At 42.5% G+C, this 72,089-nt stretch overlaps 1 protein-coding gene across 1 annotated transcript; it reads right to left on the bottom strand.

The window, feature by feature from the left end:
- Window positions 1-43,269: 43,269 nt before the first annotated feature.
- adamts8a (ADAM metallopeptidase with thrombospondin type 1 motif, 8a) lies at window positions 43,270-71,880 on the bottom strand. The gene is made up of 9 exons (XM_021618978.2): window positions 70,820-71,880; window positions 52,710-52,949; window positions 51,578-51,710; window positions 51,093-51,260; window positions 48,822-49,138; window positions 45,962-46,148; window positions 45,298-45,470; window positions 44,935-45,110; window positions 43,270-44,715 (listed from the first exon to the last, which is right to left on the bottom strand). The coding sequence occupies exons 1-9, from the start codon at window positions 71,552-71,554 to the stop codon at window positions 43,983-43,985; spliced, it is 2,862 nt and encodes a 953-aa protein (XP_021474653.2). The 5' UTR covers window positions 71,555-71,880; the 3' UTR covers window positions 43,270-43,982.
- Window positions 71,881-72,089: the final 209 nt, after the last annotated feature.

Below are 72,089 nucleotides of genomic sequence, written 5' to 3'. Positions count from 1 at the left end.
TTACCGCATACATTACAGCATCCCTGCTGTAAATGTACAGGGATTCTGTAATGTTTTACAGTAAAGAAAACAGTACTGTAAAATGCAAACTATGATATACAGTGGGGCAAAAAAGTATTTAGTCAGCCACCAATTGTGCAAGTTCTCCCTCTTAAAAATCCCAATCTTCTTCTGGATCCTCCAAATGCTCTCTAGCAAACTTCAGACGGGCCTGGACATGTACTGGCTTAAGCAGAGGGGCACGTCTTGCACTGCAGGATTTGAGTCCCTGGCGGCGTAGTGTGTTACTGATGGTAGGCTTTGTTACTTTGGTCCCAGCTCTCTGCAGGTCATTCACTAGGTCCCCCCGTGTGGTTCTGTGATTTTTGCTCACCGTTCTTGTGATCATTTTGACCCCACAGTGTGAGATCTTGCGTGGAGCCCCAGATCGAGGGAGATTATCAGTGGTCTTGTATGTCTTCCATTTCCTAATAATTGCTCCTACAGTTGATTTCTTCAAACCAAGCTGCTTACCTATTGCAGATTCAGTCTTCCCAGCCTGGTGCAGGTCTACAATTTTGTTTCTGGTGACCTTTGACAGCTCTTTGGTCTTGGCCATAGTGGAGTTTGGAGTGTGACTGTTTGAGGTTGTGGACAAGTGTCTTTTATACTTCTTAAATAAGAAGTTACAGGTCTGTGAGAGCCAGAATCTTGTTTGTTTGTAGGTGACCAAATACTTATTTTCCACCATAATTTGCAAATGAATTCATTAAAAATTCTACAATGTGATTTTCTGGATTTTTTTTCTAATTTTGTCTGTCATAGTTGAAGTGTACCTATGATGAAAATTACAGGCCTCTCTCATCTTTTTAAGTGGGAGAACTTGCACAATTGGTGGCTGACTAAATACTTTTTTGCCCCACTGTATGTCGCACAGCTGAGAGCCAAGTGAACTGAATCACACAGGGTTGTGACAGCTAAGGAGGACATTGTGTCCTGGATTTGTTGCCGTTCATGCTCTCACCATTGAGTAGACTGTATCAAGGTGACATCTAGACGGCTACCAATATTAGTTATTTCTTAGATAGGCTGCTATCCTACTTGAAATATAATCCTGGGAGGGAAAAAAAATTGGCCACTGCCGGCGACACTGTGAAAAAATACCTACCGCTGACGACACTGTGAAAGGCTACAGCGGCCCAGTGCCCACTGCACCTTAGGTCGTCAGTTACCTTGCTACAGCACCGGTGCACTCATCATTCGCATCAGCTTTAGCCGTGCCCTCAATATGGTTTATGTGTAAAATGCGGCCCGACAATCCCCCCAAAAAAACTTTCTGCTGGTATTATGGGTATTATCTTTTAAACTGCTAGAAACAAGCCATTTTCTTTTGTAGTAATGGTGAAAAAAACGGTCATGAATCTGCACTCAGTGTATTCTCATGGCACTCAGAGGCTGCGGTACACCGAAGCCTATCACCATTACCGCAATTATTATCTGGGTGATGTTTTTCTATGTTGCACAGCAAGATATTTAAGAGCAATTTAGAGCAGACCGAAATGGCTTGTCTCAATTTGAGCTAACTAGCTAGCTTCTTCGGGATCGGTGTGCCTTTCATGGGACAGTTGGGCTAATGTAGTAGTAACACAAATATTTCCCAGGACATATCTGATATATTAATTATTGTTAATCTAACTGCAGTGTCCAATTTAGAGTAGCTATTACATTGAAATAATACCATGCTATTGTTTGAGGAGAGTGCACAATTTTGAATATGAAAAGTTATTAATAAACAAATTAGGCACATTTGGGCAGTCTTGATACAAAATGTTGAACAGAAATGCAATGGTTCATTGGATCAGTGTAAAACGTTGCACATACACTGCTGCCATCTAGTGGCCAACATCTAAATTACACCTGGGCCTTTCTCTTGCATTTCAAAGATGATGGTACTTATTCAAAGATGATGTATTATCTTTTATCTATTGTGTTATATTTTCCTAAATTCATTTCACATTTCCACAAACTTCAAAGTGTTTCCTTTCAAATGGTACCAATAATATGCATATTCTTGCTTCAGGGCCTGAGCTACAGGCAGATAGATTTGGGTATGTCTTTTTAGGCGAAAATTGACAAAAAAGGGCAGATCCTTTAAGAGGCTCTAGCTAGCTAGCAAACATTACTAAGAAAACATGCAGTAATTCACCGTTGGCTTGCAATAAATATACTTATAAACAAGTCAAGGTACCTACTCAGCAATAGTCTGAGCTTCATGTGTCTCACCCTAGAGCATGAGGTTGACACCTGAAACTGATCATTTGAATCTACAGTAGAAATACAGTATGTTAGAGTAATTTTTAAAGGAGGATTCCAATTACAGTTAACAGTATTTTCAGCTTTTACCCATAATGCAGTGCAATCTACAACATGAATGCCCGTTAAACACATTTATGGTATTTTACTGTGCATTCTACATTGTTTTACTGTTGAAATTACAGAAAAGTCTTACAGTGTAGGCTAATACATTTTAAAACAAGCTAAACAACAAATCTTTACTACCTTTACACCAAGCACGTGCACACATTGGATGTCCCCGTACTGGGAAGAAATTAAATCTACTTTCACCCCGGCAGCTGATATAATGACTACTCTACATGACTGTGTAAGTGTCTGATCCCGAGGAACACCTTGTTCTCATCATGATTGTTGTTACGAAGTTCACAATATTGCCCCCATGTGTCCCTGTAGATCTCGTTCCAATTCCCAATTTAGGTTGTGAAAAACACATGGACCTGGCCTTCTTGGATGAACTCTTCACACCCTGACAAAGAGTTCTGAGAGGTTTCCCCTTCAAGTAAACCTGGATGGTTCTCAGTAGGAAAAAAACCCACAATTGAATAACACTGGAGTTCAAAATCAGAGTACAGTCTCACCACTGTGGCACCAGTAACACTGTACCATGGAGTAATAAAGCTCACCTAAGGCAAATACCCACATATTGGTCACACTCAGTGTTGCTGTGGTTGGGTACGGCTCAATGTTGGCGGCGAGGTAGGACCCCATATGTATTGTTTTGATGTAAAATCTGAGGACAAGAGTACAAAAGTAAATTACTATTCATCATGATGCCAGAAAACTAAAAAAATTCTAAGCTTAATTTGAAATGATGACAAATATAATACCAGTCAAAGGTTTGGACACACCTACTCATTCAAGGGTATTTATTTATTTTTTCTATTTTCTACATTGTATAATAATAGTGTCAGGATTTGGCCAGGATTGTTCAGGTTTTGGTCACTAGATGCCCCCATTGTGCTTTTTTGACCCTTTTGTTTTTCCCTTGTTCTAGCTATTAGTTGCACCTGTGCCTCATTTCCCTTGAATGTATTTAAACCCTTAGTGTTCCTCAGTTCTTTGCTCTGTGTTTGTATGTTAGCACCCAGCCATGCTGTGAACTTTTGTTTCTCTAGTTGGATTTTCTTGAGGTACTCTGGTTTTGTTCTTGTTTGTTTTTTATTATTCTTTTGAGGTTTGTTTTTTCCCTGCTGTTCTTAGGTTTGTTGTTTTTTTCCCTGCTGGATTTTCCTTGTGTCTTGGAGGATATACATTTTTTCTCTTGGAATTACTTTTGACGTTGTGGATTTATATTTTTGTCTGAAGATCTTTTCCTTTTTTCTTTATTAAATCCACCGTCTCTAGTACTGCTGTGTCTGCCTCATCTTCTGGGTTCTGCCAACTATTAGTGGCTCAGTTTACTAAGTGACTGTTTCTCACACCGGAGACCCGAGTTCATAACCGGTTCCTGACAAATAGTGAAGACATCAAAACTATGAAATAATACATATGAAATCATGTAGTAACTAAACAGGTGTTAAACAAATTGAAATATATTTTATATTTGAGATTCTACAAAGTAGCAAACCGTTGGCTTGATGAGAGCTTTGCACACTCTTGGCATTTTCTCAACCAGCTTCACCTGGAATGCTTTTCCAACCGTCTTGAAGGAGTTCCTACATATGTTGAGCACTTGTTGGCTTATTTACCTTCACTCTGCGGTCCAACTCCTCTCAATTGGGTTGAGGTTGGGTGATTGTGGAGGCCAGGTCATCTGATGCAGCACTCCATCACTCTCCTTGAGAAAAGCCCTTACACAGCCTGGAGGTGTGTTTTGGGTCATTGTCCCATTGAAAAACAAATGATATCCCATCTGGTTTGCGTTTAGTGGGACTATCACTGCAGAATTATTTTTTGTACCTTTATTTAACTAGGCAAGTCAGTTAAGAACAAATTCTTATTTTCAATGACAGCCTAGGAACAGTGGGTTAGCTGCCTTGTTCAGGGGCAGAACAGTCAGTGTCACCAGCAAAGCACCTCCACATATCACACCTCCTCCATGCTTCACGGTGGGAACCACACATGCGGAGATCATCCCTTCACCTACTCTGCGTCTTACAAAGACAGGGCGGTTGGAACCAAAAATCGCAAATTTGGACTCATCAGACCAAGGACAGAATTGATTTGTTTAACATTTTTTGGGTTCCTACATGATTCCATATGTGTAATTTTATGGTTTTGATGTATTTTCTATTATTCTACAATGTAGAGAATAGTAAATTTTTTTTTAAAAAACCTGGAATGAGTAGGTGTGTCCAAATCTTTGACTGGTACTGTATGTGTTCTGGCGGGATGCCAGGATTACACCCTGATGTAGTATACAGTTCACCGCCAAGCTATTGGACGGGTCCACAATCTCCGAAGATAAGTTTTTCCTCTCTCCCATAAATTCTGAAAACACTGGTTTCAGGCCAAATTGAGTAGCCATCCGAGCCACTCATGCCCTCATAAATGCATCGTATGGTATACCTTAGATCCTGCCACACATATATTACAGGTTAGATGCCTGTTTTCACTATGAGGTTTATGAACAATCTTCTGTTGATATGAAGTCTGGAGACATCAGTCAGCATTTGCTCTTCGGGATTTCTCAAATCTGTTGAGATGTAAATTAATAGTGAGGAACTTTTGGACTGTTGTTAGTCTCTCTTGTCTCCATCTCTCCTTCTCTCACTCTCTTTTTATCCTATTGTGCTTGTCACATAAGCCCTTTTTAGGGCCAGGAAAAACCCTGAATGTGTTAACCCAACAAAGACTGCCCTCTAGTGCACAACAACAGTGATATTACAAGTCAGGGGATGGCCCTTACAAGTGATGGTATTATACAGTTGAAGTCGGAAGTTTACATACACCTAAGCCAAATCCATTTAAACTCAGTTTTTCACAATTCCTGACATATAATCCCAGTAAAAATTCCCTATTTTACGTCAGTTAGGATCACCACTTTATTTTAAGAATGTGAAATGTCAGAATAATAGAAGAGAGAATGATTTGAGAATGATCCCACAGGGTTCAATTCTCGGGCCGACTCTTTTCTCTGTATATATCAATGATGTCGCTCTTGCTGCGGGTGATTCCCTGATCCACCTCTACACAGACGACACCATTCTGTATACATCTGGCCCTTCTTTGGACACTATATTAACTAACCTCCAAACAAGCTTCAATGCCATACAACACTCCTTCTGTGGCCTCCAACTGCTCTTAAATGCTAGCAAAACCAAATGAATGCTTTTCAACAGTTCGCTGCACACACCCTCCCTCCCGACTAGCATCACTACTCTGGACGGTTCTGACCAAGAATACGTGGACAACTACAAATACCTAGGTGTCTGGCTAGACTGTAAATTCTCCTTCCAGACTCATATCAAACATCTCCAATCCATAATCAAATCTAGAATCGGCGTTCTATTTCGCAACAAAGCCTCCTTCACTCAAGCCGCCAAACTTACCCTAGTAAAACTGACAATCCTACCGATCCTCGACTTCGGCGATGTCATCTACAAAATAGCTTCCAATACTCTACTCAGCAAATTGGATGCAGTCTATCTGTCACGTCCTACCTTAGAGAGCCTTTTTATTTTTCTATTTGGTTAGGTTGGGGTGTGATTTGGGGGAGCATTCTAGTCTTTCTATTTCTTTGTTGGCCGGGTATGGTTCCCAATCCCAATTCTTGTCTCTGATTGGGGATCATACTTAGGCAGCCTTTTTTCCACCTTTAGTTTGTGGGATCTTGTTTTTGTGTAGTGCCTGTGAGCACTCCAGTCGTTTTTTGGGAGGGGCACACGAGGGTGGCCGGCGGTGTGCCAGAGGCCACCTGGGATTCAATAGAACAGTGCGAGGAGGTGAATGGAGTTGGTGAGGAGTATGCGGAAACGTAGGCGTTTGGAGGAGCGTGTCACCAGACCGGTGAAATCTGTGCCGGTCCCACGCATCATGCCTCAAGTGCGCCTCCCCAGTCTGGTACGTTCTGTGTCTCCTCCTCAAACTCGCCTTGAAGTACGTATCCCCAGTCTGGTACGTTCTGTGCCTGCTCCCCGCACTCGCTCTGATGTAAGCCTACACAGCCCAGTACGTCCTGTGCTACCTCCCTGCACTCACCCTGAGGTAGGTGTCACCAGCCCGGTGCCACCTGTACCGGTCCCACGCATCAGGCCTCCAGTGCATCTCCTCAGTCCAGTATGTCCTGTGCCTCCTCCCCGCACTCGTCCTGAGGTGTGTGTCACCAGCCCGGTACCACCAGTGCCGGCCCCACGCACCAAGCTTCCGGCGACAGTTCCCAGTCCAGAGCTTCCGGCGACGGTTCCCGGTCCTGAGCGTCCGGCAACGGTCCACGGTCCGGAACCACCGGCGACGGTTCACGGTCCGGAACCTCCGGCGACGGTCCACGGCCTGGAACCTCCAGTGACGATCCACGGCACGACGCCTCCAGTGATGATCCATGGACCGACGTCTCCAGTGGTGATCCATGGCCTGAAGTCTCCACTGGTGATCCATGGCCTGAAGTCTCCACTGGTGATCCATGGCACGAAGCCTCCAGTGATGATCCATGACCTGGAGCCTCCAGTGATGATCCATGGCCTGAAGCCTCCAGTGATGAGCCAAGGTCCGGATTCTCCAGCAAGGGTCTGCAGTCCAGAGTCTCCAGCGACAGTCTGCGGTCCAGAGCCCCCAGCGACGACACCATTCTGTACACACCTGGCCCTTCTTTGGACACTGTGTTAACTAACCTCCAAACGAGCTTCAATGCCATACAACACTCCTTCCGTGGCCTCCAACTGCTCTTAAACGCTAGTAAAACCAAATGCATGCTTTTCAACCCTTCGCTGCCCGCATCCGCCCTCCCGACTAGCATCACTACTCTGGACGGTTCTAACTTAGAATTTGTGGACAACTACAAATACCTAGGTGTCTGGCTGGACTGTAAACTCTCCTTCCAGACTCTTATTAAACATCTCCAATACAATATTAAATCTAGAATCGGCTTACTATTTCGCAACAAACTTAACAAACTGGATGCAGTCTATCACAGTGCCATCCGTTTTACTACCAAAGCCCCTTATACCACAGTGTCTCCTGACCCCTCCTGTCTCAGCCTCCAGTATTTATGCTGCAGTAGTTTATGTGTCGGGGGGCTAGGGTCAGTTTGTTATATCTGGAGTACTTCTCCTGTCCTATTCGGTGTCCTGTGTGAATTTAAGTGTGCTCTCTTTCTCTCTTTCTTTCTCTCTCTCGGAGGACCTGAGCCCTAGGACCATGCCTCAGGGCTACCTGACATGATGACTCCTTGCTGTCCCCAGTCCACCTGGCCGTGCTGCTGCTCCAGTTTCAACTGTTCTGCCTTATTATTATTCGACCATGCTGATCATTTATGAACATTTGAACATCTTGGCCATGTTCTGTTATAATCTCCACCCGGCACAGCCAGAAGAGGACTGGCCACCCCACATAGCCTGGTTCCTCTCCAGGTTTCTTCCTAGGTTTTGGCCTTTCTAGGGAGTTTTTCCTAGCCACAGTGCTTCTACACCTGCATTGCTTGCTGTTTGGGGTTTTAGGCTGTGTTTCTGTACGGCACTTTGAGATATCAGCTGATGTACGAAGGGCTATATAAATACATTTGTTTTGATTTGATTTGATTATATCACCCACCACTGCGACCTGTATGCTCTAATCGGCTGGCCCTCGCTACATATTCATCGCCAGACCCACTGGCTCCAGGTCATCTAGAAGTCGATGCTAGGTAAAGCTCCGCCTTATCTCCTCTCACTGGTCACGATAACATCACCCACCCATAGCACACGCTTCAGCAGGTATATCTCACTGGTCATCCCCAAAGCCAACACCTCCTTTGGCCACCTTTCCTTCCAGTTCTCTGCTGCCAGTGACTGGAATGAATTGCAAAAATCGCTGAAGCTGGAGACTTGCTTTTCCCTCACAAACTTTAAACATCAGCTATCTGAGCAGCTAACCGATCACTGCAGCTGTTCATAGCCCATCTGTAAATAGGCCACCCAATCTACCTACCTCATTCCCATATTGTTTTTATTTACCTTTCTGCTCTTTTGCACACCAGTATTTCTCCTTGCACATCATCATCTGCTCCTCTATCACTCCAGTGTTCATTTGCTAAATTGTAATTACTTTGCCACTGTGGCCTTATATTGCCTTACCACCTCACGCCATTTGCACACACTGTATATAGACTTTCTTTTTTTTCTATTGTGTTATTGACTGTACGCTTGTTTATTCCATGTGTAGCTCTGTGTTGTTGTTTGTGTCGTACTGCTTTGCTTTATCTTGGCCAGGTCGCAGTTGTAAATGAGAACTTGTTAAAATTAAATTAAAATAACGCAAAACAAACTCATAGAATAAAAAAGAGAGCAGAGGTTGATTTTAACCTTCCAGACTTGGAATTGTATTAACTCGCCCAGGGTTTTTACTTGCGACATATATGCAGTTATATGCACAAAAGAGGGACAATGGGTATGTATTGAAGATGCGCATGCTCATCCCCAGAATCTTTTTACATTTTTATTTTTTAAGGATAGAGCTAAGAACATTAACAATGTCATAGTTAAGAACACTATAACAATATGGAAGAAAATTAAACGTATTCTACATGTAACGAATCTCCTCTATGTAACGAATCTCCAATATGCAGCGTGGTAAGTGTTCGTCATATTTTAATTGAAAAACTGAACACTACACAAAATAACAACGAAGCGAAAACGAAACAGTTCTGCCAGGTGAACAGACACTAAACAGAAATTAAACACCCACAACCAAAATGGGGAAAACAGGCTACCTAAGTATGATTCTCAATCAGAGACAATTAACGACACCTGCCTCTGAATGAGAACCATACTAGGCCAAACACATAGAAATATAACATAGAAAAAATAACATAGACTACCCACCCCAACTCACGCCCTGACCAACCTAACACAGACATAAAAAAGGAACTAAGGTCAGAACGTGACATTACAAGAACATATATCACTCGATAAAAACACAACCCTATGGAACAAAATTTGGATAGCTTTTCAGAATTCACAGCTAAAGTGATATACATGGAAGACTAAAGGCATAGAAACCCTAAATAACTTGGTGATAGGAAATAAATTTAATTCCATGACAGAATTAAAAATCAATTTTGGACTGACCTATGTAGATACATTTTAATACATCCAACTTAAAAGTTTCAGATCAAGAAATCGTTTTGACATCAGAGTAATTCATATGATAGGTAAGATATACAAAACCTCGTAGACAGCCTATCCAACTTGGAACCAAGACTTAAAGAACTGATATTGGCACAAGATGGAGGGATGGTTGGAACTAACTAAATTACAGTTAACGTAAATGTACGCTTAATCCAGTATAAATTAATGTACAGAATTTATAACACGTGACAACATTCACAAATTCTACAGCACAACGGCAGAGTAAAACTAACAATGACTCAATAATCCATTCCTTCATGGAATGCTATAAAGTCTATAAAGTTGGCTTCTAATCTGTCTGTCTGCATATTTCAAGACATGGCATATGAAGGTGCAGTGAGATAACCGATGGGTTGGACAATAGTTTTGTTGTCAATCATTAATCTTTAAAAAAACGTGTTCATAAAAACTGGAAATCAACCAGTCCTCCATCGTTAACACAATGGAAAGGTCAAATGCTTTATTATCTAAATGTTTAAAGTGCATGGGCAATGGAGAGAAACAAAATGGTGCAGTTTGATGCCATGTGGTGGAGAATGATACTGGAAATAGGAGACACAGGACTGTGAGACATGGGTTTGATCTTAGACACATGAAAAGTGGGATGTACAGTGGGGCAAAAAAGTATTTAGTCAGCCACCAATTGTGCAAGTTCTCCCACTTAAAAAGATGAGAGAGGCCTCTAATTTTCATCATAGGTACACTTCAACCATGACAAAATCCAGAAAATCACATTGTAGGATTTTGAATGAATTTATTTGCAAACTATGGTGGAAAATAAGTATTTGGTCACCTACAAACAAGCAAGATTTCTGGCTCTCACAGACCTGTAACTTCTTCTTTCAGAGGCTCCGCTGTCCTCCACTCGTTACCTGTATTAATGGCACCTGTTTGAACTTGTTATCAGTATAAGACACCTGTCCACAACCTCAGACAGTCACACTCCAAACTCCACTATGGCCAAGACCAAAGAGCTGTCAAAGGACACCAGAAACAAAATTGTAGACCTGCACCAGGCTGGGAAGACTGAATCTGCAATAGGTAAGCAGATTGGTTTGAAGAAATCAACTGTGGGAGCAATTATTAGGAAATGTAAGACATACAAGACCACTGATAATCTCCCTCGATCTGGGGCTCCACGCAAGATCTCACCCTGTGGGGTCAAAATGATCACAAGAACTGTGAGCAAAAATCCCAGAACCACACGGGGGGACCTAGTGAATGACCTGCAGAGAGCTGGGACCAAAGTAACAAAGCCTACCATCAGTAACACACTACTCCGCCAGGGACTCAAATCCTGCAGTGCCAGACGTGTCTCCCTGCTTAAGCCAGTACATGTCCAGGCCCATCTGAAGTTTGCTAGAGAGCATTTGGATGATCCAGAAGAAGATTGGGAGAATGTCAGATGGTCAGATGAAACCAAAATATAACTTTTTGGTAAAAACTCAACTCGTCGTGCTTGGAGGACAAAGAATGCTGAGTTGCATCCAAAGAACACCATACCTACTGTGAAGCATGGGGTTGGAAACATCATGCTTTGGGGCTGTTTTTCTGCAAAGGGACCAGGACGACTGATCCATGTAAAGGAAAGAATGAATGGGGCCATGAATCGTGAGATTTTGAGTTAAAACCTCCTTCCATCAGCAAGGGCATTGAAGATGAAACGTTGCTGGGTCTTTCAGCATGACAATGATCCCAAACACACCGCCCGGGCAACGAAGGAGTGGCTTCGTAAGAAGCATTTCAAGGTCCTGGAGTGAACTAGCCAGTCTCCAGACCTGAACCCCATAGAAAATCTTTGGAGGGAGTTGAAAGTCCGTGTTGCCCAGCAACAGCCCCAAAACATCACTGCTCTAGAGGAGATCTGCATGGAGGAATGGGCCAAAATACCAGCAACAGTGTGTGAAGACTTACAGAAAGCGTTTGACCTCTGTCATTGCCAACAAAGGGTATATAACAAAGTATTGAGATAAACTTTTGTTATTGACCAAATACTTATTTTCCACCATAATTTGCAAATAAATTCATTAAAAATCCTACAATGTGTTTTTCTGGATGTTCTTTCTCATTTTGTCTGTCATAGTTGAAGTGTACCTATGATGAAAATTACAGGCCTCTCTCATCTTTTTAAGTGAGCGAACTTGCACAATTAGTGGCTGGCTAAATACTTTTTTGCCCCACTGTATACAGAGGGTACGGGGCAGAGGGGCTAATGATCTTGGAGATGGGGAAAGGGATGATAAACCAGGGGAAAGTTTGCGGGACTCCACCCAGTGGGGCAGATCTCGGGTGGACAGTCATACCCTCTGCCTGAGACGATACCGGGGTGCCGGTAAGGTCTTGAGAAAAGCCTACCAGGCTCTCTTTCAGGTACGTCGACAGTGGTGGACGAGCATCTTGGCCGAGGGTATGCCAACCTCTTCCTCTTGCTCCGGGAAGAGCAGGGGCTGTTAACCCAGGGAACGCTCAAAGGGCGAGAGACCGGGGTCTCTAATGTTTCATCCCTTCTCGACTGAGGTGAATGAATAAGTTATGCTAATGAGTAGCTACCACAATCAGGTCAGCTCTAGCCTCTAGTTATCTGGCTATTTTTACTATCTAACAGCAGTTGTTTGAATGGAACATTTTTGTAGCCATTGTTTTGTTACGTTTCAGAAGTACATGCTGGAAGAAGAAGAAACGGTGTGACCTAGCATTTACTGTATGGGGGGGGGGGGGGGCTAATAAATGCATTGCCATTAATTGAAAGGTACGGAAGAAATGTCAAGTTATGTACAGTATCACTATATTTGTTTTAAGATTAAGAGTATACTGTGCAACTTTCATAAGGTCTGGATGCCTTATATGGAATACTGTATAACAAAAGGCGTCTGTATTGAAAACATGCCCACGTCAGGGGAGACACCTATTTAATTTTTTTATTTAACTAGGGAAGTCAGTTAAGAACAAATTCTTATTTACAATGACGGCCTACACCGGCCTGGATCCGAACCAGGGTGTCTGTAGTGACGCCCCTAGCACTGAGTGCCTTAGAACGCTTGCACCACTCGGGAGACAATCCCTAGCTGCTGGGCTGCTCAGTCCTGGACCTGGGGGTTTGCTGTACTGCTGTCACTCTGGCCTTGGCCTAACACACCTGAAACACATAATGAATGTTTCACTAAGATCCTAAAGCTGTGTGGGGTGTGTTGGGTTGGGGCACTGCAGGGCCGTGGACCCCTAGGGGCAGGGCGGGGTGACCCAGATATATTGTGTGCAAGTAAAAATAGCTACTATTAGGCCTATGATATGAATTATATGGTGGGTGTACTGTTTCTGTGTGTTAATGTGTAGGCAGGCGTATGTGTGTTTTCATTCAACTTTTGTTATCCAAACCTTTCCCTTGAGACATTAAAAAAAGATGGGTAGGAAGTTGTGTTGGGGAGAGATTTGAGTTATCGACTAGAGCTGCTTATAGGCGGTTGGCTGTGTGGTTTGGCTGAAATTTGATATGGAGGATGTCTTTAAGACAATCAAAAGTTGTCTTTGTACTTTAATTGTAAGAGTTGTTCATTTGTTAGGCAATTGGTTAAAGGTGGAACACAATATTGATTACTTAATTATCATGGATGTAGTTCAATCTTATCATTCACTTAAATATATTTTATAATCTCTTACCTAGGTCGATGACTGTGGGCATTTTTGCTTACTTTTTGTTGTTGTAAATAGAGAGGGCTAGAAGGGCCACGGGTCATATTAGATTGTGTAGAAATGCAGGAAATGTGGTTTAGATGCGCCAAAAAATGGGAGGGCCCCCAGACTCCTGCCAAGTTATGTCCCAATCTGCAAATAGCACTGCTGGGTGATTTAAAAAGTCCTAGTCAATTGATCGATACTATAATAATAATCTTAGCAAAAATGTTTATTTTTAATGTACAATATGTAGAATCTATGAAAATAGAAAGGTTCAGAACTTTCGGGAAACATCACAGCACAGTTGAAAAACATATGGAAAATAGAAATCTAAACTGGATGGTGTTCAGAGATAGATGGAAGTGGTTGAGTGGAGCTGAAAGCTGAGACTAAAAACAAACAAAAAATAACTATTGTAAAATATACTGTGTCCATAAAATGTATATAAACTCAAGCAAAAAAAGAAACTGGGCCCTGTCTTTTAAAGATAATTCGTAAAAATCCAAATAACTTCACAGATCTTCATTGTAAAGGGTTTAAAAACTGTTTCCCATGCTTGTTCAATGAACCATAAACAATTAATGAACATGCACCTGGGGAACGGTCGTTAAGATACTAACAGCTTACAGACGGTAAGCAATTAAAGGTCACAGTTATGAAAACTTAGAACACTAAGAGGCCTTTCTACTGACTCTGAAAAACACCGAAAGAAAGACGCCTAGGATCCCTGCTCATCTGCGTGAACGTGCCTTAGGCATGCTGCAAGGAGGCATAAGGACTGCAGATGTGGCCAGGGCAATAAATTGCAATGTCCGTACTGTGAGATGCCTAGGACAGCACTACAGGGAGACAGGACGGACAGCTGATCATCCTTGCAGTGGCAGACCACGTGTAGCAACACGTGTTACACCAGGAACGCACAATCCCTCCATCAGTGCTCAGACTGTCCGCAATAGGCTGAGAGAGGCCTGTAAAGGCAGGTCCTCACCAGACATCACCGGCAACAATATCGCCTATGGGCACAAACCCACCGTCGCTGGGCCAGACAGGACTGGCAAAAAGTGCTCTTCACTGACGAGTTGCGGTTTTGTCTCACCAGGGGTTGATGTTCGGATTCGTGTTTATTGTCGAAGGAATGAGCGTTACACCGAGGCCTGTACTCTGGAGCGGAATTGATTTGGAGGTGGAGGGTCTGTCATGGTCTGGGGCGGTGTGTCACAGCATCATTGGACTGAGCTAGTTGTCATTGCAGGCAATCTCAATGCTGTGCGTTACAGGGAAGACATCCTCTTCCCTCATGTGGTGCCCTTGATATGGAGGATGTCTTTAAGACAATCAAAAGTTGTCTTTGTACTCATCCTGACATATGACCCTCCAGCATGACAATCTCACCAGCCATACTGCTCGTTCTGTGCATGATTTCCTGCAAGACAGGAATGTCAGTGTTCTGCCATGGCCAGCAAAGAGCCCAGATCTCAATCCCATTGAGCACGTCTGGGACCTGTTGGATCGGAGGGTGAAGACTAGGGCCATTCCCCCCAGAAATGTCCAGGAACTTGCAGGTGCCTTGATGGAAGAGTGGGGTAACATCTCACAGCAAGAACTAGCAAATCTGGTGCAGTCCATGAGAAGGAGAAGCACTGCAGTACTTAATCTTTGTGCTAGGCCCCATTTTTCTCCACTTCCTGTCTGAATGACGTGCCCAAAGTAACCTACATGTAGCTCAAGCCCTGAAGCCAGGATATGCATAGAATTGGTACCATTGGAAAGAAAACACCTTGACGTTTGTAGAAATGTTAAAATAATGTAGGAGAATATAACACAATAGATATGAGAGGAGAAAATCCAAAGAAAAACCAACCATAATTATTTTTGGAGAGAGACCATCCTCTTAGAAATGCAAGAGAAATGTCACATTGAGAATGAGCTCCCTGGATGCAATTCCTATGGCTTCCACAGGGTGTCAGCAGTCTATAGAAATAGTCTAGTTTGATTACATTTTAGGGTATGTGAGGAGTAAATAGAAACTCATTTTGACTTGTTGAAACAAAGTTTAAGGGTAGATTTTCAGATTCCTTTCTCTGCACATTGATTACTCAAATCGATGGCGCCAACTAAACTGACTTTTTGGGATATAAAGAAGGATTTCATCTAACAAAAATACACTACATGTTATAGCTGGGACCCATTGGATGACAAATCAGAGGTAGATTTTCAAAAAGTAAGTGAATATTTTATGTGAATTTATGAAACCTGTGCCGGTGGAAAAATATTTTGATGTCGGGTGCCGTCCTCAAACAATCGCATGGCATGTTTTCGCTGTAATAGCTACTGTAAATCGGACAGTACAGTTAGATTAACAAGAATTTAAACTTTCAGCCGATATAAGATACTTATATGTACCTAAAAAAAATTGTTTTAAATAGCATGGTTGGTGAAGAGCCGATACAACGGCAGCCCTACCCTCCGGCGCCATCTTGTAGATCTTTAATTCATTTTCTGTGTTAAAACAGAGCAATCGGCAACATGAAAACAACCCTTTTTTAATTACATTTTTTATGGAAAAATTTTAAATGGCTTAATAGTTTGATTTTCACAAGTGGGCAGAGTTAAATGCACAGCCAACACTTCCTGTCCCTTCAAAACATGAGTTCACCTTTTTAACTTCATTCTATCAATCTAAATCTATTAATTTATTAATGCCAATATAAAGGTGATATTTCTCAATTTCTACATTAGATTTAAGATTATAAGCTAGTCACAGCATTGATAGTGTTCATTCACTTATTAATGAACCCTGGTGCTATAAATGGTTTGTTAACTGTCCTAGCTACCTAGTTAAACATTGGTAATCTGAGCATTTTAGACCATATAATTTATAAAGAGGTGCCATTTCAGAATGAGGGGTGCTGTAGCTCTGCTGGTGTTGCTATTCTGTCTGTCGAGGGCATGGGCTCAGGAAAGGAGGAGAGTGGAGGAGTCAGAGAATGACAGCACAGAGTGACAGTAAAGAGGTAGAGAGCAGGGTGAGAGTTTCAGATTAAGAACCAAAGGCCTGAGGCGACAGAAACAACCCACAAAGGACTGGCCAGGCCACCACGCACACACCTTCAGTATACTCATCACTAGCTGTCAAATCCATGCCTCCTCCGTCCTCAAATCCATGTATCCTTCATTCCTTGCCTCTCTTTCAAAGCGCATCGGAGGAGGAGGCCCGAGGGGAGGAACCTGCAATCCTTTCCCCAAATGTGGTTTCAGAGGGAGGCAAAGAATGAAGGAAACAAGGTGGGTTTGTGGGGTACCTTTAGCACCAGTGTTAATTTTGTCAACAATAACTATGACGAAAAATATTAATCAACTACCTATTTTTCCTGAGAAAAACAAATGACAATAATGAGAGGAGATGCCCTAAAAAAAACGTTTACAAATTACTTTTAATTTTAGTTGATGAAAATGTAACGAGAAGAGTTCCACGAGAGACAAATTGGCATTCAGTTTGATGGACATCCTTTTGATCTCCTTTTGATTTGTTTTGTCCGATCATAATCACCCATGCCTTAGCAGAATATAATACAATCCTCTCATTGGTCTTTCAGTTGTATGGGCTGATTGAGCTGATCTGCCTGGCTTTCCCACACACACAGCTACCATTCGGTCACTCATCTCTCTTTTGAACTAATGCGCAACCAGGACATTTCAATTGTAATTTACCTCAATTAGAAACAATGTATTTGATCATCTTTGCTTTCATATATGCAATTTTTAAATGTATTTTTAATCTTTGCTCACATCCAAAACTGTATTTTGCCATGTGCATTGTTAATTAATCTGTTTCCTCTCTTGCATTTGTCAAATGTAAGTGCAGTTGCCTCTTCCCGATATTAAAAATACTATTTCTATTAATATTAGGAGTACAGTAAATATTCTGGGCATTGTTGGAAAGCTCAGATTCCCAACTTTTTAAGGCAAGGCACCGCACCCTCTTAGGGGGAAAAATGTCTTAATCATATCACAATCAAATTTAGCAGCTGAATATAGACACAAAAATAAGACTTTTTTTGTGATACAATTTTTTTGAAATATTGTATTAAAATATGCAAACGAGGTGAAATCTCATTATACAAATACATTCTTCTGGACACTGGATGAAGTCAACCTAAAAATGTTGGTTTAATTGTGTTAAGTCACTCCAGGATTGGACTTGTCCACAGCAGATTGTGGGTAAATACTTTTTTCATCTTTCTATCTGTAAAATACTGTACTAAAGACATGTACAGAAAATGTTTTTTTGTCGCATTTTTCTAAAGAAAATGTCATCTAGAAAAAACTATTACAACATATCAACAATTCCCTCTGGGCAAGTCTGGAGAATATATCCAAAGATAACCACCATAATTTAGTGAATGAAGAAAAATATTTTGGCGTGTGGGAATATAGCCCAATTTATAACACTTTTAAATTATGTGTAATTTTGTGTAGTCAGCTTTACAATTATTGATGTATGTTCATTATATAGTGTTCATTATAAAATCATTAAAATGTTGATGACGGTAATATGATAAACGAAAGAATATATACATTTTTAATCAAGGGTTTTACATTTTTATGTTTACTATTTGAAAATACGAATACTCCCAAGGTTATGAGACTCGAAATTGAGCTCAGGTGCAACCTGGTTCCATTGATCATCCTTGAGATGTTTCTACAACTTGATTGTAGTCCACATGTGGTAAATTGAATTAATTGGACATGATTTGGAAAGGCACACACCTACAGTTGAAGTCAGAAGTTTACATACACCTTAGCCAAGTACATTTCAACTCAGTTTTTCACAATTCCTGACATTTAATCCTAATAGAAATTCCCTGTTTTAGGTCAGTTAGAATGACCACTTTATTTTAAGAATGTTAAATGTCAGAATAATAGTAGAGAGAATGATTTATTTCAGCTTTTATTTATTTCATCACATTCCCAGTGGGGCAGAACTTTACATACACTCAATTAGTATTTGGAAATGTTCTATTGGGTTGAGGTCAGGGCTATGTGATGGCCACTCCAATACCTTGACTTTGTTGTCCTTAAGCCATTTTGCCACAACTTTGGAAGTATGCTTTGAGTCATTGTCCATTTGGAAGACCCATTTGCGACAAAACTTTAACTTTCTGACTGATGTCTTGAGATGTTGCATCAATATATCCACATACTTTTCCAACCACATACTTTTCCATCCTCATCATGCCATCTATTTTGTGAAATGCACCAGTCCCTCCTGCAGCAATGCACCCCCACAACATGATGCTGCCACCTCGAAGCTTCACGGTTGGATGGTGTTCTTCGGCTTGCAAGCCTCGCCCTTTTCCTCCAAACATAATGATGGTCATTATGGCCAAACAGTTCTGTTTTTGTTTCATCAGACCAGAGGGCATTTCTCCAAATAGTACGATCTTTGTCCCCATGTGCAGTTGCAAACCGTAGTCTGACTTTTTTATGGTGGTTTTGCTTGCTGAGCGGCCTTTCAGGTTATGTCGATATAGGACTCGTTTTACTGTGGATATAGATACTTTTGTACCTGTTTCCTCCAGCATCTTCACAAGGTCCTTTGCTGTTGTTCTGGGATTGATTTTCACTTTTCACACCAACGTACGTTCATCTCTAGGAGACAGAACACATCTCTTTCCTGAGCGGAATGACGGCTGTGAGGTCCCATGGTGTTTATACTTACGTACTATTGTTTGTACAGATGAATGTGTTACCTTCAAGCACTTGGAAATTGCTCCGAAGGATTAACCAGACTTGTGGAGGTCTACAATTTTTTTTTCTTGGCTGATTTCTTTTGATTTTCCCATGATGTCAAGCAAAGAGGCACTGAGTTTGAATGTAGGCCTTGAGATACATCCACAGGTACACCTCCAATTGACTCAAATTATGTCAATTAGCCTATCGGAAGCTCATTTTCTGTAATTTTCCATGCTGTTTAAAGGCACAGTCAACTTAGTGTATGTAAACTTCTGACCCACTGGAATTGTGATACAGTGAATTATAAGTGAAATAATCTGTCTGTAAACAATTGGTGGAAAAATGACTTGTTGTCATGCACAAAGTAGCTGTCCTAACCGACTTGCCAAAACTATAGTTTGTTTACAAGAAATTTGTGGAGTGGTTGAAAAACAAGTTTTAATGACTCCAACCTCAGCGTATGTAAACTTCCTACTTCAACTATATATAAGGTTCCACTGTTGACAGTGCATGTCAGAGCAAAAAGCAAGCAATGAGGTCAAAGGGAATGTCCTTAGAACGCCGAGACAGGATTGTGTCGAGGTACAGTTCTGGAGAAGGGTACCAAAGAATGTCTGCAGCATTGAAGGTCAATGTTGCGTCTGCTCTGTTGCTAGTGGTTGTATTCATTTGGGATCTATCCTATCCCACAACTGTCCTAGACTATGTTTGGAATATTTATTTATCGCACAGAATAGAATATGGCGTCCTTTGCACTATGGGGAATAGTAGAATGACATAGGCTAGTGCTTTTGCTGATCCCATTAGGCCTACTCGTCTTGTTGGCTGACGAAAAGTAAATGTGGACAGTTTTTCCAATATCTTCAATATGCACCTCGGAATTAGATAGAGAGAGATAGAGATCCGATCACGTGATGGAGAGCCATGTGAGTGAGAGGTGACTCAGAGCACTCAGCACTTAATAATAAGGAGAAGGGCACAACGGCCACTGGCCACAAAAGGCATGGATTTTTTTTTATGGGATGCCACCGTGAAATTCTAGGCATTATCAAATGCTTGTAAAATTATGAGTGAGTGAATGATGCAGTGTACAGCCTGCACAAAAAAAAACAAAGCAGAGCTCATGCCTTTCAAGCAACTGTTTTCAAATCATCATTAGAGTCGCATCATGCAGCCTTACCTATTTCTTTGTTAACTGGCATAGCCAGATCAGGACCTAACACAAGGACAACTCAGAGTATGCTATTCTGTTCTTCTGAAACAGACTACATTTTCTTCATATCATGTTTCTTTAGACCTGTCTAAAATAAATAATGGATTTATTGTGAAGGTGTAGGCTATATTACATGGATTTATTAGTCTTTTTAAAATATAGATGTTACAAAGGTCTGCATCAGTGGCATTTTCTGTTTTTCCATTAAAAAAACACAACAAACCCCGAAATACTAGATTGTGGTAACGTTGCCGATTGCTCCGTTTTAACACAGAAAAGGAATTAACCACACGTACATGGACCTCATTTATTTGTTATATTTGGTCTTAGAACACGTCAAATAACAATACTATATGCTTTTAAACAATTTACTTCTGAAATGTATTTCAAAATATATACACTGATGTCATTTTATTGATTTAAAAAAAACATTTTCTCAAAATCGCAGATTTGTTTGACACTGGAAGTATGATAGATATTGACAATTTTAAAATGTCAATATGGCCTGTCTAGATACTTGTACTAACTTTGTTGACACCGCATTTTATGCATTTACACCAAACATAATTTGTTCTGTGGCACATTTTGATATATACTAAATATATTACAACCAAATATTAAAATCGGTTTCTTATTGAAAGATGGGAATCTGTAGGATTAACCATTGAGCACAAATTATGACCACATTTCCACTATCTTTCTTAAACGATCAGTATTTATTTATTCTATATAGCTGAGCATCTCTCCATCGTCTTCTTGAAACGCACTTTGAAGTAAATCTCAACTATTTTATTGACCACCAATATTAGACCACTATACAAAAAGCCCTAAAATTGCTGAAATAAGTAGTCAATGAGAGCAGTCAATGAAATAATATTTGATTAACTGATAACTGACACAGACATGGTGGCATAGCAGGAAGTTTGGAAAGACGTGAACTAAGCGGTTCAAATCCCAGGTGAGGATATGCTGAATAATACATTCTGTATATATTAACATGCACAATGTTATCATGTACACTGAGTATACCAAACATTAGGAACACCCTCCCCTCTGAGTTGTACCCCCCTCCCTTTTGCCCTCAGAACAGCCTCAATTCTTCGGGGACTCTACAATGTGTCCAAAGCATTTCACAGGGATGCTAGTCCATGTTGACTCCAATGCTTCCCACAGTTGTATCAAGTTGGCTGGATGTCCTTTGGGTGGTGGACCATTCTTGAAACACAAGATAAATTGTTGAGTATGAAAAACCCAGCAGCATTTCAGTTAAGTGATAATGCCAGAGAAGCCGGTATTTGGGGGATTTATTGACACGGGTTCTGTTAGGCACGAAACGAAGTGGCAACACTGGCAACCATGTTCTGGATATTTTTTTGTGGGACGTTAAATGAAATATTGTCCTAACCCTCAGAAAACTGGACAAAGGAATGTTCTTGCAACATTCCAATGAAACGTGTCTAGGATATTAATATTGGATATTCTGAGAAGTTCTGTTTGCCATTTAGAGAGTGTTCTCCTAACTCTAATCCCAAACATGCTAAATTGGTTCTCAGGAGGTTTTTGTAACAGACATGTTCCCCTAATTATCGTAAACCTGGACACTCAAACATCTGGGGAACATTATGGGCAACATTACGTAAGCATTCTCTCACCCTAGAATTGTTAGCTGGGATGCCTGGAATGTTTCATGCCAGGCGTCCTTGTGGTTGGTGGAACATCGGGGGATTGAACACAGGTTCTGTTAAATTGCCATGCTGGCATTCCCTCTCTTTTACGTCCTGGATTAGTGAGCTTTCTCTCAGAGTTGGAGATTTGTGATTTGTGTATAAGGATTTATTTGGCATAGGCTACAGTAACCTGTTTGAGTTGCATAATAAACCGTTTAATTCGAGAACACGATCCACTGTCCTGGAAATTATTTTATTCATGATATATTGAGGTCATTACATTGGTGTCAGAAGCAGAAACAAAAAATGAAGGTAGTTAGATGACAAACATTGTGGTGGCTAGATAGCTATGTGGATTATGGTAGCTGAGAAAAAGGACTGAAAATACTTTGTGGTAGTCCGAGAGTAAAGGAGGAGGAGGAGGAGGAGGCACATTGGGAAGCTTTTCATGCCCAGTTTCAACTGTTAGCTTAATCACGGGAGTGGTTGGTTGAAGATAAGGCACTTCAGCTAGCTTTGTGCCTCACGGACGATGCTCTGTTCTGTTCGATATTAATTAGCCCGGAGGACAGATGTGATTATGGGGCTTTAGTTAGAGCACTGAAGAGGCGTTTTGAACATTGTTTATTTTCTGGTTGTCACGACTCCGACCGAAGGTGGCTCCCCTTCCCGTTCGGGTGGCGCGGGGCGGTCGTTGTTGCCGGCCTACTAGCTGCCACTGATTCTTTTTCTCCCCCTCCTTATGTGTTTATTGAGTACACCTGTTTTGTTGGTTATAATTAGTGAGGCCTTATTAGTCAGCCGGCCCGCCTTGTTCTTTGTGCGGGATTGATTATTGTAACCCTGGTGTTTGCATTAGATGTACATGTTTGTGTACTTAGTGCTAGACTGTTTTCGTTTCCCTGTGTCTGGGGCATTTGGTTTGAGCACCCGTAAGTGGGGTGACCGTAGTTCACCGTGTGTGCATAAAAAAAAGCACTTTATTTAACTCTGCTTTCCTGCGCCTGATTTCACCCTCACGACACCCAGGACCTTACACTGGTCTGCAGTGCTCCGAATTGACTAATAGACACATGCAGCCAGGGGAGCCACTACGGTTAATAGCTAATGATTACAGAATGCCTTGAAGATGTATTTGAAGAGGGGTAACTTTCCGGGCTGTGGTGCAAAGCAGCCCAAAGCTGGAAACGCCTGCATGGGTGGCTGAAATAAATTAACTAATTCGTGCTGTAGCACTACAGATTGCATGCAACACACAGACCGCGCGCAACACACGCTCTGGCCCCATGGTCTGCTGGGGTTGTGGAAAAGTCAGGCCATCTGCACAGGGATTACCACATGTCCCCCAGGGCCCAAGGAAATGGTGCAAGGTCCATATAGATAGTGCAGTGTGGACCCCTGGCTCTCTTTCCCAATCCCCTCCTTTGCCAGGAGGAGCCCAATGGCACCTGTGTTGGGGACTTTTTTCACGTCCCTGCCACTGTGTAGGGAGTGCCCTGCTCTGCCCTGGTGGACACTGGGTCCACAGTCACCCTGGTGAGGCCGACATTGTACCAGGTTGGACACAGTTCAAGCCCACAACTGTGCAGCTCCACATAGTCACAAGTAAGCTGGCAAGGGGATAATGGGAAGGGGATAATGACTGTGCATCATCCTGTGTGGGTAGTGCCTGTACATGTCCTCTGTATCGCTGGGGTTGGACTTTCTTAAGAGCACAGATTTCCAGCTAGACCTAGGCAGGGGCACATTGAGCTTCCAGGGAGGGCCTGCAATCACCATGCCCCACCCCCCCCCCCCCCCCCCCCAATGTCACAGGTGTCTTTCTTAGGGCACAAAGTGGGAGGAGAGAGCATCGGCACCATGGAGGACAAAGTGTGGGCTGTCTGAGATTGGCTCACCCCCACTGACCAGCAGCAGCTGAAGAACTTCCTGGGCGTGGCCTCATAGTACAGGAGGTTTGCAAATGGATTATCTGGTGTCACTGCTCCGTTAAACCATCTGCTGTCGAAGAACAAGACCTTCACATGGACAGTGGAGTGCCAGGAGTCCTTCACAACCCTTCAGCGTGAACTGGTCAAGGCCCTCGTGCTGAAGCCACCCCCGACCCCACCTTGCCCTTTATCTTGGAAGCAGACGCTAGCAATGTGGGCATGGGTGGGGTTCTGGCCTAGGTGGTGCCAAAGGAGGAGAGAGGGTTGTGGTGTACTTCAGCAAGACATTCAACAAACACGAGCACCACTGCTGTGCCACCCGGCGGGAGCTCCTTGTTGTGGATGGGTCCATCAGCCACTTCAAGCTCTACCTGGGTGGCCTGCACTTCACGGTAAGGACTGACAAGTCTGCTCTACAGTGTCTCATGTATTTCAAAGAGCCAGAGGGACAGGTTGCACACTGGTTGGAGGAGTTTCAGCCATACAACTTCACAGTGGTACACAGACCGGGGGCACACCACTCCAACGCCGACACCATGTCCCGCAGTCCCTGTAGTACAGACGGGTGCCGCAACTGTGAGCTGAGAGAGGCCCATGAGTAAGAGCTGTGTGCAGAGGAGGAATTCTATGCCTCAGTATGCAAAGTGTGCGTGCCTGTCTGCTGTGAGCTGCAGGCTGTAGACGTGGATGAATGGAGGCAGGAGGTCACAGGCCTACAGACAGTGCTACAGTGGGTGGAGGCTCAGCCGAGGCCACCATTGTCATGAAAACCCTCAGCAGACTCCGAAAACGGACCTCGGGGATGGCGTTCGAGCGGCCCTCTGATTGCCCTGCTGTTCTCCTGGGCCAGAGTACGGCAGGAGACACCAGGACCGTCTGGAGATAGCTCACACCTTCGACACAGAGCAGCTGGTAGATGCAGGTTTGAGGCAGAAAAGGAACTATGATGTGAACATCCAGGGAAGACATTTTGTGGCTGGGGAGCTGGTCTGGGTCTATAGCCCCCTGAGAAAGAAAAGCCGATGCCCCAAGCATGACAGTGACTGGGCGGGGCCCTGCAGGATCTTGGAGAGGATGGGGGAGGTGGTGTACTGGGTCTAGCTATCTCCCAGGGTGAGAAAGATGGCACTGCACTGGGACAGGTTAGCCCATACAGAGGGGCAGCTTCTCCTCCACAAACCCCAGGGACCCCCACAACCCCTCCCTCTGGCAATGACATTCCCCTAACTCCCACACCCACGCCCCACAGACAGGTTTCCAGATCGCCCACTCACCCAGTCTCCACTGTGCCACTGCATGGTTCCCAAGAGCCACGGACTGTATCCCCTGTTCCGACTGTAGCCCCTGTTCCCTTATCCTTTTCTCCCATGTCCCTGTCTCCACCACCTGTGCCCCAGAGGGACAACCCCCTACATTCTGTTGTTGTGTGGTTATCAGGGCACGTTTACGAGTTACTCAAGGTTTTACAGGGTCCAGCAACCCAGACCCCTGCTGTCTGCCAATCAAAAGAATGCCTGGAATGTTTCGTTCCAGGCGTCCTTGTGGTTGGTGCAACAGCGGGGGGCTGGACAGGGGGCTAGACGCAAGTTTGGTTATATTGCCATGCCGGTCATTATTCTATATCTTTCCGTCCTGGATCAGTCAGATGGTAATTTGTCATTTGTGTATTCATTATAGCCTGTTCGAGTTTCATAATAAACCGTTTGATTCGAGAATGCTGTTCTGTTCTGGACATTATTTTATTCATAATCTATCGAGGTCATTACAGTATGTAATCATTTAAGATAACTATTTTGCCTGTTCATGCTCTGGTCTGAATCATTGCCTACCCAGCTAACAATTCTATGGAGAGATACATTTTTTGCAATGTTACCCATAATGTTCCCCTAATGTTTGAGTGTCCAGTTTTCTGTTAGTTAAGGGAACATTCTATCTATTTTAGAAAAACCTTTGGAGAACCTTTTTACCATGTTTTGGTGTTAAAGTTAGGAGAACATCCCCTTAATTAAAGAAAAACTACACCCAAAAACAATATGTTGGTATTTATTTCATTAGTCCATGGTTGATATAGTCCCAAAATGTTTTGCATGTCAGCAATCAAGTTTTCAAGATATGTAACTTTCAAAATACAGAAATACAAGTGGAATGATGCATCTTGCATTATATGATGCTGTGCATTTGATGTGTGTATATTTACAGTAGCATGTCTGTACATTCTTACATTTGCATTTAAGCAATGATGATGCCAATTACACCAAAACAATACACAAAACAGTGTTCCAAGTTTTATTGTGGAAAAATAGACAATTTGCTAAATAATAATAATTTATATATTACTTAGAGTTTTATACATTTTATGAGTAACAGAGTAATATAACGAGTTCCTGTCTTCAAATATTGTAATATTATTACAGGTACCCATATATTACATTGGTTCTTCCTTTAAAAGCTTTGAGTTTATGCTGCAACCGTTTGTGGTAGATGGTGGCAGATTGTGGTAAATTGAGTCATTTTGGCAACAATGACACTTAAATTACGTGCCATAGAATTCCTTGGCACCCCGCAAGCTTTTCCGCAGTGTGCCGCAACTTTTAAAGGACCACTGTACTTTCAGAAGCATATCTTTACCAGCGTGTTATATATTTTTTATGTCTGAATTCATGCTGTAGGCCAGCGGTTCCCAAACTTTTCATAACCTGTACCCCTTCAAACATTTAGCTCCAGCTGCGTACACCCTCTAGCACCAGGGTAAGCATACTCTCAAATGTTATTTTTTTGCCATCATTGTAAGCCTGCCACGCACACTATACAATTTATTAAGCGTAAGAATGAGTTTGTCACAATCCGGCTCACGGGAAGTGACAATTTGCACGCAAAAAATCATACAATGATGGAAAGACCTTTGTGTTGTCCTTGTTAATGCATACAGGGAAGAGCTCCAACGTCTTAATCATAGCCTCAATTTTGTCCCGCACATTAAATATAGTTGTGGAAAGTCCCTGTAATCCTAGATTCAGCTCATTTAGGTGAGAAAAAACATCACCCAGATAGGCCAGTCGTGTGAGAAACATGTCATCATGCAAGCGGTCAAACAAGTGAAAATGATGGTCAGTAAATAACTTTTAGCTCGTCTCTCAATTCAAACTTTCCCCCTTGATAACCAGCACACTTTTGTATGTTGTAAAAGTGTTACATGGTCGCTGTCCATATCATTGCATAGTGTAGAAAATACACGAGAGTTCAGGGGCCTTGCTTTAACAAAGTTATTCTCCACACTGTAGTGTCCAAAACCTTTCAAGCTGTCAGGCATTCCTTTGGCAGCAAGAGCCTCTCGGTGGATGCTGCAGTGTACCCAAATGGCGACGGGAGCAACTGCTTGCACGTGCGTTACCACTCCACTATGTCTCCCTGTCATGGCTTTTGCACCATCAGTACAGACAACAACACATCTTGACCACCAAAGTCCATTTAATGTCACAAAGCTGTCCAGTACATTAAACCTCTCTGATCTCCCCATCCCGGATCCGGTATCGTGAATACAGACTCAAGCTCATTACCATAACGCAACGTTAACTATTCATGAAAATCGCAAATGAAATGAAATAAATATGCCATCTCTCAAGCTTAGCCTTTTGTAAACAACACTGTCATCTCAGATTTTCAAAATATGCTTCTCAACCATAGGAAAACAATCATTTGTGTAAAAGTAGCTAGCTAGCGTAGCATTTAGCGTTAGCATTAGCGTTAGCATCCAGCACGCAACATTTCAACAAAAACATAAAATCCTTAAAATAAAATAATTTACCTTTGAAGAACTTCGGATGTTTTCAATGAGGAGACTCTCAGTTAGATAGCAAATGCTCAGTTTTTTCCAAAAAGATTATTTGTGTATTAGAAATAGCTCCGTTTTGTACATCACATTTGGCTACAAAAACCCCCTGAAAATTCAGTCCTCAAAACGCGAACTTTTTTCCAAATTAACTCCATAATATCGACTGAAAACATGACAAACGTGGTTTAGAATCAATCCTCAAGGTGTTTTTCACATATCTCTTCGATGATATATCGTTCGTGGAAGCATGGTTTCTCCTCTCAATCAAATGGAAAAAAACTTGCAGCTGGCTTTGCGCACCAATTTCGACGCAGGACACCAGGCGGACACTTGGAAAATGTAGTCTCTTATGGTCAATCTTCCAATGATATGCCTACAAATGCGTCACAATGCTGCCGACATCTTGGGGAAACGGCAGAAGGTCTAAGCTTATTCCTGTCACATTCACAGCCATATAAGGAGACATTAGAAAACAGAGCTTCAGAAATTCTGCTCATTTCCTGTTTGACGTTTCATCTTGGTTTCGCCTGTAGAATGAGTTCTGGGGCACTTACAGACAATATCTTTGCAGATTCTGAAACTTCAGAGTGTTTTCTTTCAAAAACTGTCAAGAATATGCATAGTCGAGCATCTTTTCGTGACAAAATATCGCGCTTAAAACGGGAACGTTTTTTATCCAAAAATGAAATAGCGCCCCTAGAGATCCAACAGGTTAAAAATAACCTCTCCTGTTGTCCTGGTTTCCAGTGGTTTGCAGAAGAGGATATCTTCCTTAATTGACCCCCCATAAACGTAATGGACATATACCAGGAGCTGTGCCAGGCCTGCGAAACAGTAATTGTTTCAAAACATCTCCTGCCACGTCATCAATGCGTCTTGGAACAGTGTTGTGTGATGAAGGCATTTTCTGTATAGTTTTCTTGGCCTTTACCCCCAGGATTGTCCCAGCCATATCCGCGGCAGCAGGAAGAACTATGTCCCCCACAATAGTTTGGGGCTTGCCTGTCCTAGCCACTCGTACCTCACCATATAAGACTCTTCTAGCCCCTTCTTATTAATGGTATCTGTTGCTTTTATACATGTCTTACTACTCAAAAGTCATCTTAATTTGCGCTCAAAAAGTGTTTGTGTAAGTTTATCGATAGCCCAAGCATAGCATTATGTACACTTAGCATCAGGAAGCTTGGTAACGAAAATCAGAAAAGCAATCAAATTAACCGTTTACCTTTGATGATCTTCGGATGTTTTCACTCACGAGACTCCCAGTTACACAAACAAATGTTCCTTTTGTTCCATAAAGATTATTTCTATACCCAAAATACCTCCGTTTGTTTGTCGCGTTATGTTCAGAAATCCACAGGAAAGAGCGGTCACGACAACGCAGGCGGAAATTCCAAATAGTCTCCATAATGTCCACAGAAACATGTCAAATGTTTTTTATAATCATTCCCCAGGTAGTTTTTAAAATATATATTCGATAATATATCAACCGTGTGTAGGTTATTCAATAATGGCCGCTTTACTCTGTAGCGCAAAAACTCACTCTGAGAGCCCCCACCTATCCACTTACGCAATGTGATCTTTCACGCTCATTTTTCAAAATAAAAGCCTGAAACTATGTCTAAAGACTGACACCTTAGGGAAGCCATAGAAAAATGAATCTGGTTGATATCCCTTTAAATGGAGGATAGGCAAACAAATATTATTTCCAAGTGTTCTAATGAAATTTCCATATAAACAGTTGAAATGTCTGATAAATGCTATTCACACAGCAATAATGACATTAACATGTATTGCTAAAAATGTGAGAGTAGGGTGACTCCTCTAGCCGGTCTCACACCCAGGCCACCAGCACCAATGACAACCACCCTAACCACTGTCCCAATAAGGAATATCCACAGGGGATGTGCTTATTAGGCCCTGTCCAGAAAAAATCTGTCCAGAAGTAAATCTCAGCTCTGTTCAAATATTTTATTGATCATAGTGATTCAGGAGTATCATTAAAACAGGCTAATTAACATGACACAACAACTTTAGACAACTATACAGAAAGTAAATAAAATCAATAATGAGAGAATAGTCAGATTAACTGATACCCGACAAGACATGGTTGCGTAGCAGGAAGATCGGAGTCCCGTGAACTAAGATGTTGTGAGTTCAAATTCCAGGTGAAGACATGTTGAATAAGAATTACTGAATAAATTAACATGCAAATGTAATCATGTCTGTCAAATATGTATGGTGAAAGCACTGTATACTAAAAGCACTGTGTGTGTGAGTATCCCAAACCTTGCCAACAGGCAAAGAGCAATGAGTGGATCAGTGGTTCAACAATCAGGGCCTCGGCAAAAGACATGATGTGTAATTATTTATGTTTTGCACACATAAAAGTCCGTGCAACGTTCCCATAAAAATGTGTCTATTAGTGATGCTAGCATTGGATGTGCACTATATATACACTGCTCAAAAAAATAAAGGGAAAACTAAAATAACACATCCTAGATCTGAAGGAATTAAATATTCTTATTAAATACAAATTTATCAACCCATTGGAGGTCTGGATTTGGAGTCACACTCAACATTAAAGTGGAAAACCACCCTACAGGCTGATCCAACTTTGATGTAATGTCCTTAAAACAAGTCAAAATGAGGCTCAGTAGTGTGTGTGGCCTCCACGTGCCTGTATGACCTCCCTATAACGCCTGGGCATGCTCCTGATGAGGTGGCGGATGGTCTCCTGAGGGATCTCCTCCCAGACCTGGACTAAAGCATCCGCCAACTCCTGGACAGTCTGTGGTGCAGTCTGTTGGTGGATGGAGCGAGAAATTATGTCCCAGATGTGCTCAATTGGATTCAGGTCTGGGGAACGGTCCATAGCATCAATGCCTTCCTCTTGCAGGAACTGCTGACACACTCCAGCCACATGAGGTCTAGCATTGTCTTGCATTAGGAGGAACCCAGGGCCAACCGCACCAGCATATGGTCTCACAAGGGGTCTGAGGATCTCATCTCGGTACCTAATGGCAGTCAGGCTACCTCTGGCGAGCACATAGAGGGCTGTGCGGCCCCCCAAAGAAATGCCACCCCACACCATGACTGACCCACCGCCAAACCGGTCATGCTGGAGGATATTGCAGGCAGCAGAACATTCTCCACGGCGTCTCCAGACTCTGTCATGTATGTCACGTGCTCAGTGTGAACCTGCTTTCATCTGTGAAGAGCACAGGGTGCCAGTGGTGAATTTGCCAATCTTGGTGTTCTCTGGCAAATGCCTAACATCCTGCACGGTGTTGAGCTGTAAGCACAACCCCCACCTGTGGACGTCGGGCCCTCATACAACCCTCATAGAGTCTGTTTCTGACCATTTGAGCAGACACATGCACATTTGTGGCCTGCTGGAGGTCATTTTGCAGGGCTCTGGCAGTGCTCCTCCTGCTCCTCTTTGCACAAAGGCGGAGGTAGCGGTCCTGCTGCTGGGTTGTTGCCCTCCTACGGCCTCCTCCACGTCTCCTGATGTACTGGCCTGTCTCCTGGTAGCGCCTCCATGCTCTGGACACTACGCTGAAACACGCAGCAAACCTTTTTGCCACAGCTCGCATTGATGTGCCATCCTGGATGAGCTGCACTACCTGAGTCACTTGTGTGGGTTGTAGACTCCGTCTCATGCTACCACTAGAGTGAAAGCACCGCCAGCATTCAAAACATCAGCCAGGAAAGATAGGAACTGAGAAGTGGTCTGTGGTCACCACCTGCAGTACCACTCCTTTATTGGGGGTGTCTTGCTAACAGTTAGATTTCACAGAAGTGTGATTGACTTGGAGTTACATTGTGTTGTTTAAGTGTTCCCTTTATTGTTTTGAGCAGTGTATATAAAAGTATGTGGACACCCCTTCAAATTAGTGGATTCGGCTAGTTCAGCCACACCCGTTACTGACAGGTTTATAAAATTGAGCACACGTGCAATCTCCATAGACAAACATTGGCAGTAGAATGACCTGCTTGACTTCCGGCGCCGACAGAGATGGCCGCCTCGCTTCTCGTTCCTAGGAAACTATGCAGTATTTTGTTTTTTTACGTGTTATTTCTTACATTGGTTCCCCAGGTAATCTTAGGTTTCATTACATACAGTCGGGAGGATCTACTGAATATAAGAGCAAAGTCAACTCACCATCATTACGACCAGGAATATGACTTTCCCAAAGCGGATCCTGTGTTTTGCCCTCCACCCAGGACAATGGATCAGATCCCAGCCGGTGAACCTAAACAACATCGCCGTAAAAGGGACAAACGAAGTGGTCTTCTGGTCAGGCTCCGGAGACGGGCACATCGCACACCACTCCTGAGCATACTACTCGCCAATTTCCAGGCTCTTGACAACAAGGTTGATGAAATCCGAGCAAGGGTAGCATTCCAGAGAGACATCAGAGACTGTAACGTTCTTTTCTTCACGGAAACATGGCTCACTCGAGAGACGCTCTCGGAGTTGGTGCAGCCAGCTGGTTTCTTCACGCATCGCGCCGACAGAAACAAGCATCTTTCTGGTAACGTCTGTGGATATTGATACTTTGTACCCGTTTCCTCCAGCATCTTCACAAGGTCCTTTGCTGTTGTTCTGGCATTGATTTGCACTTTTCGCACCAAAGTACGTTCATCTCTAGGAGACAGAACGCTTCTCCTTCCTGAGCGGTATGACGGCTATGTGGTCCCATGGACGTGGTGTGATCATAACAACATACAGGAACTCAAGTCCTTCTGTTCACCTGACAATCAAATGTCGACCGAATTATCTACCTAGGGAATTCTCTTCGATTATAATCACAGCCGTATATATTCCCCCCCAAGCAGACACATCGATGGCCCTGAACTAACTTTATTTGATTCTACGTAAACTGGAAACCACATATCCTGAGGCTGCATTCATTGTAGCTGGGGATTTTAACAAGGCTAATCTGAAAACAAGACTCCCTAAATTCTATCAGCATATCGATTGTGCAACCAGGGCTGGTAAAACCCTGTATCATTGTTATTATAACTTCCGAGACGCATATAAGGCCATCCCCCACCCTCCTTTCGGAAAAGCTGACCACTACTCCATTTTGTTGCTTCCAGCCTACAAACAGAAACTAAAACAGGAAGCTCCCGCGCTCAGGTCTGTTCAACGCTGGTCCGACCAATCTGATTCCACACTTCAAGACTGCTTCGATCATGTGGATCGGGATATGTTCCGCATTGCGTCCAGCAACAACATTGACGAATACGCTGATTCGGTGAGCGAGTTCATTAGAAAGTGCATTGGCGATGTCGTACCCACAGCAACTATTAAAACATTCCCAAACCAGAAACCGTGGATTGATGGCAGCATTCGCGAGAAACTGAAAGCGCGAACCACTGCTTTTAACCAGGGCAAGGTGACCGGAAACATGACCGAATACAAACAGTGTAGCTATTCCCTCATGCAAGGCAATCAAACAAGCTAAGCGTCAGTATAGAGACAAAGTAGCATTGCAATTCAATGGCTCAGACACAAGAGGTATGTGGCAGGGTCTACAGTCAATCACAGATTACAAAAAGAAAACCAGCCCCGTCGCGGACCAGGATGTCTTGCTCCCAGACAGACTAAATAACTTCTTTGCTTACTTTGAGGACAATACAGTGCCACTGACATGGCCCGCTACCAGAACCTGTGGACTCTCCTTCACTGCAGCCGACGTGAGTAAAATATTTAAACGTGTTAACCCTCGCAAGGCTGCAGGCCCAGACGGCATCCCCAGCTACGTCCTCAGAGCATGTGCAGACCAGCTGGCTGGTGTGTTTACGGACATATTCAATCAATCCTTATCCCAGTCTGCAGTTCCATCATGCTTCAAGAAGGCCATCATTGTTCCTGTTCCCAAGAAAGCTAAGGTAACTGAGATAAACGACTACCGTCACTCACTTCCGTCATCGTGAAGTGCTTTGAGAGACTAGTCAAGGACCATATCACCTCCACCCTACCTGACACCCTAGACCCACTACAATTTGCTTACCGCCCCAATAGGTCCACAGACGACGCAACCACACTGCACACTGCCCTAACCCATCTACTGTACACATGAGATGAGTAATGTAGGGTGTGTAAACATTATATTAATTGGCATTGTTTATAGTGGCTAGTGATAATTTATTTCCATACATTTCCATACATTTCCATTATTAAAGTGAGCTGGAGTTGAGTCAGTATGTTGGCAGCAGCCACTCAATGTTAGTGGTGGCTGTTCAACAGTCTGATGGCCTTGAGATAGAAGCTGTTTTTCAGTCGCTCTGTCCCTGCTTTGATGCACCTGTACTGACCTCGCCTTCTGGATGATAGCGGGGTGAACAGGCAGTGGCTCGGGTGGTTGTTGTCCTTGATGATCTTTATGGCCTTCCTGTGACATCGGGTGGTGTAGGTGTTCTGGAGGGCAGGTAGTTTCCCCCCGGTGATGTGTTGTGCAGACCTCACTACCCTCTGGAGAGCCTTACGGTTGTGGGTGAAGCAGTTGCCGTACCAGGCGGTGATACAGCCCGACAGGATGCTCTTGATTGTGCATCTGTAGAAGTTTGTGAGTGCTTTTGGTTACAAGCCGAATTTCTTCAGCCTCCTGAGGTTGAAGAGGCGCTGTTGCGCCTTCTTCATAACGCTGTCTGTGTGGGTGGACCAATTCAGTTTGTCCGTGATGTGTACGCCGAGGAACTTAAAACTTACTACCTTCTCCACTACTGTCCCGTCGATGTGGATAGGGGGATGCTCCCTCTGCTATTTCCTGAAGTCCACGATCATCTCCTTTGTTTTATTGACGTTGAGTGTGAGGTTATTTTCCTGACACCACACTCCGAGGGCCCTCACCTCCTCCCTGTAGGCCGTCTCGTCGTTGTTGGTAATCAAGCCTACCACTGTAGTGTCAACCGCAAACTTGATGATCGAGTTATATGCGTGTATGGCCACACAGTCGTGGGTGAACAGGGAGTACAAGAGAGGGCTCAGAACGCACCCTTGTGGGGCACCAGTGTGGAGGATCAGCGGGGTGGAGATGTTGTTACCTACCCTCACCACCTGGGGGATGTCCAGTACCCAGTTGCACAGAGCGGGGTCGAGACCCAGAGTCTCGAGCTTGATGACGAGTTTGGAGGGTATTATGGTGTTAAATGCTGAGCTGTAGTTGATGAACAGCATTCTCACATACAGTACATGTATATACTGTACTCTACATCATCTACTGCACTCGCATTAACATCTGCTAACCATGAGTATGTGACAAAAAATATTGGATTTGACCTTACTGAAGAGCACAGTGGCTTTTAACACATTTCTGCCCTGCTAGAGCTGCCTGGTGAACTATAAGTGCTGTTATTGTGAAGTGGAACTGTCTAGCCAAGAGGTGGTAGTCCACATTAGCTCACAGAACAGGAGTGCTGAAGTGCGTAGCACGTAAAAATCGTCTGTCCTTGTTTGCAACACTCACTAAGGAGTTCCAAACTGCCTCTGAAAGCAACGCCAGCAACTGTTCGTCGGGAGCTTCATGAAATGGGTTTCCATGGCTGAGCAGACGCACACAAGCCTAAGATCACCATGTGCAATGCCATGGGTCGGCTGGAGTGGTATAAAGCTCGCCACCATTGGACTCCAGAGCAGTGGACACAGGCTCTCTGGAGTGATGAATCACGCTTCACCATCTGGCAATCCAACGGACGAATCTGGGTTTGGCGGATGCCAGGAGAACATTACCTGCCCGAATGCATAGTGCCAACTGTAAATGTTGGTGGGGCTGTTTTTTATGGTTCAGGCCTGTTAGTTCCAGTGAAGGGAAATCTTAACGCTACAGCACAGAATGACATTATAGACGATTCTGTGTTTCCAACTTTGTGGCAACAGTTCGGGGAAGGCCCTTTCTGTTTCAGCATGACAATGCCACTGTGCACAAGCGAGGTTCAAAAATAAATTGTTTGTAGAGATCAGTGTGGAAGAACTTGACTGGCCTGCACAGAGCCCTGACCTCAACCCCATCGAACACCTTTGGGATGAATTGAAAAGCTGACTGAAAGCCAGGCCTAATCGCCCAACATCAGTGCCTGACCTCACTAATGCTCTTGTGGCTGAATGGAAGCAAGTCCTCTCAGCAATGTTCCAACATCTAGTGGACAGCCTTCCCAGAAGTGTGCAGGCTGTTATAGCAACAAAGGGGGGAACAACTCCATTTTAATGCCCATGATTCTGAAATGAGATTTCCGACGAGCAGGTGTCCACATACTTTTGGTAATGGAGTGTCCATATCCAGGCTATCTGCAACGACGTTCAAACCTACCTATCTGTTCATTTTTAAATGCCCAATCAGAACAGAACCAAACCCATAAAAAGAGACTCAGTATGGTACGGTTCAGTACCCAGGTCAAAAAAAAAACTATGATTATCCCAAGCTTGGGAAATTCATTTGGTCCAATGTGTATATATATATATATATATGTATATATATATACAGTACCAGCCAAAGGTTTGGACACACCTATCTTGTTCTATAGAATGTCCTTCCAAGGTCGTAATTACATGGTTTTCAGAGTGTTTCGTATTGGAAAATACCATGTATTTTATATACACAGTACCATTCAAAAGTTTGGACACACCTACTCATTCAAGGGGTTTTCTTTATTTTTACTATGTTCTACATTGTAGAATAATAGTGAAGACATCAAAACTATGAAATAACACATATGGAATCATGTATTAACCACAGAAATCTCATAATTACAATTCCTAAAACATACATGTGTCTTATATCATTTTAAAGCTATTCTCGTTGTTAATCCCACCAAAGTGTCCGATTTCAAATAGGCTTTTCAGCGAAAGCACTACAAACGATTATGTTAGGTCTCCACCAAACCACAATAAGCACAGCCATTTTCCAACAAAATGTAGCATTCACAAAAAGCATAAATAAAGATAAAATGAATCACTAACCTTAAATTATCTTCATCAGATGACACTCATAGGACTTCATGTTACACAATACATGCATGTTTTGTTTGGTAAAGTTCATATTTATCTAAAAAAATCTGAGTTTACATTGGCGCGTTAGATTCACTGGTTCCAAAAACATCAAGTGATTTTGCATAGCCACATCGTATCAACAGAAATACTCATCATAAATGTAGATGATAATACAAGTTATACACATGGAGTTATAGATATACCTCTCCTTAATGCAACCGCTGTGTTACATTTCAGAAAAAGTTTACGAAATTAGCCTCCATGTTGGAGTCAACAGAAAGCAGAAAATACAAAATAAATGTTTCCTTACCTTTGATGAACTTCATCAGAATGCAGTCCTAGAAATCCCAGGTCCACAATAAATGCTTGATTTGTTCAAAAATGTCCGTTATTTATGTCCAATTAACTACTTTGGTTAGCACGTTTGCTAAACAATTCCAAAGTCAAAAAGCGTGTCCACTATAACGTGACAAAATGTCCAAAGGTTCCATAACAGTCAGTAGAAACATGTCAAACGATGTACTGAATCAAACTTTAGAATGTTGTTTACATATATCTTGAATAACGTTCCAACCAGAGAATTAGAATTACTTCAGATGAGCGGTGGAACGCAAGTCCTTCCCCTGTGAACGCGCCTGGTGAAAGCATGGTCCACTCATGGCTGTGTTGACTATTTCCTGTGTCAATCGACCCCCCTTCACATTAGAGTCATCAGACAAAGTTCTATTGACTGCTGACATCTAGTGGAAGGCGTAGGAAGTGAAAATTCATCCATATCTCGCTGCAATTTCAATGAGACCTTGGTTGAAAATCTGCCACCTCCAGAAGAAAACAAATCAGGAAGTGGAATTTCTCAGGTTTTTGCCTATGAGTTTTTGCCTATATGAGTTCTGTTATACTCACAGACATAATTCAAACAGTTTTAGAAACTGCAGAGTGTTTTCTATCCAATACTAATAATATGCTAATATTAGCAACTATGACTGAGGAGCAGGCCATTTGATATGGGCACCTTTCATCCAAGTTACTCAATACTGCCCCTGCAGCCATAAGAAGTTAACCAAAAAAGTGTTAAACAAATCAAAATATATTTTAAATTCTTCAAAGTAGCCACCCTTTGCCTTAATGACAGCTTTGCACACTCTTGGCAATCCCTCAACCAGCTTCATGAGGAATGCTTTTCCAACTGTTTTGAAGGAGTTCCCACATATGCTGAGCTCTTGTTGGCTGCTTTTCCTTCAATCTGCGGTCCAACTCATCCCACACCATCTCAATTGGGTTGAGATCGGGTGATTGTGGAGGCCAGGTCATCTGATGCAGCCCTCCATCACTCTCCTTCTTGGTCAAATAGCTCTTACACAGCCTGGTGGTGTGTTTTGGGTCATTGTCCTGCTGAAAAACAAATGATAGTCCCACTAAGCGCAAACCAGATGGGATGACGTATCATTGCAGAATGCTGTGGTAGTCATGCTGGTTAAGTGTGCCTAAATAAATCACTGACAGTGTCACCAGCAAAGCACCCTCACACCTCCTCCCCCATGCTTCATGGTGGGAACCACACATGCGGAGATCATCCGTTCACCTACTCTGCTTCTCACATAGACACGGCAGTTTGAACCAAAAATCTCAAAATTTGGATTTATCACACCAAAGGACAGATTTCCACCGGTCTAAAGTCCATTGCTCATGTTTCTCTCTCCAAACAAGTCTGTTCTTCTTATTTTTGTCCTTTAGTAGTGGTTTCTTTGCGGCAAGTTGACCATGAAGGCCTGATTCACCTAGTCTCCTCTGAACAGTTGATGTTGATAAGTGCTGTGGCAGTCCTCATAAGTGACAGTTTCATCATAGTGCTTAATGTTTTTTGTGACTGCATTTGAAGAAACTTTTAAAGTTTGTGAATTATTTTCGCATTGACTGACCTTCATGTCTTAAAGTAATGGTGGAATGTCATTTCTCTTTGCTTATTTGAGCGGTTCTTGTCAAAATATGGACTTGGTCTTTTACAAAATAGGACTGTCTTCTGTATACCACCCCTACCTTGTCACAACACAACTGATTGACTCAAACACATTAAAAAGGAAAGACATTCCACAAATAACATTTTAACAAGGCACACCTGTTAATTTAAATGCATTCCAGGTGACTATCTCATGAATCTGGTTGAGAGAATACCAAGAGTGTGCAAACCTACTTTGAAGAATCTCAAATATAAAATATATTTTGATTTTTTTAACACTTTTTTTGTTACTATATGATTCCATATATGTTACGTCATAGTTTTGATGTCTTCACTATTATTCTACAATGTAGAACATAGTAAAAAGAAAAAAGAAACTTGAATGAGTAGGTGTGTCCAAACTTGACTGGTACTGTATATATAATTTATTATATTTATTTTTAAAATAAAACATTTTCAGGCCTCAAAATGTGGACAATGAGGCTTGCAAGACAAGATAATCCTCTTGTGTTGAAGAACTGGTTGAACAAGACAGACCCAACAAAAGTGTTTCAGTCAAGAGACATCTTTATTGTTAAATTATGAATCAGTCTAATTTCTTACAATTCGGGAAGATAGACAGCAGCAACATAAAGATGAAACTGTAGTAATTAGTCTGAAAGTATTAAAAAATAAATAGCTTTGTAGGGAAGCTATAACAATAGCATCATAAAGACCTTCATTGAAGGGATAGAATGCTTTGAAATCAGTTCTACATCTTTTCTCCTTTAAATACATTCTGGAATGCTCTATCATTACATACCTAGTGAGAGGAAATCTGAAAACAAAGCTGTTTTCAACTAACGACACATAAGGGGTGGCATAATAGCTAACTCCCCCCTTTTACTCTGTCACCAGCAGCATCTTCAATTAAATAAAGCAATTATGTTTTAACACTCAGGGATTTACCTGGCAGAAATATAATCATTTTAATATACAGTTGAAGTCGTAAGTTTACATACACTCGTTTTTCAACCACTCCACAAATTTCTTGTTAACAAACTATAGTTTTGGCAAGTCGGTTAGGACATGTACTTTGTTCATGACACAAGTAATTTTTCCAACAATTGTTTACAGACAGATTATTTCACACAATTCCAGTGGGTCAGAATTGTATATACATTAAGTGTACTGTGCCTTTAAACAGCTTGGGAAATTCCAGAAAATTATGTCAAAGCTTTCGTAGAGTCTGATAGGTTAATTGACATCATTTTTGTCCATCGGAGGTGTACCTGTGGATGTATTTCAAGGCCCACCTTCAAACTCAGTGCCTCTTTACTTGACATCATGGGAAAATGAGCCAAGACCTCAGAAAAAATGTGTAGACCTCCACAAGTCACAAGTGGTTCATCCTTGGGAGCAATTTCCAATTTCCAATTTCCAAACACACAAGGTATCACGTTCAACTGTACAAACAATAGAACGCAAGTATAAACACCATGGGACCACACAGCCGTCATACCACTCAAGAAGGAGACGCGTTCTGTCTCCTAGAGATGATCGTACTTTGGTGCGAAAAGTGCAAATCAATCCCAGAACAACAGCAAAAGACCTTGTGAAGATGCTGAAGGAAACAGGTACAAAAGTATCTATATCCACAGTAAAACGAGTCCTATATCGACATAACCTGAAAGGCCGCTCAGCAAGGAAGAAGCCACTGCTCAAAAAACGCCATAAAAAAGCCAGACTATGGTTTGCAACTGCAAATGGGGATAAAGATCGTACTTTTTGGCGAAATGTCCTCTGCTCTGATGAAACAAAAATATAACTGTTTGGCCATAATGACCATTGTTATGTTTGGAGTAAAAAGGGGAAAGCTTGCAAGCCAAAGAACACCATCCCAACCATGAAGCACAGGGGTGGCAGCATCATGTTGTGGGGGTGATGTGCTGCAGGAGGGACTAGTGCACTTCACAAAATAGATGGCATCATGAGGATGTAAAATTATGTGGATATTTTGAAGCAACATCTCAAGACATCAGTCTTGAAATAGACAATGACCCCAAGCATACTTCCAAAGTTGTGGCAAAATGGCTTAAGGACAACAAAGTCAAGGTATTGGAGTGGCCATCACAAAGCCCTGACCTCAATCCCATGGAAAATTTGTGGGCAGAACTGAAAAAGCGTGTGCGAGCAAGGAGGCCGACAAACCTGACTCAGTTACAACAGCTCTGTCAGGAGGAATGGGCCAAAATTCACCCAACTTATTAAAGGCAATGCTGCCAAATACACTCAATTAGTATGTAAACTTCTGACCCAGTGGGAATGTGATGAAAGAAGTAAAGCTGAAATAAATAACTCTCTCTACTATTATTCTGACATTTCACATTCTTAAAATAAAGTTGTGATCCTAACTGACCTAAGACAGGGAATTTTTTACTAGGATTAAATGTCAGGAATTGTGAAAAACTGAGTTTAAATGTATTTGGTTTAAGTGTATGTAAACTTCCGACTTCAACTGTAGCTATTAACTATTAACTAAAATGACCATTAATTTCAGTTGTTGCTGTGTCTTATAAACTTCTGTTCTCATTCCACCCAGAGAGTGGAAATGACTCTTAGCTCAAATATACAATATATTTTATTTCTACTTAACAGAGGACATGGAAACCATTACCTCTTTCTCTGTTACTCTGAGTTGTACAGTCTTAGAAAAAAGGTGCCATCTGGAACCTAAAATGGTTATTCGGCTACCCAAATAGGAAAACCCTTTGGAGAACCCTTTTTGGTTCCAGGTACAACCCGTTTGGGTTCCTCTACATGGAACCCAAAAGGGTTCTGGTTTCCTCTACATGGAACCAAAAAGAGTTATCCTATGGGGACAGCTGATGAACCCTTTTGGAACCCTTTTTTCTAAGAGTGTGTGGATTAGACTTTAACCACATTAGGAGTGTATCTACTATCTACGTAAACAACTTCTCATTTCTTATTTCACTTCTAAAAGAAGCTGTGATTCTACATGCAATTTAACACAAATTAATGAATGACATCTAGGTTGTGGCATCATAAAGTACATTTACACCATTTCAATAGCTGCTATGCTCGTTTCAGTTGAGCTCAAAAGTATTATTCTTCAGCTAACCTTTCATAATGCCATATTTTCTGGGACAGCATATTTCAAATGAAGCGTCATATACATGTTTTACATTAGATACAGATATTCCATTGTTTTCCTTGTCATTAGTTGAAGAAAAAACACAACTCATAAAATGTTTATCTACAGCATTCACCATGGCCAAGAATAATAACGAAAACACAAAGTTAAGAAAATAAATACAATCTCCTTGTTATTAACATGACAGACATTTGTTTTAAAAGAATGCCACAAAACCATTCCAACTAGCTGTAGATACAAAATTAAGTCTAAAGAACTAGTACTTCTATCATGAATATGCATATTTCAGCAAGCTATAAATAGTCAAGCAAATTAAAAAGGTTATGTGGGTTTGTTTCAATCATCCCTACTTGATTAAATAGCTCTGATTTTATGTGAGAAATATGATAGTGTGAGTTTAACTCTGTGGCCAGAGACTTGGCATCAAAAACTTGCTCCAGTGTTCCAGAAACACAGACAGAATGGAACAGGGTTTCAGATGTTCCGATATGGCTCCTCAACACGGGGGCCCCTCAGGGGTGCGTGCTCAGTCCCCTCCTGTACTCCCTGTTCACTTATGACTGCAGGGCCAGGCATGACTCCAACACCATCATTAAGTTTGCTGATGACACAACAGTGGTTTGCCTGATCTCCAAAAACGATGAGACAGCCTACAGAGAGGAGGTCAGAGACCTGACCATGCGGTGCAAGGTCAACAACCTCTCCCTCACGTGATCAAGACAAAGGAGATGATTGTGGACTACAGGAAAAGGAGGACCGAGCACGCCCCATTCTCATCAACGGGGCTGTAGTGGAGCAGGTTGAGAGCTTCAAGTTCCTTGGCATCCACATCACCAACAAACTAACATGGTCCAAGCAGAAGAGGGCACACAAAACCTATTCCCCCTCGGGAGATTGAAAAGATTTGGCATGGGTCCTCAGATCCTCAAAAGGTTTTATAGTAGCACCATCGAGAGCATCCTGACGGGTAGCATCACTGCCTGGTATGGCAACTGCTCGGCCTCTGACCGCATGGCACTACAGAGGGTAGTGAGTACGGCCCAGTACATCACCGGGGCCAAGCTTGCTACCATCCAGGACCTCTATACCAGGCGGTGTCAGAGAAAGGCCCTAAAAATTGTCAAAGACTCCAGCCACACTAGTCATAGACTGTTCTCTCTGCTACCGCACGGCAAGCGGTACTGGAGCGCCAAATCTAGGCCCAAGAGGCTTCGAAACAGCTTCTACCCCAAAGCCATAAGACTCCTGAACAGCAGCTCCAGACTATTTGCATTGCCCCTCCACCTCTTCTATGTTGCTGCTACTCTCTGTTATTATCTATGCATAGTCAATTTAATAACTCTACCTACATGTACATATTACCTCAATTACCTCGAGACCGGTGCCCCCGCACATGGACTCTGTACCGGTACCCCTTGAATACAGCCCTGCTATTGTTATTTACTGCTGCTCTTTAATGATTTGTTATTCTTATTTCACTTTTTTTCTGTATTTTCTTCTAACTGCATTGTTGGTTAAGGGCTTGTAAGTAAGCATTTAAGGTCTACCTACACCTGTTGTATTCAGCACATGTGAGAAATAAAATTTGATTTGATTTGAGCTATTGTCTCTCTATTCATATGAAAGGTTTTTCTTTGTTCCCTAAAATATTGAATGTCACTTGATTTGATTAGGTAGTATACTTTGAATTGATTTGAGGGCATGTGTGTTCAAAAGGGGTGCATGTGGCCCGACAAAAATGAATGACAGTGGTATTCAACCACTCCAGTGGACTATCAGCAGCATTTGTGGAAAGTTAAGATGTACCTTTGATAATGTGTTAAGCTAGACGCAAACAGAAACTTTAGGTTAAGAAGTGATAGTTGATTATTTTTACATCCTTTGAGGTAGATCTCTGTTGGAAAACAAACCGTCAATAGGCGTTTTGAAGCTATGACATCATCAAGGAAATAAACATTGAAATAATTAAGTTAATCTATCAAATGTGAAATATTTCTACAACCAAGCCAAACCATAGTTTTGGTTCTGGCTGATATAGTGAACCGACCACTCTTGATGATTCTAGCTTCCCTGCTTGTCTCTGAAGCAGGGTTGTGGTGGTTGGGAAAGGGTTGTGCATTGGTTAGTTGACTAACTAACTAGCTTCCTACACTACTTCCCTCGGCCTTGGATCCCACCACTGCCACCAACTGCCCTTTCCCTTCCTGCTTTATCAGCACAGACTCAGCAGTCCTGGTAGCTGCACTCTGAAGAAACCACCTCTGGCCTCTTGGCGAGGTTACATTTTCCTAGCTCCACCATCTTACCGGTGTAGTCAATACACAGCACGCTTCGATGGCGCACCCCCACACCACATGTCCTCGAGCATGCCGACCAGGGACCCATCTGCCAGACAGGGCAGGGCAGGTCCCCACACGGCCGGATGTCTGCCGGCCGCAGGTCCTCATCACAGGAGAAGGACAGGGTGCCTGCCCCGTCCCGGCACTCTACGTTCCTTCTTGACCAACCTGAACCACAGCTCTTGGAGCACTCGGACCACTCCCCCAGAGCCCACTCTGAGCCCCCTAGTGGCAGAATCGCATGTAGCGAAGCTCTACCCTCAGCTCCAGGCTTGGTGAAGGGGACATCCCTGGGGAGGAAAAAGCTGTACTTGACCCTAGGGGTAGAGGAGTCTCCGGCTGTGGACAGGAGTTGGACAGCGACTGCCTGTCGGAGCTTCTGGTAACTCAAGACCCTCTCCAGGGTGGTGGAGGAACCACTGTACCGGAGTACGGCGCCCAGGACTGGGATGTCCTGCTCTGCTGTGGACACAGAGAAATTCCCGTTCAGGATGTAGGAAACCTCTGTCTTCAAGGCCAGGTAGTTGCCGTCGTGTCTGATCCCGCGGTGGCTCTTTTGCTTGATGTCGATGTTGGTGGCCCCGGCCGGAATGGTCACAATGTCGTTGTAGCCGAAACTGTGTTAAATTAAATTAAGACAGAGGAAAGTTTCAGTTGAAAGCTTATACTTATCTACAGGATGTATGCTAATGACTTTCCATGACCAGCTTTTGAATTCTTTCTATGACATCAGAATCATCTTGAAAAGACGTGAATCAGTCAACCATTTTCACGAATTCAGAGAAACAACTCTGCCCTCAAAGGAATTTAATCCTGAATATATTTATTTTACTCACATGGCTTTATTCATCGATCCAGTGATCTTCCTGCAGGTTGTTCCATCACCCCCACACATGCCACATTTGTCCAGCTTCACACTGGAGCCGATCACCTGATCGCAGCCAGCTTTGACGCACTGTCCCTGGACACAGATGGAGGTGGTGTCTGGGCCACAGGTGGTGCCATCAACAACCTGAAACAACATAGAAAAACATGCAAAGTATTCGCCTCAACTCCTAGAGCACTGTAAATCAAGCGTGTTGATGAGTTGGAAATGAATCAACCCAGTGATCAAAACTAGGCAAAACTGGTTTCTGGTTATAATGATGTCATTTCAACCAGCTGGGAACTATTTCAAATTTGAGTAGAGTTATAGCTACCTTGGCCTCGAAGACTTTGAATTCATTGCTGTCTCTTGCTCTGCAGAACAGTTTGCACCTGTCCCTGGGTGAGACACCGTTGTATTTGGGGATCCACTGCTTGATGTTCCCATGGATGTCCAGGTATCGGTCGCTGTTGTACTTCTCACACTGCTCATCTCTGAAGCTTTTACCTGGGAGAACGAACATGGCATATCATTATCAATCCTATCTCTACTGATGACATTCAAGCATGTCAAGGAAACTCTTATACTACTAATTAAACTAGCCTTGTATCTATACTGTATGTGATAATGCCAACTGTATACATTTGAAATGCTATCATTGCCATGCACCATATGGAAGATGTATTTGTATTTATTAAGGATCCCCATTAGCTGCTGCCAAGGCAATATTAAGGCAGTTATATACAATTAAAAATATTACATGACATTACATTTCATAACACTTTTCACAACACATTAAGTGTGTGCCATCAGGCCACTACTTTACTACCTCATATTTACAATACAAAATCCATGTGTACGTGTGTGTAGAGTGCGTGTGTTCGCATGTGTATGTGTGTGTCTGTGCTTGGGTGCCCGCCCAATGTAATTGTTGAGGTGTGGATATATTGATCAGTTATTGATTTGGATATAGTGATTCATTGTTGGTGTTAATTTACCATGCTCATCTTGGCAGGCCTGTATGTGACAAGTCTGGTACTTGGCTCTCTGTCCCGCACAGTATGCTCCTCCGTTTTGTGGCTTGGGATCAGTGCATTCTCTCTGGGAAAACTCCACCCCTCCGCCACATGACCTGGAGCATGACCCCCAGGGGCCCCACACACCCCAACCTCCGTCCACAGGCTCCTACAAGATACAACCAGACAGATCAATCAGTAATTAAATCAATGAAATTGTGCTTAGAACCCTTCAACTGTTGTCACAAAGTTTACAGGCTTTGAGTGAACATGTGAAATTAAATTATTCACACTACAAAAATGGAATCTCTACCCTCAGTAATGAAATTCCCTACCCGTGTCATTTGAAAACAATTACTATATGGCAGTCTTGATAAGAGTTTTTCTTTGCTTGGTTAGGGTTTTTAGTTTGGCATCTCTTGTGGCATATAGTGGCCTGGCCTGCAGTCTGCCACTCGTGTAACTGCCTCTTGTGCGTATTCACAGCTCCTGGCATGTGCTACTAAGACACAGCATTTCATTTCTCTGGGGTTTTTACGAGTTGGCTGCAACAACTCCTCTAACAGCCAGAGTGTCTGGAATCACAAGCTAGTCCCTTGGAACAGGCTTGGCTGTATTTAAATATACTTACTTTTTAAAGGCCTGAACCAAATATACTAAGCCGGGCCCTCAGACTGACATTTGGGGGTCTGAATAAGAGAGGGATTTATTATTTTCAGCTGCCACGCGACAGGGCTGGTACTGGGGCCGGGCATAGGGCCAGGACCGGATGAGGGCACATGACAAAATGAGACTACATTCTATTTCTGAAGATGAAGTATTGAAACAGATGGGAGCCAGAAACTGTCTCTCACCAAAGCAGTGAAAAGAAATAACACCTGTCATGGTCAAGTGTAGACAGTGAGAGAAACAGAGCGCAAGAGAGAGAAAGTCCGAAGAGAAAGACTGCAAGAGAGAAATCCTGTAGGCTATGACATAAACACTGCATACAAAAAGCTGAAGTAGGTAGTAAATCGTTGAGGTAGCCTATTTAAACATGTTTTTTCAGGCAGGTAAGAGGGTCCATAAATCACACAGAGACTGGAGGAGTTAGTGCCTCAGACACAATCATCCGATCCCTATGCAGAAGGATGGAGGATTTTAGCCAGTCACTCAGACAGACAGAGCGAGAATCAGAATGGTTCAGAATACTGTTGAAGTCGGAAATTTACATACATCTTAGCCTAATTCATTTAAACTCAGTTTTTCACAATTCTTGACATTTAATCCTAGTATAAATTCCCTGTCTTAGGTCAGTTAGGAAAACCACTTTATTTGAATGTGAAATGTCAGAATAATAGTAGAGAGTGAAGTTTACATACACTCAATTAGTATTTGGTAGCATTGCCTTTAAATTGTTTAACTTGGGTCAAACGTTTCAGCTAGTCTTCCATTTTGGCCCAATCCTAACAGAGCTGGTGTTGTAGCTGAGTCAGGTTTGTAGGCCTCCTTGCTTGCACACAGTGCTGCCCACAAATGTTCTACAGGATTGAGGTAAGGGCTATGTGATGGCCACTCCAATACCTTGACTTTGTTGTCCTTAAGCTATTTTGCCACAACTTTGGAAGTATGCTTGGGGTCATTGTCCAAGGGTGGCAGGGTAGCCTAGTGGTTAGAGCGTTGGACTAGTAACCGGAAGGTTGCAAGTTCAAATCCCTGAGCTGACAAGGTACAAATCTGTCACTCTGCCCCTGAACAGGCAACCCACTGTTCCTAGGCTGTCATTGAAAATAAGAATTTGTTCTTAACTGACTTGCCTAGTTAAATTAAAATTTGGAAGACCCATTTGCAACAAAGCTTTAACTGTCTGACTGATGTCTCTCTCCTGCAGCAAAGCACCCCCACAACACTCTGGGGTGTGCTTCACGGTTGGGATGGTGTTCTTTGGCTTTTTCCTCCAAATATAATGATGATTATGGCAAAACACTTCTATTTTTGTTTCATCAAACCAGAGAACATTTCTCCAAAAAGTACAATCTTTGTCCCCATGTGCAGTTGCAAACTGTAGTCTGGCTTTTTTATGGCGGTTTTGGAAGCAGTGGCTTCTTCCTTGCTGAGCGGCCTTTCAGGTTATGTCAATATAGGACTCGTTTTACTGTGAATGTAGATACTTTTGTCCCTTTTTCCTCCAGCATCTTCACAAGGTCCTTTGCTGTTGTTCTGGGATTGATTTGCACTTTTCGCAACAAAGTACATTAATCTCTAGGAGACAGAACGCGTCTCCTTCCTGAGTGGTATGACGGCTGCGTGGTGCCATGGTGTTTATACTTGCGTACTATTATTTGTACAGATGAACGTGGTACCTTCAGGGGTTTGGAAATTGATTCCAAAGGATGAACCAGACCTGTGGAGGTCTATACTTTTTTTCTGTGTTCTTGGCTGATTTCTTTAGATTTTCCCATGATGTCAAGCAAAGAGGCACTGAGTTTGAATGTAGGCCTTGAAATACATCCACAGGTACACCTCCAATTGACTCAAATGATGTCAATTAGCCTATCAGAAGCTTCTAAAGCCATGACATAATTTTCTGGAATTTTTCAAGCTGTTTAAAGGCACAGTTAACTTGTGTAAGTGTATGTAACTTCTGACCCACTGGAATTGTGATACAGTGAATTCTAAGTGAAATAATCTGTCTGTAAACTGTTGGAAAAATGACTTGTGTCATGCACAAAGTAGATATCCTAACTGACTTGCCAAAACTATAGTTTGTTAACAAGAAATTTGTGGAGTGATTGAAAAAATAATTTTAATGACTCCAACCTAAGTGTATGTAAACTTCTGACTTCAACTGTACATATAGTACCTCTCTTTTCTGCTGATCAGTCACTGCAGCACAGACACCTCCCTGACAGGTGGTGTTGGTCCCAGCTACAGCTCCGGCCCCAGCCCAGCAGAGCGTGCCATCAGCCCAGGGCAGGCTGCCGTTCCGGGTGGTGCAGTGTGGCTGGCCCTCCTCCCGGCACCACAGCTGGCTGCAAGTCTGGTCCTCTGGGGTGTCCGGACACAGGCTGAACTCCTCCCCGAAGGCCTGCTGGCACTGACGGTCCAGGTTGTAGGAGACACCAGGGGCATCAACAGGGAGAGGGAGAGTCTGCTCTGGAGGATCCAACAGACAGTCACCTGGGAGAGAGGAACATAAAGCAGGCACAAATCAGTCAATTAAATTGATTTATAAAGCCCTTTCTAATTCAGCCGACAGTCACCTGGAAAGAGACACATTTTTATTTATTTATTCAGTTGAGGATAAATGATTGCATACAACGATGGTCTAGCTACATTAACAAACAGGCTCAGACACATCAACAGGCATGAAAGTTCCAGTAAGCTCAGGGGTGACAAAATGTCAATAAGATCTGTAGGACGTGTTAGTCAGTGACTGACATTTGGGAGATCTGTACATACTGTATTATACTGAAGGTGTTAAGAAGACCTAGGGGGGGGCTAAAGCTCTGATAAAGTTGGGAGCACACGTTCCTCTTCTATCAATCACCAGGAAACGACAACTGCAACTGGGTGCCAGTCCGCCTGAAGCACGTGAAATTGGACTGTTATGTTTATTTTTTGCAAACCTAAAACAGGTGTACAACAGTTTTAGCTTGAGGGGGCTATTTTCATAGCAGAATGGAATGGTCAAATACACAGAGATGTGTTTAAGGGAAGATACATTCCTTGCCTCTAAAGATTTTGTTGCCAGAAGGTAACGTCATATCCAGTGGCTGAATCAGGTGATAGAAATGGTTGTAGATCATTGCCAAACATTACATTTAACTTTAGACTTCTGAAGCAGCTTTTCTTCATGAACTCTATGTAGAAAAATATACTTTAACTCTTGGCATTGATGTGCATGTCAGACAGAAGAGTTACTGCCTCTCTGCCCTGGTACAGTATGTTGCTTAATCCTATTTTGTTAGATCTTTTTAGTGGTATGGCCCCTTTAACAAAGGAGAATTCTGCAACATCAGTTCACTATATATCTGTGGCAAGGCCGGTAAAGACAACATGTGCTTGGCTACACTCGTTTTCTCTTCTCTGTGAGGGAAAACAGTTGTTAAAGCTGGAATGTGTGACTCACCAGCAGATGAGTCAGAGAGAGAGAGAGAGAGAGACAGAGAGATTATTTTATTACAATGTATATTGTATATATTGTTGCTTTGGCAATATTGACGCAATGCTTTTTTCATGCCAATAAAGCAACTTGAATTTGAATTTGAGAGAGAAATCAAAGTGGAGATTGAAATATCGATGGGAGATAAAACATTGACTGAGAAAAATGTATGCTATTTCGCAACACAAATATCTGCTTTGCCTTAGATTTGCTATCTTCCATTCTAGGAGCAAAAACATCCATCTTGAGATGCCTTCTCCCAGCAATCTCAGGCATGTCTGCTGTGTGTGTGTGTTATCTGAATTATTACAGTGCTGTCTGTGTCTCTGCCCTGCCATGAGCAGACAGAAGTGAAGAGAAGAGCCTCTCACTGCAAAGAGAGAGGAGCTTACTCTCCAAGGACTGTTAGTTTGGACACTCTCAGCAAAATTACAAATAGTGGTTTTCAGAGACCATAAATAGAGGTTGATGGAGCGAGTTTAGGCAGAATGGGCTTTTTAAAAAGAGAGAGAAATAAAATAAACTTGTAAAATGTTAGGGGTTCATATTATATAGGGAATTTTCCCCACTCTCTGAGTCCTAAATTACATAGCACACTCTCTGTGGCAGGTGTCTATTAACTGCATAATAACAGCCTATGGCCCTTTAGGACAAATGTCTCAAAACTGTTATTCAAACATAATGAAACCGCAAACTGTTTTTACTCAGATTCAGTTTGTCTGGAATGCTACCTCATGACCAAAACCAAATGAAAGCTGGGAACCACATGTTAACCAATAAGAACAAACTGCAAACTACATGCAATTATGTTCTTGGGTAGTAAGTAGTGCATCGGGGAATCATGATTTCAGCCAATACATCTGACTCATTACATCTACACTTGATACAGTGGTTAGAGAGAATCTAATAGAATAAAATAATAGAGAAGAAAGCACTGGGATAAAGGTTTAAAAGGGTAAGTTATCCTACCATATCCATTGTCGAAGAACTCTGTGACATAGCGGGCGCTACATGGCGACCATGGCAAAGTCTTGTTGAGGCTAAAGAACACAGACGCCATCATGTGTGGCCCATCCAGGTGTCCGAACCATCTGATACAGTTATTAGAGTCGTCATGAGGCATGCTGAGTACATGACCTGAGGAGATAAAGAAGAAGATGCTGCTGAGAGCTGACGTATGGCTTACATCATGCACTTTTCTAACTTTATTTCTAGCTAGTTGGATGGTTTCGTGGTTTACAAGGAACCTAATTATGATATTAACTGAATGAAAACAAGAGGCAAAGCAGGACAGCCATGACAGGTGACTCAGGAGAAGTACTGGACATCCATCCACATTGGCCTTTACTCAAGTTTCCTACCTTGTGAGATAGGAAACACACAAGTATGCAGTTTGTTCCATAGTGTGTTACTGTAACATACCAAGCCCATATTTCTATAGCGCATTAACATACCTAGCTCGTGTGTCACAGTGTAGGCGGCCTGCAGACCGTTATCCTCTATTACAGAGCAGCTTCTCTTGGGGTCACACATGGTGCCCACGTCAGCCACCCCCAGGGTGTCACAGCTCCTCTGACCACAAATGTCCTGCATAGGGGGTACAGGGAGAGAGGACATGAGGACTTTATCACAATGGGAAAGAGGACAAGATGAGAGAAAAAGGGCGAGAGGAGTAGGGATCTCACAACTCATCTGCCCATAGATATCCTACATGGGGTAGAGGGAGAGGAGAGGAGAGGAGAGGAGAGGAGAGGAGAGGAGAGGAGAGGAGAGGAGAGGAGAGGAGAGGAGAGGAGAGGAGAGGAAAAGGGCTAGGGGATTAGAGAGTAGGAAGAGGAGGGACACATTTCAGACACTGATATCCAGACATTGCTGCGTTTGTTCCAGACAGAGGGGGTTTTCCCCCTAAAAGTGAAGCTCTTGCCAGCAAAACATATTTGTCAGTGTTTCCATCGTAAAATGAAGCAAATACATGGCAGCCAGTAGATTTGGGGAGAAAGAAAATGTAACTGTGTGGTAAAACAAGGCCATTGAAGCTCTAGTTTCAGTTACACTTACAGACAGGCATCCCCAAAAAAGGGTACTTTGGAGACTAGAAGAGAGACTGGAAGGGCAAAGGGGCATGTGCTCTGCACAACACAGAGGTTGATGGGAGAATAGGCTGGTGGTAATGGCTGGAGCGGAATGGGTGGAATGGTATCAAATACATCAAACATATGGTTTCCATTCCATTTGCGCCGTTCCGGCCATTTTTATGAGCCTTTCTCCCCTCAGCAGCCTCCTGCGCTGCACAGGTGGAGCCCTATCTGTGCACGTGCCACCCTATCTGTGCACGTGCCTGCTTTTCACACTAAACAGAGCCAAACCAAGCTGTACCGAGCATGGCCTGGTTTTGCATCCACCATAGTTGCTGGAACCATACTGAAAAGGACAATGTTAAAATAAAATATTTGAGCTAGTACTGTTTGGTCAGCACAAGAGAGTAAAAGGGTAATAGGGTTCATCTCACCTGCCTGGTGAATTGGATAGTTGTGTCCTAGCTTGCTGGGTGATTGAGATGGAATGGCTAATGTTCTAAGTTCTCACCTGTCTGGTGAATAAGATGGCTGTATCGTAGTGCTCCAGGTGCCTCTGGCTGGAGGGGTTGAAGAGCTGCTGCCAGTTACAGAAGTTCCTGAGGGCCATTCCTCCGTTGTTGGACACCTGGGGCCCTACATCTTCGTCCTCCACCACCAGCATCTTCACAACCACCAGGCTCACTGAGTTCTTCAGACTGGGGTGGCGGTAGACCTGCGCCGCCACTGCCATCAGAGTCAGTAGGTAGTGCTTTAGAGGGAAGAGAGAGATATGCCTTGTAATATATAATTTAGTAGAACTGTCAGCATTGACAGTGACACATATATTACGGAAATGTGGCTCATGCGGGAATCGAACCCTGGTGTTGCCAGCACCATGTTTTAACCAAATGAGTAACTGGAAGCACATGTGGAAGCATGGGAAACAATGACCTGACCAATGATCTGTAACACTCAACTAGAGGTTGACCGATTAATCGGAATGGCCGATTAATTAGGGCCCATTTCAAGTTTTCATAACAATCGGAAATTGATATTTTTGGGCGCCGATTTGCCAAATTTTTAAATATCATTTTTTATAACTGAAAGCGCAAAGCACTGCTTTTAATCATGGCAAGGTGACCGGAAACATGATTGAATACAAACAGTGTAGCTATTCCATCCGCAAGGCAATCAAACAAGCTAAGCGTCAGTAGAGACAAAGTAGAGTTGCAATTCAACGGCTCAGAGACGAGACGAATGTGGCAGGGTCTACAGTCAATCACGGATTACAAAAAGAAAACCATCCCTGTCACGGACACCGAAGTCTTTCTCCCAGATAAACTAAAAAACCTCTTTGCTCGCTTTGAGGACAATACAGTGCCACTGACGCGTCCCGCTACTAAAACCTGCGGGCTCTCCTTCACCGCAGTCAACGTGAGTAAACATTTAAACGTGTTAACCCTCGCAAAGCTGCCGGCCCAGACGGCATCCCTAGCTGCGTCCTCAGAGCAGGCGCAGACCAGCTGGCTGGTGTGTTTACGGACATATTCAATCAATCCCTATCCCAGTCTGCTGTTCCCACATGCTTCAATAGGGCCACCATTGTTCCTGTTCCCAAGAAAGCTAAGGTAACTGAGATAAACTATTATTTCCCCGTAGCACTCACTTCCGTCATCATGAAGTGGTTTGAGAGACTAGTCAAGGATCATATCAACTCCATCCTACCTGACACCCTAGACCCACTCCAATTTGTGGGGCCCCACAAGGATGCGTTCTCAGCCCTCTCCTGTACTCCCTGTTCACCCATGACTGCGTGGCCATGGACTCCTCCAACTCAATCATCAAATTTGCAGACGACACTACAGTGGTAGGCTTGATTACCAACAACGACGAGACGGTCTACAGGGAGGAGGTGAGGGCCCTCGGAGTGTGGTGTCAGGAAAATAACCTCTCACTCAACGTCAACAAAACAAAGGAGATGATCGTGGACTTCAGGAAACAGCAGAGGGAGCACCCCTTATCCACATTGACGGGACAGAAGTGGAGATGGTGGAAAGTTTAATGTTCCTCTGCTTACACATCACGGACAAACTGAAATGATCCACCCACACAGACAGCGTGGTGAAGAAGGCGCAACAGCGTCTCTTCAACCTCAGGAGGCTGAAGAAATTTGACTTGTCCCCGAAAACACTCACAAACTTTTACAGATGCACAATCAAGAGCATCCTGTCGGGCTGTATCACCGCCTGGTACGGCAACTGCTTCACCCACAACCGTAATGCTCTCCAGAGGGTAGTGAGGTCTGCACAACGCAACACTCCTGGGGGCAAACTACCTGCCCTCCAGGACACCTACACCACCTGATGTCACAGGAAGGCCAAAAAGATCATCAAGGACAACAACCACCCGAGCCACTGCCTGTTCACCCCGCTGTCATCCAGAAGGCGAGATCAGTATAGGTGCATCAATGCTGGGACCAAGAGACTGAAAAACAGCTTCTATCTCAAGGCCATCAGACTGTTAAATAGCCATCACTAACATTGATGGCACACGGCCATCGCTCATCCATATATTTGTATGTACATATTCTTATTCACTCCTTTACACTTGTGTGTATAAGGTAGTTGTTGTGAAATTGTTAGATATTACTGCACGGTCAGAACTAGAAGCACAAGCACATTACACTCACATCTGCTAACCATGTGTATGTGACCAATCAAATTTGATGGTATAGAGACACATGACATTTTAATTGAATTCACAGGACATTTGAACAGTATTTAATCATACAAACACAACACAGCTATCTGTATTACCCTTCATATGCTGACAAACTGCATGTGGGGTTTGAACTTTCAATGTTTGGGTTTTCCAACCAGATAATTAACCATCTGAGCCACTGGGGGATAGCCTTGTGGCTTTGTTCAGCCAAATATGGTCAATCAGGACACAGAACACATAAAAATATACCCATCCTCTTCATATGCTGTGTTCTTGTAACACTGTATTTCATGATTTTCTTTCTACATCACGTGTTGAAAGTCTTATTATTCACACCACTTGACTTTTTCAAAATGTTGTGGTGTCACAGCCTGAATTATTTAAAATTGATTAAATTGAGATTTTTTTTGTCACTGGCCTGCACACAATATCTTGTAATGTCAAAATTAGATGTTTTTTTACTCATTTTAAATTTTTACAAATTAATTGAAAATGAAAAGCTGAAATGTATTGAGTCAATAAGTATTCAACCCCTTTGTTATGGCAAGCCTAAATAAGTTAGGGAGTAAAAATGTGCTTACCCAGTTACATATGTTGCCCGGACTCACTCTGTGTGCAATAATAGTGTTTAACATGATTTTTTAATGACTGCCTCATCTCAGCACCCCCGCATATTTTTTATTTTATTTATATATCCATTATTTTACCAGTTAAGTTGACTGAGAACACATTCTCATTTACAGCAACAACCTGGGGAATGGTTGCAGGGGAGAGGAGGGGGATGAATGAGCCAATTGAAAACTGGGGATTATTAGGTGACCTTGATGGTTTGAGGGTCAGATTGGGAATTTAGCCAGGACACCGGGGTTAACACCCCTACTCTTACGATAGGTGCCATGGGATCTTTAATGACCTCAGAGAGTCAGGACACCCGTTTAACGTCCCATCCAAAAGACAGCACCCTACACTTGGCAGTGTGCCCAAACACTGCCATGGGGTATTTTTTAGACCAGAGGAAAGAGTGACTCCTACTGGCCCTCCAACACCACCTGGTCTCCCATCCAGGGACTGACCAGGACCAACCCTGCGTTAGCTTCAGAAGCAAGCCAGCAGTGGTATGCAGGGTGGTATGCTGCTGATATGCATACAGTTATTTGTAAGGTCCTTCAGTGATGCAGTGCATTTCAAACAGAGATTCAACCATGAAGACCAGGGAGGTTTTCCAATGCCTCGCAAAGAAGGGCACCTATTGGTAGATGGGTAAAAATAAAAAAGCAGACATTTGAGCATGGTGAGGTTATTAATTACACTTTGGATGGTGTGTCAATACACCCAATCACTACTGGCGTCCGTCCTAACTCCGTTGCCGGAGAGGAAGGAAACCATTCAGGGATTTCACCATTAGGTCAATGGTGACTTTAAAATAATTACAGTTTAATGGCTGTGATAAGAGAAAAGTGAGGATGGATCAACAACATGGTAGTTACTCCAAAATAATAACCACATTGACAGAGGGAAATAAGGAAGCCTGTACAGAAGAAAAATATTCCAAAACATGCATCCTGTTTCTAACAAGGCACTAAAGTATTACTGCAAAAAATGTTGGAAAGCAATGCACTTTTTGTCCTGAATACGAAGTGTTATGTTTGGGGCAAATTGAGTACAACACATTACTGACTACCCTTCTCCATATTTTCAACCATAGTGGTGGCTGCAATATGTTATGGGTATGCTTGTAATCGTTAAGGACTGGGTAGTTTTTCAGGATACAAAATGAATGGATAAGCACAGGCAAAATCCTAGAGGAAAACCTGGTACAGTCTGCTTTTACACACTGAGAGATGAATTCCCCTCTCAGCAGGACAATAACCTAAAACACAAAACCAAACCTACACTGGAGTTGCTTACCAAGAAGACAGTGAATGTTCTTGAATGGCCGAGTTACAGTTTTGACTTAAATCTACTTAAAAATCTATGGCAAGACCTGAAAATAGAAATGATCACCAACCAATTTGACACAGCTTGAAGAATTGTGACTAATGGGCAAATGTTGCACAACCCTGGTGTGGAAAGCACTTAGAGACTTACCCATGACTCATAGCTGTAATCGCTGCCAAAGGTGCTTCTACAAAGTACACTGCTCCAAAAAATTAAGGGAACACTAAAATAACACATCCTAGATCTGAATGAATGAAATATTCTTATTAAATACTTCTTTCTTTACATAGTTGAATGTGCTGACAACAAAATCACACAAAAATTATCAATGGAAATCAAATTTACCAATCCATGGAGGTCTGGATTTGGAGTCACACTCAAAATTAAAGTGGAACACTACAGGCTGATCCAACTTTGATGTAATGTCCTTAAAACAAGTTAAAATGAGGCTCAGTAGTGTGTGTGGCCTCCACGTCCCTGTATGACCTCCCTACAATGCCTGGGCATGCTCCTGATGAGGTGGCAGATGGTCTCCTGAAGGATCTCCTCCCAGACCTGGACTAAAGCATCCGCAAACTCCTGGACAGTCTGTGGTGCAACGTGGCGTTGGTGGATGGAGCGAGACATGATGTCCAAGATGTGCTCAATTGGATTCAGGTCTGGGGAACGGGCGGGCCAGTCCATAGCATCAATGCCTTCCTCTTGCAGGAACTGCTGACACACTCCAGCCACATGAGGTCTAGCATTGTCTTGCATTAGGAGGAACCCAGGGCCAACCGCACCATCTCGGTACCTAATGGCAGTCAGGCTACCTCTGGCGAGCACATGGAGGGCTGTGCGCCCCCCCCAAAGAAATGCCAATCTTGGTGTTCTCTGGCAAATGCCAAACGTCCTGCACGGTGTTGGGCTGTAAGCACAACCCCCACCTGTGGACGTCGGGCCCTCATACCACCCTCATGGAGTCTGTTTCTGACTGTTTGAGCAGACACATGCACATTTGTGGCCTGCTGGAGGTCATTTTGCAGGGCTCTGGCAGTGCTCCTCCTGCTCCTCCTTGCACAAAGGCGGAGGTAGCGGTCCTGCTGCTGGGTTGTTGCCCTCCTACGGCCTCCTCCACGTCTCCTGATGTACTGGCCTGTCTCCTGGTAGCGCCTCCATGCTCTGGACACTACGCTGACAGACTCAGCAAACCTTCTTGCCACAGCTCGCATTGATGTGCCATCCTGGATAAGCTGCACTACCTGAGCCACTTGTGTGGGTTGTAGACTCCGTCTCATGCTACCACTAGAGTGAAAGCACCGCCAGTATTCAAAAGTGACCAAAACATCAGCCAGGAAGCATAGAAACTGAGAAGTGGTCTGTGGTCACCACCTGCAGAACCACTCCTTTATGTGTCTTGCTAATTGCCTATAATTTCCACCTGTTGTCTAACCCATTTGCACAACAGTATGTGAAATTTATTGTCAATCAGTGTTGCTTCCTAAGTGGACAGTTTGATTTCACAGAAGTGTGATTGACTTGGAGTTACATTGTGTTGTTTAAGTGTTCCCTTTATTTTTTTGAGCAGTGTATTTTCACAGGGGTGTGAATACTTATGTAAATTAGATATTTCTGTATTTAATTTTCAATAAATTTGCAACATTTTCTAAAAACATGTATTAACATTGTCATTATGGAGTATTGTGTGTAGATGGGTGAGAAAAAAAGGCTGTTACACAACCAATGTGGAAAAAGGGGTAAGAATAGAGAATAATGTGGTTTCTGAAGGCACTGTATGAAGTATAAAAATACATGTTTATTTTTATTATTAAATGCGTTTCAAATGTCCTATTAATGACATTCTATGCAGATTAGTTACATAGCAAGTGTAAAAAAAATCTGGTTGTGTTTGTATGATTAAATGTTCAAATTCAAATGTCCTATGAATTAAATTAAATACAGATTGTCAACATATGAAGTGTTAAAAATACGGATGTGCTTGTATGACTAAATGCTGTTCAAATGTCCTACGAATTAAATAAGAATGTCCTGTGTCTCTACAGTGCATTTGGAAAGTATTCAGACCCCTTGACTTTTTCCACATTTCGTTACATCATAGCCTTATTATAAAATTGATTTAAAAAAAAAATCCTTCATCAATCTACACACAATACCCCATAATGGCAAAGCAAAATAAGCTTTTTAGACATTTTTGCAGATATCACATTTACATAAGTATTCAGACCCTTCACTTAGTTCTTTGTTGAAACATCTTTGGCAGCGCTTACAGCCTCGGATCTTCTTGGGTATGACGCTACAAGCTTGGCACACCTGTATTTGGGGAGTTTCTCCCATTCTTCTCTGCAGATCCTCTCAAGCTCTATTAGGTTGGATGTTGAGCGTCGCTGCACAGCTATTTTCAGGTCTCTCCAGAGATGTTTGATTGGGTTCAAGGACATTCAGAGACTTGTGTTGTCTTGGCTGTGTGCTTAGGATTGTTGCCCTGTTGGAAGGTGAACCTTCACCCCAGTCTGAGGTCCTGAGCACTCTGGAGCAGGTTTTCATCAAGGATCTCTCTGTACTTTGCTCCGTTCTTCTTTCCCTCAATCCTTTCTCTCAGTCTCCCTGATACTAAAAAACATAACCACAGTTTGATGCTGCCACCACCATGCTTCACCATAGGGATGGTGCCAGGATTCCTCGGGACGTGGCACTTGGCATTCAGGCCAAAGAGTTCAATCTTGGTTTCATCTGACCAGAGGATCTTGTTTAGAGGATCTTGTTTCTCATGGTCTGAGAGTCTATAGGTGCCTTTTGGCAAAATCCAAGCGGGCTATCAAGTGCCTTTTACTGAGAAGTGGCTTCCGTCTGGCCACTCTACCATAAGGACCTGATTGGTGGAGCGCTGTAGAGATGGTTGTCCGTCTGGAAGGTTCTCCTATCTCCACAGAGGAACTCTGGAGCTCTTTCAGAATGACCATCGGGTTCTTGGTCACCTCCCTGACCAAAGCCCTTCTCCCCGATTGCTCATTTTGACCGTGTGGCCAGCTCTAGGAAGTCTTGGTGGTTCCAAAATTCCTCTATTTGAGAATGATGGAGGCCACCGTTTTCTTGGGGACCTTCAATGATGCACATATTTTTTGGTACCCTTCCCCAGATCTGTGCCTCGACACAATCCTCAATCGGAGCTCTACAGACAATTCCTTTGACATCATGGCTTGGTTTTTGCTCTGACATGCATTGTCAACTGTGGGACCTTATATAGACAGTTGGGTGCCTTTCCAAAATATGTCCAATCAATTGAATTTACCACAGGTGGACTCCAATCAAGTTTTAGAAACATCTCAAGGATGATCAATCTAAACAGGATGCACCTGAGCTCAGTTTTGAGTCTCATAGCAAAGGGTCTGAATACTTATGTAAATAAGGTATTTCTGTTTTTTTTTATGTCTATAAACCTGTTTTCACTTTGTCATTATGGGGTGGATTAATGAGGAAAAACGTAACGTAACAAAATGTGGAAAAAGTCAAGGGGTCTGAATACTTTCCGAATGCACTATTTGTCAAATACAGTCCTGAAATGTGAATTGCCATTAAATCCGGAGAGAAACATAATGTGGATGCATTCCAATCTGCTTTCCTATGCTTTAATGTGCATATGTTGTGGTAATATTAGGTCAAACTTAAATACATCATTTTCTAAATGCTCTTGAATGTTGTGAAGACCTCCAAGACAAGGTAAAATGTATATTGAGTGAACATCAATGGACTATTATGTTACATTTAAAATAAATACGCTCTGAACTTCATAAAAACTCACATTTCATTCTTACAACATTATGGGAATGTCCTGTGCAACCTAACTTAAACATTGTATGAATGTCATCACAACTGAGCATATTTTGTGTTTTGGTAACCTATCATAATTTACCCACACTGTTCCCACAACCTAATTGCATGTTCTTGGAACCTTTAAAGAACTCAGAAACACTGTTTTGTCAACATTCTTGCAACATCAAATGAATGTTTTGTACACGCTGATACAACCGTTATCTGAATGTCAAAACTACTCAACAGTTGAGTTTTGGGAGTATGTTGTGTCTCTTGTTATGTCCCAACAATGTTCCCACAAAGTTCCCACAAATTTGTGGGAATCAACAGATGAAATGTGTTGTGGGAACGTTCTTGTAACATAAGGTGAATGTTTTTTGCACCCTTAATTTAAAGAAACATTGTGAAATCATCTGCACAGCTGGACAGTTTTGGTGTTTTGGGAACATATATTTTGTCCCCACAATGTTCCCACCAGACTCTTCCCACAAGCTAATTAAACATTCTGGGAACCTTTAAAGAACAGATTAAATGTGTTATAGGAACATTCCTGCAACATCAGGCAAATGTTTTATACAAACATACAAACTTTTTGGGGAATGTTCTGTGGTCGTTGTTACAGATGTTGTGCACAACATTTTAGCGAACGTTAGAACATTCCAAGGACATTTAATATAAAACATTTATAATAAATACATTTGTCTGAATGTTTTTGTATGTTATATTCTTAGTGTTAGATACATCCCTAACTAGAACTTAATGTGAATCTAGGTTAATGTTATGGGAATGTTCCCGGGTTTGCTGCGAAGGCACTATCAATTGTGCACTACCTAGTTGTTGTCAATAAACATTGAATCCTGGATTCATTTCACTGCTTAATTAATTGCAAAGAGATCTGACAAACACACGCTCTGCAGGCAGTCAGAGAAGGGACCCAAATCCGTAAGCCAATTGGAATCAAATGTTTAAACATTTGTGTTTTTCTTTCCATCAATAAAATGGGTTGAAGACCACAAAAACAAAACTCCTCTTGGCTTCCTCTCATTCCCAGATGGTTTAAACTCAAACACAAGACTCTGTGCCAACATTTTTATTTACAGTTTCAGATAGACACAAACTTAGTCAGATTGTATAACATCACACGATATATATATTAAGACCAGAATGTCTCCATCTTTTCTGAGGTTATTAGGTATTGACAGAGATACTGTATATAGTGAGCTCCAAGAGTATTGGGACAGTGACAATTTTTTTTTGTTTTGGCTCAGCACTCTAGTACTTTGGTTTTGAAATTATAAAATTTTTATGAATGCAGACTGTCAGCTTTAATTTGAGGAACTGTTAGAAATTACAACACTTTTTGTACATAGTCCCCCCCATTTTAGGGGACCAAAAGTTTTGGGTCAAATTCACTTACATTACCGTTCAAAAGTTTGGGGTCACTTAAAAATGTCCTTGTTTTTGAAAGAAAAGCTATTTTTTGTCCATTAGAACACCATCAAATTGATCAGAAGTACAGTGTTGACATTGTTAATGTTGTCAATGACTATTGTAGCTGGAAACAGCAGATTTTTAATGGAATATCTACATAGGCGTACAGGAGTCCAATTATCAGCAACCATTACTCCTGTGTTCCAAGTTTATAATTGTAAAAGGCTAATTGATCATTAGAAAACCCTTTTGTAATTATGTTAGCACAGCTGAAAACTGTTGTACTGATTAAAGAAGCAATAAAACTGTCCTTCTTTAGACTGGTTGAGTGTCTGGAGCATCAGAATTTGTGGGTTCGATTACAGGCTCAAAATGGCCAGAAACAAATAATTTTCTTCTGAAACTCATCAGTCTATTCTCGTTCTGAGAAATTAAGGCTATTCCATGCGAAAAATTGCCAAGAAACTGAAGATCTCGTACAACGCTGTGTACTACTCCCTTCACAGAACAGCGCAAACTTTCTCTAGCCAGAATAGAAAGAGGAGTGGGAGGCCCCGGTGTACAATTGAGCAAGAGGACAACCTAACCAAATATCAAAATTTGAAAGAGATGTATCTTCTGCTTGGATAGTTTAATTGATTTAGTCCTATTTTTTTTTTAAACTTAGATTGTGCGTTGAGATGGAGACGTGAATCCAACATATCAATTATTCATTTTGTAGACTTAACTATCCAAGCAGAAGATTTATCTCCTTCAAATGTTTATATTTGGTCACTAAATATAATTACATTTTAAATCGACCAGAGCTTGAAACCCTAGGCCTATACTCTAAGTCGGTATTCATGTCATAAGCAGGAATTCCCCTCGACCACACCCAAAAATTGGGGAAGACAAACATCACTGACAACGATGAGACAGGCTATAGGGAGGAGGTCAGAGACCTGAACATGTGGTGCAAAGACAACAACCTCACCTTCAACGTGATCAAGACAAAGGAGATGATTGTGGACTAAAGGAAAAGCACCAAGCACGCCCCAATTCTCATCGACTGGGCTGTAGTGGAGCATGTTGAGAGCTTCAAGTTCCTTGGCGTCCACATCACCAACAAACTAACAAGGTCCAAGCACACCAAGACAGTCGTGAAGAGGGCACGGAAAAACGTATTCTCCCTTAGGAGATTAAAAAAATGTGGCATGGTTCCTCGGACGAAACACACATCACGACAGGAGAGACACCACAACACTACATCAAGAGAGGCTTAAGACACCTCATAGCATGGCAGCAACACATGACAACACAGCATAGTAGCAACACAACATGACAACAACATGGTAGCAACACAACATGGCATCGGCACAACATGGTAGCAGCACAAGACATGGTACAAACATTATTGGGCAAAGACAACAGTATAAAGAGCAAGGAGGTAGAGACAACACTACATCAAGCAAAACAGACACAACTGTCAGTAAATGTCCGTGATTGATTCTTTGAATGAAAAGATGAAGATAACCTGTCCAGTTTGAGTGTTTTTTGCTGATCGTTCCAGTTGCTAGCTGCAGCAAACTGAAAAGAGGAGTGACCCAGAGATGTGTGTGCTTTTGGGACCTTTAAAAGAATGTGACTGGGAGAACAAGGTGTTGTATGTGGAGGATGAGGGCTGCAGTAGGTATCTCAGATAGGGGGGAGTGAGGCCTAAGAGGGTTTTATAAATAAGTATCAACCAATGGGTCTTGCGACAGGTATACAGAGATGACCCGTTTATAGAGGAGTGATGCAGTGATGTGTCCTATAAGAAGTATTAGTGGCAAATCTGATGGCCAAATCAAATCAAATGTATTTATATAGCCCTTCGTATGTCAGATGATATCAAAGTGCTGTACAGAAACCCAGCCTAAAACCCCAAACAGCAAGCAATGCAGGTGTAGAGGCACGGCGGTAAAGAACCTCTAGCCACTCGAGAGCACCCTTACCTGCCGATCTATAAATTGCGTCTCCGTAATCTAGCATGGGTAGGATGGTATAAGACTGTATCATCTGTATATAAATGGAGGAGAGAGCTTCCTACTGCCTGAGCTATGTTGTTTACGTGTATAGAGAAGAGCGTGGGGCCTAGGATTGAGCCTTAGGGTATTCCCTTGGTGACAGGGAGTGGCTGAGACAGCAGTTTTTTAAAACTTTATACACTGCACTCCTTGAGAGAGGTAGTTAGCAAACCAGGCCAAAGACCCCTCAGAGACACCAATACTCCTTAGCCGGCCCACAAGAATGGAATGGTCTACTGTATTAGGGGCGGCAGGTATCCTAGTGGTTAGAGCGTTGGAATAGTAACCGAAAGGTTGCAAGATCGAATCCCTGAGCTGACAAGGTAAACATCTGTCGTTCTGCCCCTGAACAAGGCAGTTAACACATTGTTCCTAGGCTGTCATTGAAAATACGAATTTAGAAAGGTAAAACATAAATAAAATCAAAAGCTTTGGCCAAGTAAATAAAAATAGAAGCACAACATTCCTTAGAATCAAGGGCAATGCTGATATCATTTAAGAAGGATAACCCAGTGCCAACGACGCGGGCCAAGGACTGTGGCCGATGTGAGTAAGACATTTAAGCATGTTAACCCTTGCAAGGCTGCCCTGACGGCATCCCTAGCTGCATCCTCAGACCAGCTTTCTGGAGTGTTTACAGACATATTCAATCTCTCCCTATTCCAGTCTGCTGTCCACATACTTCAAAATGTCCATCATTGTTCCTGTACCCCAAAAAGCAAAGGTAACTGAACTAAATGACTATCGCCCTGTAGCACTCACTTCTGTCATCATGAAGTGCCTTGAGAGACGAGTCAAGGATCATATCACCTCTACTTTACCCGACATCATAGAATCACCGCCCTGTGCAACTGAGTCCTGGACTTCCTGACGGGTCGCCCCCAGGTGGTGAAGGTAGGAAACAACACCTCCACTTCACTGATCTTCAATACTGGGGCCCCACAAGGGTGCATGCTCAGCCCCTTCCTGTACTCCCTGTTTAACCATGACTGCATGGTCACGCACACCTTCAACTCAATCATCAAGTTTTCAGACGACACAACAGTAGTAGGCTTGATTACCAACAGTGACGAGACAGCCTACAGGGAGGAGGTGAGGGCCCTTGGAGTGTGGTGCCAGGAAAGTAACCTCCCACTCAACGTCAAAAAAACTAAGGAGCTGATCGTGGACTTCAGGAAACAGCAGAGGGGGCACCCCCTCTCCACATCGACTGGACCTCAGTGGAGAAGGTTGAAAGCTTCAAGTTCCTCGGCGTACACATCACTGACAAACTGAAATGGTCCACCCACACAGACAGTGTGGTGAAGAATATGCAACAGCGCCTCTTCAACCTCAGGAGGCTGAAGAAATTTGGCTTGGCACCTAAAACACTCACAAACTTTTACATGCTGTATCACCGCCTTGTACAGCAACTGCACCGCCCACAACCACAGGGCTCTCCAGAGGGTGGTGCGGTATGCCCAATGCATCACCGGGGGCAAACTACCAGCCCTCCAGGACATCTACAGCATCCGATGTCACAGGAAGGCCAAAAAGATCATCAAGGACACCAACCACACGGCCACTACCTGTTCACCCCGTTATCATCCAGAAGGCGAGGTCAGCACAGGTGCATCAAAGCTGGGACCGAGAGACTGAAAAACAGCTTATATCTCAAGGCCATCAGACTGTTAAATATCACTAGCACATTAGAGACTGCTGCCTATGTATATAGACTTTAAATCACTGGCCACTTCAATAATGGAACACTAGTCACTTACAGTGCCTTGCGAAAGTATTCGGCCCCCTTGAACTTTGCGACCTTTTGCCACATTTCAGGCTTCAAACATAAAGATATAAAACTGTATTTTTTTGTGAAGAATCAACAACAAGTGGGACACAATCATGAAGTGGAACGACATTTATTGGATATTTCAAACTTTTTTAACAAATCAAAAACGGAAAAATTGGGCGTGCAAAATTATTCAGCCCCTTTACTTTCAGTGCAGCAAACTCTCTCCAGAAGTTCAGTGAGGATCTCTGAATTATCCAATGTTGACCTAAATGACTAATGATGATAAATACAATCCACCTGTGTGTGATCAAGTCTCCGTATAAATGCACCTGCACTGTGATAGTCTCAGAGGTCCGTTAAAAGCGCAGAGAGCATCATGAAGAACAAGGAACACACCAGGCAGGTCCGAGATACTGTTGTGAAGAAGTTTAAAGCCGGATTTGGATACAAAGAGATTTCCCAAGCTTTAAACATCCCAAGGAGCACTGTGCAAGCGATAATATTGAAATGGAAGGAGTATCAGACCACTGCAAATCTACCAAGACCTGGCCGTCCCTCTAAACTTTCAGCTCATACAAGGAGAAGACTGATCAGAGATGCAGCCAAGAGGCCCATGATCACTCTGGATGAACTGCAGAGATCTACAGCTGAGGTGGGAGACTCTGTCCATAGGACAACAATCAGTTGTATATTGCACAAATCTGGCCTTTATGGAAGAGTGGCAAGAAGAAAGCCATTTCTTAAAGATATCCATAAAAAGTGTTGTTTAAAGTTTGCCACAAGCCACCTGGGAGACACACCAAACATGTGGAAGAAGGTGCTCTGGTCAGATGAAACCAAAATTGAACTTTTTGGCAACAATGCAAAACGTTATGTTTGGCGTAAAAGCAACACAGTTGAACACACCATCCCCACTGTCAAACATGGTGGGGGCAGCATCATGGTTTGGGCCTGCTTTTCTTCAGCAGGGACAGGGAAGATGGTTAAAATTGATGGGAAGTGGATGGAGCCAAATACAGGACCATTCTGGAAGAAAACCTGATGGAGTCTGCAAAAGACCTGAGACTGGGACGGAGATTTGTCTTCCAACAAGACAATGATCCAAAACATAAAGCAAAATCTACAATGGAATGGTTCAAAAATAAACATATCCAGGTGTTAGAATGGCCAAGTCAAAGTCCAGACCTGAATCCAATCGAGAATCTGTGGAAAGAACTGAAAACTGCTGTTCACAAATGCTCTCCATCCAACCTCACTGAGCTCAAGCTGTTTTGCAAGGAGGAATGGGAAAAAAATTCAGTCTCTCGATGTGCAAAACTGATAGAGACATACCCCAAGCGACTTACAGCTGTAATCGCAGCAAAAGGTGGCGCTACAAAGTATTAACTGAAGGGGGATGAATAATTTTGCACGCCCAATTTTTCTGTTTTTGATTTGTTAAAAAAGTTTGAAATATCCAATAAATGTCGTTCCACTTCATGATTGTGTCCCACTTGTTGTTGATTCTTCACAAAAAAATACAGTTTTATATCTTTATGTTTGAAGTCTGAAATGTGGCAAAAGGTCGCAAAGTTCAAGGGGGCCGAATACTTTCGCAAGGCACTGTAAATAATGTTTACATATTTTGTATTACTCGTCTCATATGTACAGTATATACTGTATTCGATTCTATTGTATCTCAGTCTATGCCACTCTGACATTGCTCATCCATATATTTATATATTCTTAATTCCATTCCTTTACTTAGATTTGTGTGTATTGTGGGTATTTTTGTGAAATTGTTAGATATTACTTGTTAGATATTACTGGAGCTTAAACACAAGCATTTTGCTACACCCGCAATAACATCTACTAAACACGCGTATGTGACCAATAAAATTGTATTTTATTTGATTTGAAGGAAGGCTTGCTAATTAAGGTTTTTTAGCAAGCGCCTATGACAAATCAGTACAGGTCATTTCACTGAGCAGCCATTATGAACACAGGCTTTAAAACAATGATCGATAAGGTCATTACAGAAAACACCAGACTTTTACGTGATGATAACATCAAGGAAAATAGCTTTTTCTGGGTGTTTGGAGACATACCTTGTGGAATTAGTAATAATCTGAGAAAGAATTAGGGAGTCCCATTATTTTAGTTGCTTTAGGACTTGGTCAGGTGGTTTAAGCATCTGCCAGTTTAGGTCACCTAGCAGGACAAATTCAGACAGGGCATTTAGAGTACAGGCCAGTGCTGATGGTGGACAATAACACCCAGCAACAGTCAACAAAGAGCTATTTGAAAGTTTAATGCTTAAAACCGGAAAATCTAATTGTTTGGGGACAGACTTGGTGGAGACAACCGAGCACTGAAGGTGTTCCTTGTTAACGATTGCAACTCCAACACCTTTGGAAGATTTGTCTTACCGAAAAAGGTTATGACCAGAAAGGTTTAACATCAGTGTTCAAAACACTTTTTCTTAACCACGTCTCAGTAATGACCAACACATCTGGATTGGAGCTGTGAACCCACACTTTCAATTGATCAATTTTAGGTAATAAGATTCTAGGGTTAACGTGTAGAAAACCCAGGCTTTTACGAGAGCAGAAATCAGTGAAGCAGATATCAAGTCTGAATTGCGGCTAGCAACAGTAGATGGTCCAGGGTAGATGTTCCAGTAATACAATCAGGGCACGGCAGAGGATAGAGAGAGCTCTGCAGTGTTGATTTATGACATTTGAATGTGCATTAAATGGAAACAAGAACATATTGTACAGCAATTTCATCAGGAAACATGAATACAAAGCTGGGAAGAGGTGGTTAGAATAGGATGGGAGGCCAAGAGTCTGTATAACCAATAGAGAGTGGAAACAAACATAGTCTGTCCTACTTTGAAATATGAAATAACACATATGGAATCATGCAGTAACCAAAAAAGTGTTAAACAAATCAATTTTTCAAAGTAGCCACCCTTTGCCTTGATGACACCTTTGCACACTATTGGCATTCTCTCAACCACCTCCATGGCCTGAAATGCATTTCAATTAACAGGTGTTCCTTGTTAAAAGTTCATTTGTGGAATGTATTTCCTTCTTAATGCGTTTGAGCTAATCAGTTGTGTTGTGGCAGGGTAGCAGTGGTATACAGAAGATAGCCCTGTTTGGTAAAAGACCAAGTCCATATTATGGCAAGAATGGCTCGAATAAGCAAATAGAAACGACAGTCCATCATTACTTTAACCGCCACAAGAAAGAAAGACCCATAGTTACCTCTAATGCAGAGGTTAAGTTCATTAGAATTACCAGCCTCATAAATTGCTGCCCAAAGAAATGCTTTGCATACTTCAAGTAACATACACATCTGAACAACTGTTCAGAGGAGACTGTGTGAATCAGGCCTTCATGGTCAAATTGCTGCAAAGAAACCAATATAGAAGAACACCAATAATAAGAAGAGATTTGCTTGGGCCAAGAAACACTAGCAATGGACATTAGACCAGTGGAAATCTGTCCATTGGTCTGATGAGTCCAAATGTAAGATTTTTGGTTCCAACCACCATGTCTTTGTGAGAATGGATGATCTCTGCATTTGTGGTTCCCACCATGAAGAATTGAAGAGGAAGTGTGATGGTGTGGGGGTGCATTGCAGGTGACACTGTCAGTGATGTATTTCGAATTCAAGGCACACTTAACCAGCACGGCTACCACAGCATTCTGCAGCGATACGCCATCCCATCTGGTTTGCACTTAGGACAATGACTCAACACACCTCCAGGCTTTGTAAGGGCTATTTGACCAAGAAGGAGAGTGATGGAGTGCTGCATCAGATAACTTGACCTCCATAATCACCCAAGCTCTACTCAATTGAGATGGTTTGGTGCGAGTTGGACTGCAGAGTGAAGGAAAAGCAGCCAATAAGTGCTCAGGATATACTTCAAGAGTATTAGAAAAGCATTCCAGGTGAAGCTGGTTGAGAGAATGTCAAGTGTCCACATCAAGGCAGTGGATACTTTGAAAAATCTCAAATATTAAATATATTTAGATTTGTTTAACACTTTTTTGCTTATGCATGATTCCATATGTGTTATTTTATAGTTTTGATGTATTCCCTATTATTCTATAATGTAGATTTTTTTTAAATAAATAAAAACCCTGGAATGAGTAGGTGGGTCCAAACTTTTGACTTTCACTGTATGTGCAATTTGTAAAATATGTTACGTATTTGCAAAATGTACAATATGTTACAAATTCAAATTTTTTGTTGCTAACGTTAGGTAGGTGTCTAGGTGGCTAATGCTAATGCTAATTAGCCAGATGGCTAACATTAGTAGGCTAGGGGATATTGTTACAGTTAGGAGTTAGGTTAAAGGTGTAAGGTTAGCTAAAAGGGTTAGGGTTAAGGTTGAGGAAGTGTTAGCTAGCATGCTAAGTGGTTCCAAACTACCTAAAAAGTAGTAAATAGTTGCAAAGTTGCTAATTAGCTAAAATGCTAAAGTTATCCATAATGAGATTAGAACAAAGATTGCTAGACATTTGCATTATATGCCCACCCATCCACCCTCCTTTTATTTTTGCCTTAAATAACCTTCTATCTTGTTTAATATGTTTTTATTTATTTTACCCTTATTTTACCAGGTAACCATACCAAGTAACATATACTAATTTAGTTTTCACGGATTTACATGAACTATATTACGCCTGGTCTATGAGACCAGGCTGGGCTGCCTTGACAGTTTCACAAATGACATTTCAGGCGCTTATTTTTGCCTGGAAAATTAAACTGCATTGGAAATCCCTTGTGTGTAATGACGCGTTTGGACATGTGCCCATCACATTGCATCCAATGCAAAAAAATATATAATTAGTGTATTGGTTTATAATTTTTGTTAACCACAAACGGAATATATCGTTATCAATTTGTGCCAGTTCATGCCCTCACCTTTATTTCGTCTCCATAGAAATGTGTCATTGAAGCGTCGGCTACGACCAGCGTCTCGATATATCTTGGAGAGGAGACAAACCGTCGCTTCCGTCCCGTCGCTAGCTCAGCATCATCAACAGGATATGCAGAGCCGTCATCTGTGGCCAGACGGCTTTTATCCTTCACCTGATCAAAAGCTTGGAAAGTCTTGGACAAATTTTGTACTTCGGTCAAAACTCTCCTTTTTATAATGTGCACCTGCAAGAATGATCTCTCTGTTTTACCATGGCCAAGAACTTTGGGTTGAATTAGATACACATCCCCATGCGCTATGAAGAACCCTTGCATCCCGTGGCACAGGCTCACCGCGACAACAGATTCCTGGTCGGTGTCCACCTTCCCTGAGAAGAAGCAGCCTTTAAACTCGTCCCCATTCCCCCCTGTCTTGATGATACCACCGGTAAAATGCCCTGATCTGGTTCCGTTGAAAAGCGCAGCCAGATGTTTCGATTGTATGTGCTGAATGGTTAACTTTGGAGCAACAAACGAGTCGTCCGGAGTCAAATTCAATGTGAAGTCCTGGCCGAAAGCTGTCAATCTGAAGCTATGTTGATCCTCGCTCCTTTTCCAGAGCCGACCGCTGGTCTTCACACTGTTTATGACGGGTATGGTCTCCTCGGAGTGGAACAATTCCGACAGCACAACGTTGTTTAAGGACAGGGTTAATAAAGTGATATGTAAAGTTGAACCCATTTTATTACTATCACAAGCACCCTTTATATCAAAGAAACTATGTAAATGTGTGATAAGATCTTTTTTCTTCTTAATCTTCTTAATAGAGAAATTGCTATGAATAAAGAAGAGCGCGTATGACAGGTACCATACAGTCTTGAGTGCTCAACATAAAATTGCGCTATAAATCTTAATTTTACTTAATAAATCAAAAGTAAACAACCACCAATCACCTATAGCCATTGACATCTATAGGAGTTGCAAAACAGTAGGCTATACTAAAAATAAAGAATTATTCTTATAGTTAGTTGAAGTCAGAACTCGAGACCTGTAGCAGACTGAATAAGCGGCGACTTCTCGTGACTGTGGTATTTATACAGCCTTGCTCTTCTTAAACATAGGCCTAAGTGGTTTATTTTTTTATATAATTTGCTCCTGCTCTCTCCACCCCCTCGTGCTTACAGAAAAAAACATAAACTAAAATCAAATTGATCCAATGGGACCTCACTGGCACGCCCATTCTTCAATAGATCCAACAGATATTCTAGACGGGACA

This window comes from Oncorhynchus mykiss, chromosome 10 (assembly GCF_013265735.2).
Source record: "Oncorhynchus mykiss isolate Arlee chromosome 10, USDA_OmykA_1.1, whole genome shotgun sequence".
Classification (NCBI taxonomy): domain Eukaryota; kingdom Metazoa; phylum Chordata; class Actinopteri; order Salmoniformes; family Salmonidae; genus Oncorhynchus; species Oncorhynchus mykiss.
Note: the sequence above shows the minus strand (reverse complement) of the source record. Positions and strands in the feature narration are given on the sequence as shown.

Bases quoted from the DNA above. Each gene is read 5' to 3' on its own strand.
- adamts8a (XM_021618978.2), bottom strand. From the start codon at position 71,554: ATGGGTTCAACTTTACATATCACTTTATTAACCCTGTCCTTAAACAAC. The intron at 51,711-52,709 runs GTGAGAACTTAG...CCCCCTATGCAG, and splicing joins CCATCTTATTCACCAGACAG to GACATTTGTGGTCAGAGGAG. The intron at 45,471-45,961 runs GTAAATTAACAC...TCGTTCTCCCAG, and splicing joins GGCCTGCCAAGATGAGCATG to GTAAAAGCTTCAGAGATGAG.